Raw genomic sequence first — 72089 nt, forward strand, 5'->3', positions numbered from 1 at the left:
ACAGAATGAACTGTTGATTATAATAGAATCAGGGACATAGAAAGGGAATGGACTGACTATTCTTGGGGGGGAAAGGGGTGTGGGAGATGCGGGAAGAGACTGGACAAAAATCGTGCACCTATGGATGAGGACAGTGGGTGGGGAGTGAGGGTGGAGGGTGGGGCGGGAACTGGGAGGAGGGGAGTTATGGGGGGGAAAAAAGAGGAACAAATGTAATAATCTGAACAATAAAGATTTAATTAAAAAACAAAAACAAAACAAAACAAAAAAACAAACAAAAAAAACAAGTGAATCTAAAAATCAAGTGAATAAAAAATCTGATGAACAGAGTAAACTGGTGAATATAATAGAATCAGGGACATAGAAAGGGAGTGGACTGACAATTCTCGGGGGGGAATGGGGTGTGGGTGGTGTGGGAAGAGACTGGACAAAAATCGTACACCTATGGATGAGGACAGTGGGGTGGGGGGGGCGCGGTAAGGGCAGAGGATGGGGTGGGAACTGGGTGGAGGGGAGCTATGGGGGGAAAAAGAGGAACAACTGTAATAATCTGAACAATAAAGATTTATTTTTAAAAAACGATGATGTAGCATTAGATTTATTAACAGGAAAATTCAAAGTTATATTATTAAGTGAGAAAGCAAATCCCTTGGTCCCTTTATTTTTTGCAATAGATATGTATAACAAAAAGTCAGGAGCTACATTAAAATAAGAACATGTTTATATGTAACAGTTATATTTTGAGTGATTTTTTTCTTTCTCTGTATAGTTTAACTTTTTTTGCTATATATACATATATATATTATGCTTACAATTTTAAACAATCTCCACTTTATCTTATTTACATCCTCTTGCTCAGTTTTAGAAATAGCAAACAACATGACTACAAGTCAATTTACCTAATACTGAAAATCCCAATTACCACTTGACACCTAACTGTTCTCTCCTCTCTATTTGGGAACATCTGATTTTTAAATTTCAATTTCTAACTTTCTCTTGACCTGTGAAACACAAGAAATAAATGGGAGTGATAGAACAGTGACAGGTATTTATGTTTCTTTTCCTTCCCAACACTTCTAGCAAAGTTCTGCTAGAAATACATAGAGTATTTACTCAATAAACACTGCTTCAATTGCCGGGTCACAAGGACTCCTGAAATTTTGCAGAGTTGTATATAATAGTCTGATATCTATTTAAGGGCTAAGTTGAGTTTTCTTTAAAAAAATGAAATAGATGATACTTCTTGGGTTATCTAAAAAAATGAAAAAATTATACTTCTCTGAGGTTTCTTCTAAATCGAATTAAAACTAAACAGAGTTAAACTATAATAGGAAGGAGGGATTTCTCTCATTTGAAAAGACATAATTTATAAAACAGAAAAGTCATCAGAATGATAAAACAGTTATTCTGCATTATTTAACAATAGTGAAGTATGACAATGTGAATTTGGCAGCATTTTATGACTGAGTTCAGAGAAGCCTTAAAGCCTTTTTCTTGTCATTCAGTGAGAAGGTGTCTGGCATTAATCAGTAAGCAGGCAAGGTGGAAGGCAGTATTTTTAGCTTGTTTAGAAGGTGACCAGGGCAGGGGCGTGTTCATCTTGTACACTTGTGCCCTATGACTTTTAATAAATACAGATACAAATATATATATATATATTCCATCACCATCCAAATTTTAAAATATAATTCAGGTCCTTGGATATACTGGATACATTGCCAATTCTATGGCAGTGACTCATCTTTGACTAGAGAACTGACTACATGGCTAAGTTTTGATATTCTTATCTGTAATGTATAATTCTTTTTTTCTAACAAAAAATATTTTAATGTAGGAATCAACGTATGAACATTACATTATTTGGTAAAATTCAGGTTACAGATATAAGATAAATATCAAATAATATTCTTCTGGCTTAGTGGAAACATAACAGTTGTGATAGTCATGCTTAGCGCCTTGGTTAAATAATGAGAGGAATGGACAGGGGTATCAAAGAGGTATGCAGAGATTTAACCTTAGTCCTTAGTCCTGAGTAACTCCACATGGGAAATATGTGACAAATATCCTGTAATATGGTGGCTTCAGTCTATCAGTGTCCATTAAATATATGGAATATATACATTAAGTATATGGAATCTATGGACAGTAAGGATTCTCTGTCCCAACAATTCCTCAAATTCAAAAGACATTTACTTCCTAAGAATATGGCAAACAGTCTTCATTTCAAACCAGTCAGTCCATTTCCATGGCAACACTTAGGGATTCCTTGGCTGCCATAAGTCGCATCAATTGACTGTGGAATTTCTCAATGTCCTTTACATCTTGAGCTTGGTCTGTTCTATACACCAAGCAAATTAAATCACCTGTTACTTTAATACACAAACTCCCATCAGAATGCCTATATTTGAGAACCACATGTGCCTTCATAGGATCGGCAAGGTAGACTGAACTCCTCCCATGTCTGGAACTGCGGCATCGTGGGCCCCTGGCAGAACCCGAGAGGGAGGCAAGGCCAAGACCCAAGCCTGCGACCCGGCCCACCTACCCTCCTACCTCCTGCCGCCACCACCTGACACCCCGGCCCAGCCGACCAAGATGGTCAGTAATGTATAATTCTTAAAGAATTAAAGTTTAGTTTAGACTGCTAGGCTGAACCATAAATTGTATGATGTCATTTAAGTATATGTTGCATTTATTGCTATGTTCTTTAGGTGGTGAAGGAATTCTTCATTTTCACCCCAAAATTTGCTTTTCTAATTTGAACGTAATACATACTAATTGAAGAAAAAAAACTGTGACAATGCATAAAGAAACAAAAATGAAAATAACTCATTTTATACCACTCTCAAGTAACACCATCAATATTTTGGTACAATTTTTATAGCCAAGAAATTAAGAATTAAAGTTGTGGAACCAGGCTTCCTGGGTTCAAATCCCAGATCTACTTCTTACTAGCTGTATGACCTTGAGCAAGTGACTTAGTGTCTCTGTGCTTCAATTTCTCAAAGGAGGGAGTGAGTATAAGAGCAGGTACCTTAAGAGATGATTATGAGAATTAAATAGGCTAATGAGTACAAAGTGATTAGTACAATACCTGGCACATAATCTCAGATTAACAAAATTTAGTTATTATTTCCTTTTTTAAATTTATACATTAAACATGTGGAATCATACTGTTTTGTATTCTGATATTCTTCTGCCTTTTCACTTAACGATGTACCTTGAGCATCTTTTTTTCCCTTTTATTTAACGAATATCTTTCCATGTTAATTAATAGAAAGCTATAAAATCACTCAATCACTGCATAGCATTCAGTTGTATGAATGTACCAAGTTATGTAACTAATCAAAGGAAAGAGTTCTAAAGGATCTATTCTTCCATATTATAACCTCATCATGAAGGTCCAAATGAGGTTATTAAGCCAAAAAAGTGAAAGAGTAGCCTTCTACTAAATCTTTAACGTTTTTTAGTGGCTTCAAAAACTAATGTCAAAAAAGGAAAAGGAGGAAGAGAAGGAAAAAGAGGAGGGCAGGGCACACACTAAACACAAAAATAATTAAAAATAAATTTAAAAACATTAATGTGCTCCTGATTGTTTATCCTCAAGAAATAATCTTTAAGGCTATTCAAATCTTTTAAGTTAGTTTTGGCCAGATACCTTTCTTCAGATTGTTTTAAAGGGTAAACAATCAATTAATTAACGCTATCAGCAATATATAAAAAATAACTAAGAAACTAAATTTTAATAAGACCAAATCAGGACTGACCTACGATATTTGTGGTATAAAATATAGAGACCATTTCAGTACATATTTCTATAGAGACCCTGTTTTGTTATGAGACACTATAAAATTTATGGTCTTACAGAAAATTTTATGGCTGTTTTATAGTATCTAGAATGCTGATGTTGAAGAAAACTTATCTTATCTACCTGGTATTATCACCCAAAGTTTGAGTTCATGGCTATATCAGACTGTAAGGAAATTAACTATAATTTCGTGCTGAAGTTGCTGGAGGGCCAGACCATTATAAATAGGGAAGCAGGTTGTTTACCACAACAGTAGAAGTTATTTTTTTCTGAAGATATGGGTAAACAACATGATTTAACAGCCTTTGAATGTGGGATATATTTGAATGTGAGTGGCCGGATTATTATGACCACCTGACGTTTGTAGGCAAATTAGCCGTACACTGCATCATTTGGGATATGGAAGCCGAAGGCCTGTTCGAACACCTTTGCTGTCTGCAGTTACCAAGATAAAACGTCTCCAATTCGCACAGGAACACAACGATTGGACAGTCGAGCATTGGAAAAAAGTCGTGTGGTCCGATAAATCACGTTTCCAGTTCCATCATGCAGATGGCAGAGTGAGAATTTGGTGGAAACAGCATGAAAGCATGCACCCCACATGCATGAGTACAACGCTTCAAGCTGGTGGGGGCAGTGTTATGATTTGGGGCATGTTTTCCTGGCATGATTTGGGCCCTTTAATTCATGTGGAACAATGTCTGACTAGCACAACATACCTAAGTATCGTTGCTGATCAAGTTCATCCTATCATGTTGATGGCGTATCCCAATGGAGATGGCTTCTTCCAACAAGACAGTGTGCCATGCCATGGTGCTCGTATTGTGCAGGAGTGGTTTCAAGAACATGAGGGAGACTTTACCTTGCTTAGGTGGCCCCCACAATCACCAGATCTCAATCCAATTGAGCATTTGTGGGAGGAAGTTAAGAGAGCCATCAGGCAGCTGGTTCCACAACCATCAAATCTCACAGAACTGGACGGTGCTATTCATCAGGCCTGGTGTCAGATTCCTCGCATCACCTTTCAACATCTCATGGAGTCAATGCCAAGAAGAATCGCTGCAGTATTGAAGGCAAAAGGTGGCCCAACGAAGTACTGATAGGGTGGTCATAATAATCTGGCCACTCATAATAATATATATCCCACGTTCAAAGGCTGTTAAATCACATTGTTTATCCATATCTTCAGAAAAAAATCATTTCTACTGTCGTGGTAAACAACCTGCTTCCCTATTTGTAATGTCTGGCCCTCTAGCAACTTCAGTGCAAAATTATAGCTAGTTTAACTACAAAGGTCAGGTGGTCATAGTAATCTAGCCACTCAATGTATATATAGCCAGCAATATCATTTCAATAATCCTAAATACCAGTCAAAAAATCTCTCAATTCCAAAAATATTTCAAATCTTTTGTTCACTAGTTCTCCCCATGTTTACCAGTTATTTTAAATAGCAATGTCATATTCACACTGAAGAAGAAATAATCAACTTTAAATAAATAAATATATTATACTATTATATTATTATTCCCATTTTCTCTTGGCCCAGTCCAAGAGAAAATGGGAATAATAATGGGTTCTTGAAAATCGTGGATTTGTCCTAAATTTGAAAATTTTCTCTATATGACAAAACTTGACCTACCTACAGGTTCAGTGCTTTGGACTTAAATTCATTCTATTCTAGATGGATTACAATGGAAACATATTTCAAAGCTAGAATTTAGTTTGTGACCATGGAATGAACAACCTTAAGTAAGAGACACTGAATATTCAACTGTGGCCTCATTTTTTTTTTTTCATATATTAACCAGTAGTTCCTAAAGTAGCCATAACTGAGAACCACCTGGGGAATTTTCAATGAAGATTCTCAGTCCCAATCTCAAATCTGCTGAATTAGAAACTTTAGGAACAGAGCCCAGAAATTTATATTTATAGCACCTATCCCAAGAAATAATAATGCAGACCACAGACACCTGAAATTTGGAAACCACCTCTCTAACCACCTGGATTTGACAGTTCATTTATTTAACCAAGTGTTTCTAAAAATTAGTGGATTTTTCTGTGGTACTACAAAAGAAATAGAGAACACAATTCTGTTCTCAAGCTTACTGAGACAGAATTTCCCAAAATGTATTCCATGAGATATTTATAGGTATTACATAAAAAAAGTGATTCATGATCAAATAACTGTGGCAAACTCTAGGTTAAACAAATATAATATTTCTTCACTTCAGAATTTCTCAGGGCCTTTTATAGGTTATGGCTTTCCAAGGGGAAATTCTTTTATCACAGAGCTTGTCCAAGGACTAGTGTTCCAAAGAATACAGTTTTGGAAATGCTAAATTAAATTATCAATTTCTTAAGAACAATAACCATGACTCCACACACTTTTTTAACCCCTTATAGTATCCAATTAGAACAAGGCTTAATAACACATGAAAGGTTAGTTAAATTAATTCTTATAATCTAAAGGGTAGGTTGGTCATCCAAGTGGATAATATTTGCAAGGGCCCACAGTGTACATCTGTCATTGATTCCATTACCTATTTCTCCTTTTGGAGTGTTGGCTCATATTGGTGCCACTAGTAAAGCAATAGTTCCCTTATGGATTGTCAATTCATTTGTCTTCTACCAATACTCAAAATCAGGTTTTATAGATTATCATAGTTTACTAAGAAGGAAGTTGTGGCTGTGGAATGAGGTTGAAACTGTGGCAGTGAAAACACTGTAGGAGCGAGGAACTTAGAATCCCTCAGGAACTGAGGGTGGTACATGCATGCACCATTGCAGGAGTAGAAGGACACCAAGAAGAGGAAGAATTGTCACACAAGAAAACAGCTTATGAATCCTGTGGCTGATTCTAGCATAAGTACTTCTCTGGGCATTACCTGGCAAGCTGTGGTTGAGGAAACCATTAGACAACATGGAAAAATGAACTTGGCAAATGAAGGATAAGAGGAAAATCAAAATAACAGTTTCTGCCATCAATTCACCTTTTCCAGGACTGAAGCAAACTTATTTGATATTTTTAGTTTGCTTGCTTCTAAGTGACATGAAAATGCTTCCCTTTCATGGAGCTGGAGTCAAAAATCAGGTGACTAAGAACTGAGGTTTTACATTTTATCTTTTAATATTGGGAACTGGGGGCAGAGAAAAAGACCATATCTTAGAGTGGTTTGAAACCAAATTGTTTTTCATAGTTTGCATCAGGCTTTGATGAAATGGAGGTGGTTTGCATGATGTCATCCACATGGTTTAAATAAACAGTGTACTAAGGTTAACAAGCTGCAATCGTAACAGAACTAGTGGGGGATTATAGTCGAGCTAATTTGATCAATTACTTTTAGTTCCAGAGGTCTCTAGATGAGACAGAAGCCAGTATACACATGTTGGCAGATGAAAAATCAGTTTGGTCAACACATACCCTGATGGTAATGAACATTCTTTCAGACTTCATTTTTCATCCCCAAGAGAGGAGAATCCCACTAATTCCAGTCACTGCTACTCAAAAGCAGCCAGAAAGATAACTGTAAATATTTTCAGGAGCCAGAAACTTGCATTCCATGGGGTACACTAAGATTAGTCTATTAGCTCTTCCATTGGGCATTTAACTGTTGTATTTTAGGTTTTCCTTGTATTATTTCCTATTAAAAATTAATTAGAACTAGAATTAACTAAAGTTTTTAGTCAGTATATATTAGGACCTCCTTAAAAGTTGATATTTTCTAATTATACCAGTAAATATTACTCAGTTACATGAAGCTAGTAAATAGTTTCATATATGTGAAGTATATACATGAGTTGGGTTTATCAGCTTTAAAACATGGTGACTATAAGGAAGTGGTTTCTTTGGTATATAAATGGAAGAAATGGATGATTTTTTTAAAAAGCTATGTAAATTCCACAGTATTTCACCATATACAAGACACTGGCTTGGTGTATAAAGTGCAGAGTTGTATAAGTCATGGATCCTGACCTCATTGCCTAGTAGAGGTGATGATATGTACACCAAAAACTGTAATCCAAGGTCGATATGCTACAGAAGAGGCATAAAAAGATCTCTAGAGAAGTCACAAGATGGCACGATTTCATCTGGTGGCAGAAATCAAGAAAAAATTCCTGGAGAGCTTTCATTTGAGATGTGTAGGCCAAGATGCAGGCATTTGAGCATAAGGAATAAGTCATAGATAGCATGGAGAGGAGTAATGAGTTATGTCCAGGGAATACTAAGGAATTGCTTTTGGCTTGCTCAGAAAGATTGTGTATATAGAAGGGAAAAAATAAGGACACAAAGGTAAGTTGGGATCATTTTTGAAAGACTTTGAATTGCAGTTAATTTGAGGTTGGGCACATAGTATAGGGAGTTGTTGAAAGTTGTTGTGAAGAATATGTCAGAATCAGAAAAATTAATCTAGAATAGTATCCAGACATGATTGAGGTTGTTGGGTAAAACCAACTCCATCCTATATAATAAAGAGGTAATATGCTAATTGACCATCACTCCAACACACAAGATGGCTGCCCCCATGTGGTCAAAGATGACCTCCACAAGATGGCCAGCAGGGGAGGGCAGTTGGAAGGGACCAGGTCTGCAAGGGAGGACAGTTGGGAGGAGCGATCAGGCCTGCAGGGGAGGACAGTTAGGGTGACTGGGCTGGCAGAGGAGGGCAGTTGGGGGGAACCAGGCCTGCACGGGAGGGCTGTTGGGGAGGGGGAGGGGGGACCAGGCCTGCAGGGGAGGCCAGTTAGGAGAGACCAGGCTGACAGGGGAAGGAAGTTAGGGGTGACCAGGCCAGCAGGGGAGGGCAGGTAGGGGCAATCGGGCTAGCAGGGGACAGTTAGGTGTTGATCAGGCTGGCAAGGGAGTGGTTAGGGGGTGATCAAGCTGGCAGGCAAAAGCGGTTGGGGCAATCAGGCAGGCAGGCAGGCGAGCAGTTGGGAGCCAGCAGTCCTGGATTGTGAGGGGGGTGTACGACTGCCTGTTTAGGCCCAATGCCACTGGGATCAGGCCTAAACGAGCAGTCAGACATCTCTCAAGGGGTCCCAGATTGGAGAGGGTGCAGGCTGGGCTGAGGGACAACCCTGCCTCGTGCACAAATTTTGTGCACCAGGCCTCTAGTAGGTATATAAAAAATGATGGTGCTAACAATAGTGATATGAAAAAAACTGAGGAAGTGGAGTCATTTTGCTGGGTTTAGTTACATTTAGAATTTGGATACTCGAATCCAAAAAGTCTTATAGCTTAGAAAATTGTTGAGGGGAAAGAAAGTGGGCCTTTGGGAATTAGCTGTTGCAGAATGGAGTCCCTCCAGCAAGAATTTTAGGTTCTCGTTTAGCAAATACTTAATACGGTCTTAATATGTGCCGGACACTGTGGTAGGCATGGTTAGAAAAACAACTATATAAAACAGAGACATTAAGGAGTGTAGAATCTCGTAGTTTCTCACTCTGGTTCTATCACTTAATGCTGTGCTACCTAAAGCAATTAACATTTGTTAAAATGCTCCACTTGTTTATATCCTTGGGAATATTGTAATGTGCATGTTAAGTTGTGGTATTAGATTTTTAGGTGTAAAATTGTTTAGGATCATGGGGGAGTTAATGGGAATACTATTATAGTCAGTCATGAGGACTAGTGGAGGCAAGAAATGAGGTGAAAGCCAAAATCCCAGTCAGAGTGGAGAAGCACAGCACATGGGAAATGCTTTAGAGACGTCTCTGAGGTTAGAACCAAAGCCAAGCTTTCCACTAGTACGTCACTTTCCAGTGTGAGAGCCAGTAGCACTCCCACACGGAGTCTAAGCACCAAATCCAGTCGCCAGAGGAATTATATATACACTTCTGAAAAGGGACCCTGTACAGCAGGAGACAATAGAGAAGGATGGTTGTAAGGATCTTCTTACAGTCACTGAGTTGATACTAAGTGCCTTGCTCAGTGCTACTTGCTGAGTGTACAATGGTGAGCAAACCAGACATGATCTCTGACATCATGAAGGTTATAGTCTATGAAGATGGCAGATATTAATTAAATCTTCATGATCGGTGCTTTTAAAAAGAGGTGCACAGCTCAGCAAGATCCTCTGATGGGAGATTTTTTATTTAGATTGGGGATCAAGAGAGCTGCTCCAAGGAAATAACTTTGAACAAAGAATGACGTCAGCCTTCAACAAAGTCCTTTATTGGGGTTGGCGGCAGACTGCTACTCAGTTCTATTCCTATCGGCCACTGGAGCATCCAGTTGTGAAATCCTGAAAGAACAAAATGTCAAAAAATCCAAAAACATCACAGCTGAATCCAGTGACTGCAATACACAGAGAAATAGAAATCATTCAAGGTCTAGCCGTGCTTATCATAGAGGCACTATTGCACAGTGGTAGAAACCAGAGTCTGGCATCCAATCCCATGTGGCTTGAGGGAAATTACTGAGTCTCTGTAACCCTCAGTTTCTTCTTAATGTAAGATGAAAATAGGAAGAATTTACATCCCTATAATTCTCTTGTGAGAATTAAGTAATCCACAAAACTCAAAGCACAGTTTCTAGCACTGTTCCTTCATAAATCTTAGCAATTATCCTCCTGGATATAAATTATTTTTTTGGATAAGGATTTTTAATTGAGCTATAATTCACGTATCATAAAAATTACCCTCAGAAATTGTGTAACTCTGCGGTTTTAGTATATTTACAAGGCTCACTACTATCTGATTTCAGAACATTTTTATCACCCGCAAAGAAATCCCATACCCATTGGCAGTCACTCTCCATTTTACTTTTTTCCAGCCTGTGGCAAGCATTAATCTACTTTCTGCCTCTATTCTGGACATTTCATGTAAAGGAATCAATAATATGTGGCCTTTTGTATCTGGCTTGTTTTGCTTAGTATATTTTCAAGGTTCATTCATGTTATAGCATTTATCAGTACTTCATTCCTTTTTGAGGCTGAATAATGTTCCATTGTATGGATATACCACACAATTTTTTTACCAATTTATTAGTTAATGGACATTTGGGTTATTTATAGTTTTGGCTATTAGATATAATGCTGCTATGAACATTCGTGTACAACTTTTTGTGTGGACAAGTGTTGCCAATTCTCTTGAGGATGTATATTAGGAGTAGACTTGCTAGATTTCATGTGAATTTTATTTATATTTTTACCTTTTGCAGGAACAGCCAAAGTGTTCCTCAAAACTGTTGCACCATCTTACATTCCCGCCAGCAATGCATGAGGATTCCAATTTCTCACATCCCACCAACACTTGTTGTCCATCTCTTTCAGTTTAGCCATCCTTGTGAGTGTGAAGCGCTGTCTAATTGTGCTTTTATTTGCATTTCTCTAATGACTAATGATGTTTCGCATCTTTCACATGCTTGTCCATCTGTGTATCTTCTTTGAAGAAATATCAACTCACATCACTGTCCATTGTTTAATTGGGTTACTTATCCTATTATTGTTGAGTTGGATAAAGATTTGATGAAAAGATTTTATTCACTCCCACTGATTCCGGTGAAACAAAATCAGCTCTCCAAGAAGAAACAGGTCGTTATTACTTATTTTCTGCCTTAGTAAATAGTAGGTGCTCCAGAATTAGCAGGCACGGAGGTTCTTTTGTGGCCAGGCAGAAGAGCAGGGCAGACGTCCTCTTCACGCTTATCTCCCCTTCTGCAAACCCTGGCCCTTCTTCCTTTCCATGTTGAAACTCTACGTTGTCCTCTCTTTCCTATCCTGAGCTCTCCCACTTTAGTCTCACGGAGCCATCTTGAGACATTTCTATATACAGGTAGTGTCCAGAGGGGCAGGAAACTATAAGGTTACTTGTCATGTGCCTCCCTTCTCAGCACAGGGCCTGGAGGGCCATAAGAATAAGAACAAACAACTTACTTCCTCTTGTCTCTTATACTGATTCTGAACCTTGACATTGCTGAGGCTGGCAGAGGCAGTAATTGGTGTGTGTGTGTTGGGGGCGGGGGCGGAAGGGAATCCAAGGACTAACGCAGAAAGTGAGTGCTGACTCCTTAGGAACGCTGTGGCCTGAGGCAACTTACTTACTCTTCCGAGTTTGGTTTTCCTTCCCTGCAAAATAAGATGATCATTTTCAGATAATAAGCTTGGTTTTTCCTCTACCTATCTTGGAATAATTTTGTCAAGATAAAATGGCCTAATGTATGTAAAGGTGCCTTGTAAAACGCTATATAAATGAGAGTTTTATTATCCAAGAGTGAGAATTCAACTTTTATATAGCATCACAGTTGTAGTTGAATAAGCTCCAGAAAAGTGAATCTCTTTATACAATACCTCCTGGTAATTTCTACAATGTGTAGTTTATATATGGAGTATGGTTTTTCACTTGAAGGATTGCATAATTCTTTGTCGTAGTTGTTTGCAAACACTTTATTTGAAAATGAGCTAACAATTACAATCCTCTACATTCAACTCATTCACACATAGATATGTTAAATAAGTTCTTGTTTCTCCACACAGGTATTTTATTCTCAAACTAAAGTAAATATTCAACATTATATGCTTTAAGTAAAAATCTAAACTAGAATTGTGTTCTAATTTATTTTGAGTACTTACAAAATGCCTTACTTCATCTAATCTTCCCAGCATTCAAAGGAGAAAATACCATGATTCTAACCATTTTCCAGATAAGAAAACTGAGACATAACAAAGTCAATGCCACCTATCATAAGAGACTAATCTGGGATTGGGAATTTAGTCTGTTAAATTCAGCTCTCACCCTCTTAACCCCATGTAGTGATATATCAGACAGAAAAAGAATTCTAAGGAAATGGAGGGTATGTGATATACTAAAGAGAAAAAGAAATCTGAAGAATTGGAGGGTGATTCCTCTACATTCACTTGTGTTGTTTATTTTTACATTTCATTAAAGGATTACCTTAGACAGACTCACAAAAGAAAAGAAATCAAAAGAACTAGAAAAGATCATTGAGCTATGGATAAGGGCTTGATTCCCATTTGAGATTTATTTGAGAAGTGAGGAAAACTTCATTGAGAGTCAGAATTGTGAAACAAAGCTATGAATTATTAAAGGGAGTTACAATATTTACTTTTCTGAAGAGCACGAAGCAGGGTAAATCTCATTTTCCATAGCCTCCACTAAATTCAATTAGGAGTCAAAGCAGTGAATAAAACTAGTTGTTACAGCCACCATAAGAATACTATAGCATATGAATGTCTATAAAGAAAAAATTCAAATACTGAAGAGATATGAAAAAACTAAAAATCCCTTAAAAGCCAATAGTACCCAAAAAAACTTTGAAAAATTACTTTAAAAAACTGTTGTTACCCAGGTTTTTTACATCCCTAGATGTAATAGTATAAGTTAAATATAAATAAATGCACTCATATACCCACTTTTATTCAAGTCATGTAAAATATACCATGGATGTTTTGTGTAAAGATGTGCATACAAATTAATCAAATACCCATCTTATGGATAAATATACATAATATATATTTTTATATATTCATATATAATTTTAAATTGTTCTCAGCAGTAAGGGTAGATTTTTTTTTTAGAAATAATAAAGCAGTCCAAATCAAGTTATATAAATGTCCTTGGTGTCACACTCACACCACACTAACTCCTGTCTCTTACATTTTTTATAATCTTGTTTTTGTTCTTTTTACCTTGTCTCATCCTTTTTGCCAATTACAAACTTGCTGTTTTTAAATTATCCACTTGATTCATCCTTTAAAAGAAAGGACATGAACTCTACTGTTACAAAATATAAAATTACAATATTGGTTGTTTGCAAATCACCAGTTTAAAATAAAAGCCAGCAGGAAGGGTCTTTTAATTAAAACTTTTGTTTGGTTTCTCTTACCTTTTTCATGTACAGCGATGGACAGAGCATAGATTCTAACATAAACAATTAGTGCAGACTTGAACCTCTAATGACCTACCTAATTCTTTTTTTCAGTTAGGTTACTATTTTGCCCAGCAAGCTATAAATAGGATTTTTCAGAAATCCTGCCAACTCAATACTTTTTTTTGTATCAAATGTAGCTTCTAATTTCCATTGCAGTTTGAAATACTGTCAGAGTATTCTGCCTCAAAGTGTGACAGGCAACACTGTTTGATGGATGTCAGGAGCCTATTAAACATAATCACACAGTAATGTATTTACTATGGAAGCAGTTAAATCATTTGAGTAGTTCCAACAAACCAAATGCTTCTGTGAATAAGAGCTGAGTTCTATAAGTGCTTCTAAAACAGGCCTAGACCAACTTAGTATGCAAAAATGCATGTCACATGACTATCAGTGGAGGATGGTTCAAGCGGGAGAAGACCGTTTCATAGACGGTTTACACTGTACTAAAACATGCATTTTGGGACATACATACTCATATTCATGCCTTAAGGACCCAAGTCACCGATAAATTCATTCTATTTTCCATTTTAATGATCCTTTCAGATATTTCTCTGTGGAAAGCAAAGTCTAATGCCAAATTTTACATGGATATCTTATTCCCCAAATACATTTTAGTGAAATAAAATTAATGCTAATGAAAGTGTAGATTTAAATCTAGTACTTGGAGATAGTTATAAAATAATAAACCATAAATTTTTTTGGTTTTTTTTGTTTTATTGCTTAAAGTATTACAAAGGGTATTACATATGTCTCCTTTTTTCCCCTGCCCTTGACAATCCCCTGGCCTCCCCTACCCCCCAGTGTCTTATGTCCATTGGTTATGCTTATATAACCATCAATTTTTTAAGAAAGTATTTAAGTTACCTATGTCTTCTCTATAATTTGGTTTACTCCTCATTCAGGTGGGAGCGGTGGAGGGGAGAGTATGCTATATCAAAAGTATTTGTTAAGCCCTAGCCGGTTTTACTCAATGGTTAGAGTGTCGAACTGCAGACTGAAGGGTCATGAGTTCATTTCCTGTCAAGGGCATGTGCCTTGGTTGCAGGCTTGATCCTCAGCTTTGGTCAAGGTGCATGCAGTAGGCAACCAATCAATGTGTTAAGTCTTTAACTTAAAAGACCCTCCAAATCCCTTACCTATCTCTCCAACCTTACTCCTATCACACTCCCTATCACAGTCCACTCTATGGTCTGACTAGCCTCCTTTCATTTAATCGACTTAGATAGACCTATACGTTTGTCCTAAAGAGAGAATTACTAGAAAGAAGACTGATTTCTCCATGTGGACCACAGTAGTAACAGGAGGCCAGTCTCATAGGGAGAAGTTGTAGTTGTTTATTAAGTACAAAAAAGGAGGGAAGAGAAGGAAGACAAGCACCACAGAACTACTCTGCTATCCCACATGAATGCTGCTGAGATATTGCCCAAAGAGAAAAGTTATGTTCATGTCAAGTCTCAAAGTTTAGTTGTCACTGGCTGTGTACTGCTGCAAGATTGCTTTCTCTGGGCCAAGTATAATCAAGGCTTTCAACCTTGGAAAGATTAGGGCATCATTCTTTCATCTTTCCCCTCTCACTCTGAAAACATTTTTGTATCTTATATACCAGAGAGATCACAAGGCATATGAGAAAACACAGATTGTGAAGGAGGGGGAATTGATTAAGTTAGGAAAGGCAAATCATCAAATTTTGCCAATTACTTATTTCTGCAATGTCTCACAGTATGAACCACAATTTATACACTGATACCATTAAAAACTGCCGTACCTGTTTGCCATTATAAATATAATTAAAACTATATGGACTGAAATAGAAACTAGATGTGGGACAGGACCACTGGCCTAAAAAGAAAGATTTATTCTGTCTACAAAACCAATGTCAGAAATCTTCCTAACACTGTCAAGTAATCAGTATGTCATAGCTTTCCCCCATGAGGGGAAACAAAATCTAATGATCATTGACTCTCTCTGAAAACAGGCAAAATCGCATTAACAGATGGGTAACTGTCAATTAGCCATTTGTTAACCAGTGTGCAGGTCTTGGCAGCTCTCACACAACCTTAACAAAATGAAAGAGGGAAGGCATAAACAAGGATGAAGGGCTGAATTCTCCTGAATCCCATTTATAATTTTTCATGACAACTTACATTCTTGATAGAAAAAATAATTTGATGGGAAAATAAGAGGAAAAGAGACACTTGTCCAACATAAATGGGGCCCTTTTTCTAAGATCTCTATGGATTGCTATGTTTCTCAGAAAAGTTATCTTTCTCACTTTAGAACTGCTAATATCAGAAATACCAGAGGAAGAGCTTAATGCCCTAAGTAACCTCTGTAGTGTTCTTTTTTAAATTGATTTCAGACAGGAAGGGAGCGGGAGAGAGAGAGAGATGGAAACATCAATGATGAGAGAGAATCATTCATCAGCTGCCTTCTGCACACCCCCTACTGAGGATTGAGTCCGCAATCCAGTCATGTGCCCTGACCAGGAACTGAACCAGCAACCATTCAGTGCATGGGACGATACCCAACCAACTGAGCTACACTGGCCCGGGCTGTTCTCTATTTTTTGAGACCACCTATTACTGGGATATGTCAGTCTAGGTAGAGTCTAGATCAAGTGTTTCTCAGACTTCAGTGTTTAAAATAATCCCCTGGGGATCTTGTTAAATATGTCAATTCTGACACAGCTCCCAAGTAATGCTGATGCTGCTAGACTGCACACCACATGTTGCGTAGCAAGGTTCTAGACAGGGGTACTCAAACTTCAGCATGCATCAGAATTACCTGCAGGGCTAGTTAAAACACAAATTGCTGTCCCTACCCAAATTTCTGATTTATATGACCACAGAGGCAGAAATTAGACTAATGTGGCTGCAAGAAAAGGAATGCTGGCAGCCACCAGAAGCTCCAAAAGACAAAAAAAAACAACAAAAAAAAAACACACACACAGGATTCTCCCTAGAGCCTCCATTGCCCTACCAACACCCTGAGTCTGGGTTGGTGCCTGAGAATTTGCATTTCTAACAAATTCACAGGTGATAATGGTACTGCTGATTTTAGGACAATTTATAAATTACTGTTGTAGGCCATATTCTTGAAGAGGTATTATCACTGAGAAATAAATATCTGTCAGAATTTAGATTTTTTTTTTCTTTTTCTGAAATCTTTGTAGAGTTCTGGCAAACAGCAAGCTTTGAGAACTTAGATTTCCTCAAATGCATTGGAGAGTTCTGGCAAATAGCAAAAGCATGGCATCTCCACAAATCCTAGAGATCACAATCACTCTCTATTATTGCCCTCCTCTGCTCTTTTTGGAAACAGGACAATGCAGGTCTTCTATTTAAAACAGATGAATAGGACTCATTTTAGACAATGATAAGAAGAGTTTGTATACTTGGAATTTATAGCTTATTTACCTTAGTACAAAGCTTTGAAATAATGTCACTTTCCTCTAAAATGGTAGATAATCACTGCAGATGAAATTCCCTCCAGGGAGGCACTCACAAAATGGGGCATGTGAATTTGGGTTGACAAGCTCTTTCCATCTCCTTCATGATATCCCAATTAGCCCTTTTTGCCAGAAAGTTCTTTCAGTGATGAAGCATGCCAGAATCTGTATGTGGCTTAAGCTAGTCACCACCTGAGCAATACGTGGAGGAGTACCTGAAATGCCCACATTTTTCATTCCTTTGAGTTAAAGAATAAAGGGTCTTGTTGAAATGTCTTTTATCCTGTGAGGCTAACCCATAAACATTCCTAATATTCACCTTGGCTGGAATGCAATCATATTTGTGAGCACTTGTCAGGTGTCAAACACAGCTCCAGGCACTAGAGAGAGTATAGTCAACTAACGTGAAAAGATCTCAGCTTGCTTGAAGCTTATACTGAAGGTGGGAGGGAGCTAGTAAATAAGTAAGAGAACAAGGTCATTTCAGAGTGTAGTTCATGATGTGGAGAAAATGAAACAGTGTGATGTGATAAAGAAAAGGCTGCTTCTCTACACCGGATGGTCAGGGAAAGTTTCTCTGAAAAGGTAATTAGTGAGCTAAGACATTGATAACAAGAAAAAGCCAATTGTGTTGTTCATCAAATTTCCTAGCTACAGCCATTTATTATGTTAGTGTGTGGTTAGGGCATAGGAGGCAATTTTTGATGAGGGAGGAAAAGAAAGAAATCATCAAAATCGAAAGCATTGGTGTTGCTAAGTGTGCCATAAAGACCTGGGGTTGCCAGAAACTACATAAGGGTATGAGTTTTCCTGGACAGTTTATATTCTGAGCCACACTTCTCAACTATCATTAAAATGCATGCATTAAAAATAGTCAGGCTCCAATCTGGTGATGTCCTAACCCCAGCTGAGTCATTGTGGTGGTGAAATACTTAATTATTTTCAGATTTGAGCAGCTGTGAGGCCCAGCCCTACAGGCACACACTTCAAAGAGTTGGCAATTGTTCTCAATCTTTCCATTTTTGAAGCAACAAAGAACAGCCCTGAACTTTTGCCAGTCTAGAAAACATGGTCAATCAAAGTTTACGAAGGACAGCCACTAGACAGATATACATCTAAGGGTCCTAGGTGAATTCAAAGGAACGGTATACAGAATCCCACTGCCCCAGCCCAAACCACACCCAGCATCCCACTCCTTCCCCAGCCCTCCTCAATGCCCCCTCCAATTTCTTCCCATCATTCATTTAAATAGATTCAATTGTAAAGGCAGGTAGAATATCCTAATCATTCAAGAACAATAGTTGATTCACATCTTGCTGATTGGTTCGTCATTCTTAAAGTTTATTTCATTGTCGAAGAGTATGATGCTCAATATTCTGAAGAGCTTCCATTCATAAATGAAGATAACAGGAAGTGCATGGATGGCAATTGTTGGTTCTGGCATTGGCCTTGGTTAAATGTGTGAAGAAGGGACATTTTTGATGTTCTTCTTCCATTTGCTTTCCTCTATTATTCTTCATCCCTCTCTTATAGGCTTCCCAGAACTCCTTACTGGGGAACCTATATTTATGTTTGTCCTACATTGCACCATTCCAAAATTCTGAAACTTTTCTTATTTTCCTTTCTCCATTCCAACCTACTATTCTCTTTTCCATTCCTTCAAATAGCCATTAGGTAACTGGTCAATCTGAAAACTTAATCCTAGAACAGTGCTACTCAAAGTATGATGTCCCTACCAACATCATCAGCAGAACATGGGAACTTATAAAGATGTGTATTTCTGCCCATTCCCAACCTAGTGAATTGTGGAAGAGGAAGTAGTAATTTGTGTCTTTACATGATCTTCACATGATTCTTGAAATTGAGAAATATTATTGTGGAGTAAAAATAAGAGATAATGAATTATTGTCACTTTCAGATATAATGTATCTGCTTTTTAAAGGGGCCTTTGAAGTCTCATTATAAAATCATGGCTATGAAAAAAAAAAAGCATGGCTATGTAAAAATTGGGGAGAAGTCCATTGTGTACCAGAAACCATCCTACTTAGTGGATGCTGGCTTCCACCACCCTGAGAACAGCACTGATGACAGAGAGGCCAGTATCCGACAAGGACCCCTGAATGTGCACTCAAAAACCATCAGAACATCTCTCCTGAAGCTTCTGACAGGTAGATTAGAACACCGTGGCACTCAGCCATAGCCCCAGTGTTCGGAAGAGAGAAAAAGGACTCCCAAAACATCCTCCTTCACAGTGTCAATGGCTTGCATGTAATCACACATCATTTACTGAACGTGAAAGGAGGTCTGATATGGGAAAGGTGTGGTGACCTAGCTATTTATTTTACTTCTTAGTGTCACAGGCATGTTTCTGTGGGCTCAGCAGGGTCAACAAGCTTAAAATGTTATCTAGAATAAGACAGACATGTAATTTTCCTCTTGCTTTATTCTTCTATTTTTTCCTTATTGATTAATTAAGAGACATTCCTCTACTTAAGAAATTTGAGATGAGGCTGTACTAGCCATTATGATCATTCATAAAAGCAATCATGCACAAAATTAACTTTCTTGGGAACCCATAAACCAACATTTCCAGCTAAGGAAGAATTTTTACCAAACCTTATGTGGTCCCCGCCCCCAATCTTTGCAGTAACATCCTCCCAGGCATAAATTTTCCATCAGGACTCAGCCTTTCCTATAAAAGCCTTTTAGAGTTGTGTCTTCTGGCTGGCAGTATTTGAAAGTCAAGCAAACAAGACTTCCAGGCCTCACATTGAGTTAAGAAAACATTTTCTGCTTGACATTTAGGGCCAAATTAGGGACCAAAGTCCTCATTCTTTTACTCAAGACTAGGTTTATGTCTCCACAGGCAATGTGAAATGGAGTGTGGAGAAATGATCTCATGAAATAAATTAATTTAGACAGGATGCCTGGTTTGTTCATACCCCACAGAGAGAGGGGTGGAGGGTCGCCCGTGTGTGTGTGTGCGTGTGTGTGTGCGTGTGTGTGTGTGTGTGTGTGTGTGTGTGTTTAACAGCAGGTTAGGGAAACCGACACTGAAGAGATTGGGAAAGGGGCTCTATCCAGCAGTAAGATTAGGTATTTCCTCCAGACTCCGCCATATCCCAGTCACCAACTGTGTGACCTCGGGCAAGTGTCCCTGAGCCTCTGTTTCCTCAACTGTTCGATGATTTTAAGAGACCCATTTGATTGCTTCCCAAGGCACTGATGAACAGACGGATAATTAAAAAGAGCATTCCATATTGATATATCACAGTTCAATGTTACTGTCATTCAGTGTCCCCTCTAATGTTTGCACCCAGTTCTAAAGAGACATAGGGCCATTTTCTTGGGTACATGCTGACATACCCTGGCCTCAAGCTTTCATCCTCTCCTACCAGGACCTTAGAGCCACACATTTACCAACACCAGATGAATTTGCTATCTCAGTAATGCTGCCTCCAGAACAAGATATCAGAATAGGAAATTGAGTCTGAGCTTCTCACATAGAAGGCCAGGGTATTAATCATGGTGAGCACACTAGGGGTTTTTCATCTGAGTCTGACTGGTTGGGTTCATAAAATCTCTTTCATTTTTCATCAGGAGATTCCAAGTTTTATATATTTATTATCCCTCTCATTATTTCACAGCCAGCAGCATATTTTACTTGTAGCAGTGCCTAACTTGAAATAATTTTGGAAACCACAATGCTTATGAGGCATGGCTTACTGGGGCACCAGCAAGCAAACCTTGCTCTTTATTAACAGACTGGGTTAAATATTGCTTACATTTTCACCCTGGTGTGCCCTGCCATTTCAGCTTTTTTTCCCCTAACAACAACGACAGAACATAGGGATAATTCAACCTCGGCTTACCCATCCCCCTACCTCCAACTTGTCACAGTTTCAAGGAACTTGGTATTGGTATAAACATAATTTATTTAACTCCCCTTATTCATACTAAGAGGCACTGACCATTGAGTGGCAACAGCAATAACTGTTATTTTCATGGCAAATGGGCTTCAGTGAAATATAGTCCAGGGCTACCTCTGTGTCCTTCAAGCCACAGTCTACTCTTTAAAAATTAGTGTCCATGGGTGGTTGTCAATATAGATCAGCCTAAGAGGGAAAATATGTTCACTGAGAAGTTCTTTGGCCTCAGACTATAACACACAAGGAACATGATGATTACTGATGGATTTTTGCCTCTTTATATGTTTCTGTTCTTTTCCTACACTGCCTCCTCTGTGAGTTCATTTGGCTCATATTCAACTTATGGGGGCATAAAAGAGTGAGTTTAGGTCACCCAATTTACTTAAGAAAACACAATTTGAGTCTCTGCCTTCAGAAGAAAGTGTGTGTGTATTTCATTTAGCATTGTTTTTTTATATAAATTTAGTGAGATTATTAACACATTTCTCACTAGTAGGGAAGACTTGGGTCATTCTTCTGAGATCCCAGTTAGATGATAAGATAAAAATATATGAGCAGAGAATGATGGGAGGGGAAGGAAGAGAGAAGTGGTATTAAGAGGAGGAGGAGGAGGAGGAGGAGGAGGAGGAGGAGGAGGAGGAGGAGGAGGAGACGACGACAAGGAGGAAGGTAAAATTCATGCTTATTCATTTTAGAATACAGGAGAGCCTTTCAGCAAGAACTGTCTAGAATTTCATGAACCATATCCCAGCCTGGCTCTTGTGCAGCCAAAGTACCCTGATAAATCAGTCATACTGTTCCCTTTCTTCAGCACACCTTATCATGACAACACTACTGTTTCAAAACTTCAGGAAAAGACTGTCCAAAAACAGAGTTGTTGAACCATTTTATTCCAGTACCTGGAACAATACCCAAAACACTCAAAAAATCCCTTAGAATGATGAATGAGCTTTCCTTGATGTATTCTAACTAGCTAAGGGGCAGTATGGAATAGTGGTTATGAGCTTGGACTCTGAAGCCAGATTTGACTTCAAATCACAGTTCTGCCACTTTTTTGACAATTTTTTTGCACCTCAGTTTCCTTATCTATAAAATGAGGATATTAGGATCTACTTCATAGGATTGTGGTGAAGATTAATTGAGTAGACTATTCTTATAATAGTGCATGACACACAGTAAATTTAACCCAACTACCTGGGCTGTATTTCAACTTTTGTTATACTCTGGCATAGAATTAAAGAACATGGACTTTGGAGCCAAACAGGCCTAGGTTCAAATTCTGACTCTGTCACTTACAAACTATATGGTAGTAGAGTTGTAGTTGGGAAATAGCTGCCCAGCCAGAGACTACATTTCCCAGTCCCTTTCACAGCTAAGTGTGGCCATGTGACTTAGCTCCAGCCAATGGATTATAAGCAAAATGACACTTCCTAGACTATAAACCTTGCACACAGAATCCTCTACACTGAATTTCCAAGTCCTGCTTGCTGGAATAGTATCAGAGGGATCTTAGAAGGCCACACAGACTACTGTGAGCCTGAGTCCCTGAATGACTTAAACAACTAGCCCAGACTCTCACCTAATGGAGTAATAAATTTTGACATTCCTTAAACCACTAATTTATTGTCCAGTCTCTTTATAGTAGCTTAACCAACCTTAACATTGGTCCTGGCACACAGTAAGCCCTCAATAAATTGTAACTACTCTTTAAACAATCAGGAAGAAGTAAATGTCATTGCATACTTTTTCCTTTGCAATGAAATCATGGTATTGACATGAATAAGCTACTAAATCCCTCTGTTTCCTAGGTCTAAAATTAATAAAGTTATTGTTTTAAAATAACTATGGCATGTTTGTTAAATTAGTGTTTTCAAAGAGTGTTGAGAACCTCAGGCTAAAGTCTATCACTTTGGTGAAAAATAATAATATAGTAATGAGTATTACTCTATACCACAAAACACAGTTACCATGTTACTCCTATATAAGAGTTCTTAAGCAAGTACTATTGTTATTGAAAAAATAATAAGGCATGCTAATCTAAAAAATGAAGAAATAAAACCCTGAGGGAATTCTATCCGATAGGTTCAAATAAACCTCTAGTGATTCAATCAGAGCCATATTGCCACTAAATAGTAATTTAAGTAATAACAGTTCCATTTAAGTAAAAATATTCAACATGCTCAAGGGTCAAATATTTTAAATCATAAAAGTAAATTACCCAACTACACAATAATGTGAGAATTTGGGGTTTTATACATATTTTACTTGTTAGTTTCTTAAATTCCTTTCAGTAAAGAATTTATATAAAGTGTACCTCCTTCATTTTGAATTCTCTCACAACAAAGTTGAAAAGTGCTTTATAGAAAATGAGCCATTTACATATGAGTACATATCCCCTTTTTTTCTCATGATTTATAAATCTAAATTTGTGCCCCTGTTCCAGCTCTGGGGAGCATTTTAGAGCAGTTCTCAAAGAACTAATTTATTTGAAACAAGAGTATCATGGATTCTTTTGGTGTGTGGCAATTAGACAGGCATATCTAATTACAAAAAAAAAAGACAGCATGGATACCTATAGAAGAAGATGCCATAATCATAATTAATATATGAGCATCTAAGGGAATCCAGGAAGTACCTAATTAAATAGCTTATTGTCTCAATTCCAATATAAACATACTTTTATTTTTTAAAGGGGGGGATTTAATCACAGATTCCTTACTTTAAAGAAGTATAATAGTTTCCTAATAAATTATCACCAATATATTTTTCCCTTGATACCCAGAGATATCTGTATTTTCTGCCTTTAATATTTAAGATCAATACCTAGATTCATAAATATAAATCCTTTTAGTGTGACAAATTACTTCAAGCTTTAACTTTTTTTCCCCACACTTTTGAGATGAATTTATAAACATATATTTAAAATTTTGCTGCATTTTAATACTCTGAAAATTAGATGAACTGTGATATAATCAAACTCTTCCCTAGCATCTACCAAATGTGCAGCACCGTGAAAAGCACCCACAGCTCCCTCAAAACAAAAAGAAAGTAAAGCAATGGTCAAGACCTTTAAAACCTCCTGCTTGACCACCTCTTTTCTGAGGAGGAAGAAATTTGTCTCATATCTAGGATCACAAACCCAAGTCACAAACGCTAGCTCCTCTTATTCCAATGCTCTTTGTGCTTGAAATATATCATTTATTCATTCAGTGAAAACACACCAGGTATCAACAATCTGCTTTTCCAAGTCCCAAGAACATAACCAAAATAAGTTGGGAAATTTTTTAATTACTTTAGCAGCTGTCCTCAACATGCTTCTCAGAAAGAGAATGGCCTTTGTTCAGGAAAATGCCTTGAGAGAGGCTTGATGGTAAACGGTAATACTTTAGTAGACAGCCTGGGCTCTGCCAAAGTTTCGGAAAAGAAAGCAAAACTGTTTAAGATGCTGTTCAGACCTGGCTGTCGTGAGGACGCATGCAATTCATTGCAGCATTCCTTGTCATTGTAAACAAAATGGGAACAACCTAAATACCTATTGAAATCAGTGTAGAAAATGGATTTTTAATAGCTATTCCTCGAAGTGCTAAGGAGCAGCTTAAAATATTGAAGCTGATGCTATGTACTAACAGGGAAAATTCCTCAAGACATATTACCAAGGGAAGAAGCAAGCTGTGGAATGGCACAGCCATTTCATAGCAGTTACATTAAACATACTTTAACATGCTCTCTATTTTCTGAAGGAAATATATATGCAAACAGCAGTTATCTGGAAGGATATACACTCAGCAGACAGCAGTGCTCATACCACCTGGGAAGGAGACCTAAATTCTAGATGCTAATAAAGGACTTGATCCATATCATTAGAGTTTTAATTTTTACCAAGAGAATGTATCCATTTATTGCTTGTATAATTAAATTTTAAATATTTAAAAAACAATTTTAAAATTAAAAGGACTAAAGGAACATATTTATGATTCTAGATATTCATTCTAAATTTAAATATTCTTTTAATAGATTGAAGTTAACTTTAAATATGTTAACACCTTTAAAGTAAATTATAAAGGACACTGACATGCCAGTTGATTTTTAAATCTATAATGAATAAACAAAAGTATTTAATAAATAAGAATAGCAATGAAAAGGGATGTGTTTAATATTATTAAATTATCTTGAAATACTGTTTCATAAAGTTATTCTCCTAGGTCTCATTTTCATATTTCCTAATATGTCCTAAAAGAATATTTACAACCTAAAAGGTCTTTGATCACAAAGTATCAACTACTGTGGACTAAATTCTTGTTGCAGCATGAAATAAGTTAGACATTGAATATTAGTCCCCTTTTAGCTTTAAGAAAAAGCAATGAACAGAAGAAGATGCCATAATATGCAATTCAGTGCGGGTTAAGAATTGTACTTAGTTTATATAAGGCCTATGGCTTGACAAGACTATATTAAAATACAATTTTAATGGGATTTTTAAAGCTATTTTATTTCCTTCCTCTTGATAATCAAGAATACGACTGCAAATGTCTTCTTCCTAATAAAAATATTTGACTCAAAAATCCTGTGAGAGTTTCTGCTCACTTCAGCACCATTTCTCAAAGTATGAATTTTACCTACAGTCTTATCTGCGTGAGATCATCTTAACTCTAGTCTTAAGAATGTTGCATTTACAATTCTGAGACAGTAATCTCCATAAATTACCTGTCACTGAGGAACCTGGTGATGCCAGACCAGGTCAAGCCTGTTGAGACTCGCACTTGTTTTTCCAGGAAAATCAGATCTGAACTTAACAGTGATCCACATGAGGAAATGGGAGCAGCCAAAAGTCATTTCTATTTTAATGCAGGAGGCATTAGATAATTTCTGAAGTAAGTTTGCCTCCTTAATTATATTTGTTTACACTGACAGCATTCCCAGGCATATGGGTCGATTCTCAGAGAAGGCACTCAGAAGTGAGACAGGAATACACGTGGTTTTAATAACAACTTTGGATACCCTACAAAGTATATAATCCATGTAAGGATAATAAAAGACCTTTTAGTTCACTCAATTATCTAGTTAGATAAATATAAACTCTAGCCCGTTTCCCTTGTCCACTTAGCACACTTCTGGGGGGCCTCTTCCAGGTCAGTGGGTATGGGCTCCAGAAACACATACTCATTGTGATTCTAGGTAAAACATGTTTTGCAACCGGTGAATCGTTAAACCCAGTGAAGGTCACTCATGCTGTTAACATCTTATGGCAGAATGTTCTTACACAAGACGCTGGTAGCTAGGCAGGCAAGAACTTTGTCTATGTGAGTTAAGGAAAATTGCAAATACTCAGAACCAAAGCTTTTCTACCCCCATGCCTTTGCTGAGGTCCCTTCTTCCTTCTTTTATCCAGGCCTCAAGTATTTCCCACAAGGAGCCCTGTCAGATCCCTGCTCTCCTAGCACATGACAGGGTTTCCCAAGGAAAGGCCCTCTGAAGTTCTTTTAAAGTCAAAAAAACGAGAGAGGGGTAGGGAGGGAGAGGGAGAGTGAGAATAAAATCAAAAACATTGAGAGACTACCTTCTCCTTCCCACATTAAATCAAATTCAATTATTCACAGAGACTCAAAGCCAAATAAAGTCACATAGCGCTAGAAGTAGAAGAGAATCAGCAGCCATCCAGTTTAGCACTAATTTATAGATCGCAAGTGGCGTCCCAGAGGGAAGGAGTGATTTGCCTAAATGCACATTATGAGTTGATGGCCAAGTTTAGACTAGAACCCTGGTCATCTGGAGTGGAGGCCTTATGACTTCCATGGAAACCTTGACAAAAAAAATAAAATTAAGAAGTTAAATCTCCTTTAGGAAATATTACATATTTCAATATAAACCCCAAGACATTAGCTTGAGAACTGTGTCTGATTTGGATTTTTCTGTAATGCAACTCTCTTCCATAGTAAAACAAAAAGACAATTTGGGGTCTACAGTATTTCAAATTTTCTTTTCTACTCATGAGTGTCTACTTATTTGGGTGACCTCATTTCTTCTTTTTCCAGTATATTTAAACTGAGTGTGTGAATCTTTGCAGAAGTATTCTTTCTTGAGCTATTTTTCTGGGCCCTGTGAGAGGTCCCACTGTGAGAACTATATGAGCTAGATAGAATATGATAATAAGGAATGGAACTCTCTCCACTGGTAATATGGTTTCCATTATAACACAGTCTATATTTATAGTTGAAAACCTTATTAGTTGAGTAACTATTGTATGATCAAAACTTCTTCACATTTACAAAAATAAAAACATCGCATAAGGTCAGTTTGACAAAAGTGTGATATTTGCAGGGAGAGCCAAGGATTATCCATTCAAAAGGCCAAGTTAAATAAGACACAATTAGATCTCATTTGGCCTCCCACCTCTCAGGATTTATAAACTCACTTTTTCAGCGATCTTGGAGGAATGAATTTCGCCTTAATTGTATCTTGTTTCCCTTGGCCCATCTACATCACCCAGACTCTTCTGACAGGCGCTTTCAGCAAATATCACACATCCTTGTGTCTTGCTGACCTTTTTTTCAAACTGGCTTTTCCTTCTCCTTATTCAGTGCTTTTGAACAGATATCATATTTTATTTTGTTTAGAAATATAAAGGCTGAGAATTTATTCATCTGCATGGCTATGCAAAGAAAATCGATACCAACCACAGAATTTTTAGAAAAACATACTCTCAACCAATTCTGAAGAGGCAGACTTTTCTACCAAGATGTACCAAACCCATGGCCTCCCACTACACAATGTGATCTCAGAGAAAGAAGAAAAAATTCAGAGGAAGATATCTAAAGAGCCACAACACTCCCTGAACAATGTAAAAATTTAGACCTAAGGTGTACATTTTAAAGGCACTAAGTGTAAACTGACTGAAGTGGCATAGGACATTTCTACACTTCAAGAGGACTCCAAGCTGCCAGGACGCTCCTCAGCATTTCTCACCCACCTAGTCCTTACCTCACATCAGTCCCCAACTCTGGGGGCCTCTCATCACCCATTTTTCCTACTCGCAAGTTGCTAAGACTCATGTAGGAAAGGCAGAAAGGGTGCCAATGGGGCTTACTACAGGCTCATTCTACTCTACCGTTGAGTAGTAGAAACTTATGGGCTTTGGTGAGAGACAGTCTCTCATCTCCACCCTCTCCACAGTCTCCCCATTCTCACAGCCTCAAATATCATCTCTTGATGCCCTTGTCACAGCTACCTGTGCTGGGCTGGAAAGTCCTCCAAAGTTTGTAACACCCAAATTTGAGTGTAAGTTCCACCACTTACTGGCTGAGTAACTCTGAGCAAAATACGGACATTCTCTGCTTCTCATGTTCCTACTCAGTTAAATCAAGGTAATAATCTTTACCATGCAAGGCTACTGTGAAGACAGGTATATAATGTGCATAGTATACTGTCTGGGATAGAACTGGGCCAATAATTGGGCCATAATAATAATATTTTAATGTGACCCGGCAATATTTTCCTTTCTTTCGGTTTGACTCCTTGTTGCATTCCTCACAGATGCTCCTCCAGACAGCTTCCACAGCTCTAAGAACCCTGTCTCCCTTCTCACTCAGCTGTATGATCTCTGAGCAACAAGAAATCAAAGTCATTCTGCCAGTGGTTCCCAGCCTCACGATTATGAATGGTTCAGTGTCTCAGAATTTCCCAGAGCTTCACTCAGACCTTTCCCTCCCTCACCGAGGCTGACATCCTTCCTGGGGTCTTGTCTCCTGCCTGCTTTTTCTATCACCTCCTGTTCCCCTTCTCGCGTGCACTAGTGATTGAGTAAATGTTTATTAAAGATTGGTTTTCTTCTCGTTCCACCAGTTCCTTCTCTTCCTTTACAGTTGTTCAGATATCCTTAATCTGAAATGAAATCCCTGGTCCTACTCTCCTCTGATCTTTCACCAGGTCCTCACCCACCACAGCAGCACGCGGGGTTTTAGGAGCCACGCTGCCTCTTGCACTTACTAGCTGTTTGTTGTGCTTGGACAAATAACTTAACCAGTCTGAACTTCACTTTTTGATTCTGCAAGTGGGGGGGGGGGATAAATGGAGTCATTTTGAGGATTAAATGAGTCAATTCATCTAAAGCACTTACAACAGTACTTGGTACATAGTAAGTATTCAATAAATGTGAGGTGCTAAACTTCCTCACCCACCATGCACACCCCTTGCCCTCTTCTTCCATCCCCAGACTACCGAATGCTTGAAATGTATTTCTTAAAGATCATAATGGCCTCCTAATTTCCAAATGAAAGCCTGTTTCTCATTTTTCCCTTCATTCTTCTTAAACTTTGTGCTGCTTTATAAGGCTAACACCCACCTATTGGGATATCCCTTGTCTTGGGACAAAGGAGGAATTAACTATTTTTTCTGTGACTCTCTCCTACCCAGGCCATAAGACTTGACACTGCTCCAAAGGGACAGGATGAAGTCTCTGTAAGAAACTAGGGATAGCCACTTTAGTTTTGGGTCTTCAGTCAAAAGTCTTGGCAGAGAGGCATGTGATTCCCCACCCCTTGCCTGGATTAAGTTCTCAGAGTTGGGGAGAGGGGGAGATCTAGAGGGATGATTGGGTGCAGCAGCCCTCTGAGAGGAGATGTGGATCACATGCCCCTCCTATAGCCATCAAAGCTGAATCTACAGCCAGCAGCGAGATGGAAATGAACCATGGGAGACTGACACAGGCCCCTGGCAAAGTATCCTTTGAGCCCCACAGTGGCACAATAAAGCAACAGGAAGTTTCCCATGCTCACTACTCGCTTGCCCCCAGAGAGATGAGGAAGTACTGAGAGAAGACCCTAAGATTCAAAGGGGTTTCATGGCTGTGTTGAAAGGACTCAACTGTGGAGGGCAGCAAGGACCATGCAACTGGAAACCCAGTGGGATCACAAACATCTCTGAGGATGCGAGTGAGGATGGGAGCCAGCACCTAAAACCATGATGAGGATAACACAGCCCCCACAGACTGTCAGCTCCGTGGGGACAGGTTGTCCTGTAGTTCTTTAAGTTAATTATGTACACACCCTGATTAACAAATTTCTGTTGAATTGAGTTGATGGGTTACCTTATTTTCTTTTGTGCTAAATTGAAATGGCACAAAAAATAACCCTCCATCTCTTTTGTCACCCTCTTAAATGATGTATTAGAAAGCAATAATGCTTCTGGATAGACAAAGAAAGGCTGTGGTACAAAAAATTTAAGCATTGGTTCCGTACAGCTAGAAACTAAGTTGGTCTGGAATGTTCAACAAATACTTTACATAGCTTAAACCACTAGAGGGAGTGTGTCCAGGTAGTATTGAAATAGGATAAAAATTACATTATGATGTTTTAATTGGCAACCGTGAATCTTATGAGCAAGCATAAGCCTCTCTCTATTAAAAAAAAAGTAAATATTTTTAAAAGATAAAGGCTATATAGAATATTTTCGTATTTGCTACTTATCACAAAAAAGTAAAGTTTAAATGCTAATTTATACAGACACTGTGAATTTTTAAAAAAAGAAATGTAGGAATTTGCAGCAATTCTGTGCTATTCAGTCTTAAATAGCAATTTAATGAGTTAACTCAACAGTCCAATCCTGTATATGTTAGAATTATCCAATCAAAAAGTATATATTAAATATATCTTATTTCTCATTTTAAAATTACAGTGATCTTCGTTTCACAGTTGAAGAAAAACAGTACAGAGTAATTCATCAATTATCCAAGGTCACATATCAAGCCAACAGATAAACCCCAGCGACAAACTTTGTTTCTAAGTGAATAGGAAAACCTTTTAACAATCTGAAAGGAGAGCTACTCAGCAGATTTCCTATGAAGGATTCCAACTAACAAGATTTTTTTAAAATTCAGTGCATCCAAAGAAAGGGAAAATAAAATAATAATTCCATTCCTTGCCACTCAAGCTAAAAAAAGATTTGGAATTTTGTAAATGCTAATATCTAGTATTGGCAAAGATACAGGGAAATGGTCTTTCTTATTTATTTTGGTAGAAGTATACACTGGCATAATATTTTTGGAATACAATTTAACCAATAGAATTTTTAAATTTTAAATATGCAGATTCACATAAAGATTTATGTTCAATCGTCTTCACTGCTATCTTATATATAATAATGAAGTAATAGAAATAAGTCTGAACATCCAACAGTCAGGGAATATTTAAAATATAGTGTCTGTCCAAATGATGTCATGAAAAGTAATCATTCTGAAACTATTTAATAACATAATGATATACCTTCAGTAAAAAATATATTACTTATATAGAAATACAAAAGAGAGAGAAAGAGAGAGAGAGAGAGTGTGTGTGTGTGTGTGTGTGTGTGTAAAATGTGTGTGTGTGTAAAATGAGAGTTATTTTTAGCAATGGATCTTTGAGTAATTTTCTCTTTGTAATTCTTAGTGTTCTGGGGACTGAGCAAACTACTTAAAAATCTTTGATTCTTAGTTACCAAAGGTGACGGGAGTGACTGCCACCTGACTACTTCCTACTAATCTCACTGAAACCTTTAACAACCTCCCTTAAGCTTTATTACCATTTTCTTCCTTTTTAAAAGTTTTTATCTATAATAATAAAAGCATAATATGCTAATTAGACCGGACAGCTGAACAACCTTCCGGATGACCTTCCGGACAAAGCTGGGGCTGTGAGGGCCGAGGCAAGCTGCCACGACTGCAAAGGCCAAGCCCCTTGCATGAATTTCATGCATTGGGCCTCTAGTTTTGAAATAATTTCAGACTTCGAAAAAAGTTTTAAAAGAGTACAAAGACTTCATGTATACTCTCGCCCAACTGTTGATATACTACATAATCATAGTATAATTATCAAAATATGGAAATTAATACTGGTTTTATGCTATTAACTAATCTATAGTATTTATTCAAATTTCACCAATTCTCCCACTAATATTTTTTCTGGATCCAAGCCAATATCTCACATTGCATTAGTTGCCATATTTCCTTTATCTCCTCTAATCTGGACAATTCCATACCTTATCTTTTTTGAGCTTGACATTTTTTGAACTGTATTGGCTAGTTATATGTACAATGTCTCTTAATTTTGGTTTGCCTGATGTTTTCTCATGATGAAATTCAGTTTATGAAGTTTTGGCAAGAATACTACAGAAGTTATGTTGTGACCTTCCAATGCAGCTTATCTGGAGAAACATGATGTAATATGGCTCATTACTGATGAGTTTCACTTTGATCTCTTTGTTGAGGTCAGGTCTACCAAGTTCTGCCAATGTATTAATTCCTCACTATAATTAATAAGTATTCCATGGAGAGATACTTTGAGCCTCTATAAATATCCTGTTTCTCATCAACATTTTACCCACTAATTTTAGCATCCATTAATGACTCTTGCCCATAATAGCTATTACTGAGGCGTTTGTCAAATGGTGATTCCCCATTTACCCCATTGCTTCTACACTTATTAATTACAATTGTACTATAAGGAAGAATTGCCCACTCTCTCCAATTTATTTATTTTATTATTTATGCTATATGGACTAATGAATATTCATTTTATCTTATGGGTTATAATTAATTATGTTATAATATTTGGTTCAGTTGTACCAGATTTGGCCATTAGGTACTCCTTCCAGTTGGTCCCTATGCCCTTTGACATGGCTGCACACCACCTTTTGACCACTTTTACTTTCTGTCACCACAAGGTGCTTCAAGTTGATCTTGTACATCCCTTGCCCCAGGCCTGGAAGCAGTCACTTCTCTAAATAACCATCCTCTGTGCAGAAAGGGAAAGAGTTAAACAAAATATTTCTAACTCGTGTGAGTCCTGGGCTTTTTCTTATATTTAAGTCTTTCTGAATATAATACTTAGAGATTGTAATGATTAATTTTATGTGTCAACTTGACAGAGCTAAGGGATGACCAGATGGCTGAAAAATATATTCTTTTTGGGTGTGTCTTTGAGGGCCAGACTAAAGAAGATCATACACACCATTGTGAGTAGGCATCATGCAATCTGTTGAGAGCCCGAATAAAACCAAAAGGCAGAGGAAGGGTGAATTTGCTCTCTCTCCTTGAACTGAGACGTCCCTCTTTTCCTGCCCTTGGATATCAGCACTGCTAGTTTTCAGGCCTCTGGACTTGGGCCGAATTATACCATTGGCCTTCCTGGTTCTCCAACTCGCAGATGGCAGTGTGCAGGACTTCTCCTTCTCCATAATTATGTGAGCCAATTCCTTATTTTATATTTTATGCATATGGTTGGTTCTGTTTCTCTGGAGAACTCTGACTAATACAGAAATACTTGCCAGAGAGTAAATTATTTGGGGGAAAATTTTAAGTCTTGCAAGACCATTTTAAAATTTGGCTGAGGCAAACTTGGTTGTAATTTCCCCAGCTCACTTCTGGACTCCTTGTTATTATGGTTCCTCATACATCAAGAAATAAAATTCCCTTGGATGTTGGAGGATTCCATCTACCATGTCAACAAAATATTGAGTTATGTGATTCTTGGTAGAGAGTAACAAAAGCCCTCTATTTAAGGAATTATTTTCAACATTCAGAGAGTTCTACAGGGCTATTAGATCTCTCGTCTGAGTATTTTTGGAGATAAAATATTTGAGGCCCACTGAAGAAAACTGAGGAACCAACATAACTCGTTATTATAGGGTTTCAGACATCATATTTTTAAAAGGAACATGATTTAGATTTAAGTAATGTGGGGAAAATTTCTAGCTCTTTCCAACATTTTTTCTCCTTTCTTAATTGGTGGGGCCTCACAAGTTTAGGCAGGCACATAGCCACCCAAGGTAAAGCTATACTTTCCAAGCTCCTTTAAAGCTCTGTGATACAGTGATCAAGTTCTGGCCAATGGGTTCTGAGTAAAAGTAACATTTACAACTCCCTGGCAATATTAAAAAAAGAAATGGGGCCCTGTCCAGGTAGCTCAGGTGGTAGAAAGCATCATTCCAATATGCCAAGGTTGTGGGCTTGATCTCTGGTCAGGGCAGATATAAGAATCAACCAATGAATGCATAAATAAGTGAAACCAACAAATCTCTCTCCACTCCCTCCATCCCCTTTCCTTTCTCTTTCTAAAATCAAATTTTAAAAATTGGTCATGCTCTTCACTTCCCTTTTTTCTTCTTAATGTCTTGATGGCTGGGGCATGGATATTCAAGTTAGAGCTGGAGAAGCCGTCTTGGGCAAAAACATGGAAGCCACATGTTAAAGAAGTCACATCTTAAAGGCAACAAGATAGAAGTCACCTAGGCCTTTTTTTTCTTTAGATTGTCAATATTTTGCATTATAATAATTAATGTTTAAATGTTGACTTGCCTTGCATTCTTGAGATAAATCCCTGTTGCTTCTGGGGTTTTTATATATTGCTAAGTTCAATTTATATTATTTGGTTGAAGATTTTGTATGTTGTTGAGGACTTTTGTATCTGTGTTCATGAGGTATATTGTTTGTTTTTGTACTGTCTTTGTCTAGTTTTGGTATCAGGAGCTTAATGGCCTTGTAAAATGAGTTGAAAGGTATTCTTTTGTATTTTCTGGTACAGATTTGTGGAATTATGTTATTCTAACATCTTTTCTACCTAACATCTTTTCTATTGCTGTTCCTTCATGTGTAATGTTTCAGGTTTCCCACTGGAATCATTTCCCTTTTTTTGAATAACTTTCTTTAGCAATTTTTTTTAAAACATGTATGCTAGCTATAGATTTCTCTTAGCTTTCTTTGATTTCTGAAAAATATATATTTTCAATATAGAATTCTGGGCTTACAGTTTCTTCTTTCTTCAGATAAGACTTTAAAAATGTTATTCCACTGTTTTCTTGCCTTTATAGTTTCTGATGAGAAATCCATAGTAACTCCATAGTAAATCCATGTCATTGTTCCCTCTAGCAGGAGCTGGCAAACTATGGCATGTGGGCTGACTGTGTGTTTCTTTTTTAAAAGAAATTTTACCAACGCCACACCTATTTGTCTACATATTGTCTACATGCTCTTTTATGCTACAATGGCAATGTTGAGTAGTTGTTTCAGATATCATATGGCTTGCAAACTGAAAATCTTTACTATTTATGCCTTTAAGAGAAAATCTGCTGATCCCTGGCCTGTGGCTTCCTTTAAGATGAATGGATATTATATACAATGTAATGTTACTCAGCTCTTCTTTCTCTTTGAGCCAGAACTAGAGGGCTCTGAGGTATTCTCTGTGTGTATACCTCAGTGCTAGGTTTGGGGGTTCACACTCAGTGCAGGTTGGATTCCCAGTCAGGGCACAAGGGCACATACAAGAATCAGCCAATGGATGCATAAATGGATGAAACAGCAAATCTATGTTTCTCTCTTTCTTTCCTTCTTTCTCTCTTCTTCTCTCTTCTCTCTTCTCTTTCTTTCTTTCTCTCTCTCTCTCTCTCTCTCTCTCTCTCTCTCTCTCTCTCTCTCTCTTTCTCATCAGTTAACAAATACTTAAACAAGAACATAACCAGAGAGAAGAACAGGAAATGCAGTCACGCTAGAGAGAGCCAAGAAAAAAGAATCTACTCATAAGTTTAGAGACCACTATGCTGTCTCTCATACCCACACCCAGAATAATCTCTGAGTTCATACCCCTTTGAAGGAAAATTGAAAATATATATGGATAGCAGAATCCTAGGCATTTCCTCATTGTGACTGTACATGGAAAGTACCCATCTGATACTAAGTCCAGATACTTAGCATTCTTTCATGTGCCTCCAAGCTGAGGTGGCTCTGTGTACAAAAAGGACCCAACACGGCCCTAAAATCAAGAATTATGGAGTTGGGGAGAACCAAGATGGCGGCATAGGTTAACGTCAGAGATTGCTGCCTTGAACAACCAAATCAAAACACACCTAAAAGATGGAACGGACATCATCCAGAACCACAGGAAGGCTGGCTGAGTGGAAATTCTACAACTAGGAGGAAAGAGAATATCATACCCAGACTCAGAGGAGGCGCAGTGCTGAAGTGAAATACTCAGGTGCGGAGCGCACGTGCGGAGCGGGCTGGCGGCGGAGGGTGCGGTTGGTGCTTTAAATCGGGAGGGAGTCTCAGATTCTGAGCTCCAGATCCGGGCAAGTCTCTAGGACCCAGACTGAAACGGAAGAAGTGGGACTGTCTGGCTTCAGTCGGAACTCGAAGGCAGCTTTCTCTCCGAGGTTTGCAGCGGTTGCTGGGACTCTGTGAGGCAGAGCCCCTAGGGACCGAACTGAGAGGCGCCATAACTGCTCTCTCCGGCCCACCCTGTTGATCCTGAGCCTGAGTGACCCACCCGCCCCACCCAAGCCCTGCGCAGAGCCATTTGCCAGATAGCCTTAGGCAAAGGCTAGATTAGCACCTCCCTAGAGGACAGAAGTTTTCCCACTGCAGACACAGCTGATTCTCACAGCCAGCTGGCCTGGAGGTCAAATCCCCCTACTATTAACTACAACAATCAAGGCTTAACTACAGGAGGACTGCACACAAAGACCACTAGGGGGTGCACCAAGAAAGCATAAAAAATGCAGAGACAAAGAAACAGGACAAAACTGTCAATGGAGGATATTCAGTTCAGAACCACACTTTTAAGGTCTCTCAAGAACTGTCTAGAAGCCGCTGATAAACTTAATGAGATCCTCAACAAATCTAATGAGACCCTCGATGTTATGATAAAGAACCAACGAGAAATTAAACATACACGGACTGAAACAACGTATATTATACAGACTCCCAACAGCAGACCAGAGGACCGCAAGAATCAAGGCAAAGATTTGAAATGCAAAGAAGCAAAAAACACCCAACCAGAAAAGCAAAATGAAAAAAGAATCCGAAAATACGAAGATAGTGTAAGGAGCCTCTGGGACAGCTTCAAGCGTACAAACATCAGAATTATAGGGGTGCCAGAAGATGAGAGAGAGCAAGATATTGAAAACCTATTTGAAGAAATAATGACAGAAAACTTCCCCTACCTGGTGAAAGAAATAGACTCTCAAGTCCAGGAAGCACGGAGAACCCCAAACAAAAGGAATCCAAAGAGGACCACACCAAGACACATCATAATTAAAATGCCAAGAGCAAAAGACAAAGAGAGACTCTTAAGAGCAGCAAGAGAAAGAAACTCAGTTACCTACAAGGGAATACCCATACGACTGTCAGCTGATTTCTCAACAGAAACTTTGCAGGCCAGAAGGGAATGGCAAGAAATATTCAAAGTGATGAATACCAAGAACCTACAACCAAGATTACTTTATCCAGCAAAGCTATCATTCAGAACTGAAGGTCAGATAAAGAGCTTCACAGATAAGGAAAAGCTAAAGGAGTTCATCACCACCAAACCAGGATTATATGAAATGCTGAAAGGTATCCTTTAAGAAGAGGAAGAAGAAGAAAAAGGTAAAGATACAAATTATGAACAACAAACATGCATCTATCAACAAGTGAATCTAAGAATCAAGTGAATAAATAATCTGGTGATCATAATAGAATCAGGGACATAGAAAGGGAATGGACTGACTATTCTTGGGGGGGAAAGGGGTGTGGGAGATGCGGGAAGAGACTGGACAAAAATCGTGCACCTATGGATGAGGACAGTGGGTGGGGAGTGAGGGCAGAGGGTGGGGCGGGAACTGGGAGGAGGGGAGTTATGGGGAGGAAAAAGAGGAACAAATGTAATAATCTGAACAATAAAGATTTAATTAAGAATCTTAAAAAAAATAAAAAAATAAATAAAGAATAAAAAATAAAAATAAAAAAAAGAATTATGTGGGCCAAGGTTGCAGGTTCGATCTCCAGTCTGGGCACAAGGGCACATACAAGAATCAACCAGTGAATGCATAAATGGGTGAAACAGTAAATCTATGTTTCTCTCTTTTTCTTTTTCTCTTTTTCTCTCCTTCCCTCCCTCTCCTCTCCTCTCTCTCTCTCTCTCTCTCTCTCTCTCTCTCTCTCTCTCTCTCATCAATCAACAAATAAATTTTAAAAAGAATTACTTAGGCCAGGGGTCCTCAAACTTTTTAAACAGGTGGCCAGTTCACTGTCCCTCAGACCGCTGGAGGGCCAGACTATAGTTTAAAAAAAAACTATGAACAAATTCCTATGCACACTACACATATCTTATTTTGAAGTAAAAAAACAAAAGAGGAACAAATACAATATTTGTATTTGTATGTGGCCCGCGGGCCGTAGTTTGAGGACCCCTGGCTTAGGCAATGGGGTGATACCAACAAGATGACAAAGTAGGAGACTACAGGCTCCATCTCTGCACAAAGAGCAACAGTGTGACAGCTATCCACCAACAGAAACTACTTTGAGAGAGTTCAGGAGTCCACTTTAGAATTCCAGCAACACAGTGTGTGTGTGTGTGTGTTGGGGGGGAGGGGGGGGGCGGGGCGGTAATATAAGTATAATCTCTCAGAAAGGGAAGGAAGAACAGCTTCATTTTACCTGCATCACCCCATGCCCCAGGCCAGCACTTCTCTGTGCCAGGAGGGAACTCAACTAGAAAGAGTTCCCCTCACCAGAAAAGGAATGAGCTACCAGCTTTCTCTGCCTTTCGAAACACTGCACAAAGTACCCTGACTCAGCTTCGCCTCACCCAGAGACCTACAAAGCTTGGAACAGGAAGAAGAGCCGGAGATAACAAAATCAGCCATGCAGTGGAAGCCACCACAGTCCCAGTGAAATACTCTATAGACAAACCCAGCACCTTTCACCACTGAAGAAACCAACAACCTGCACAACCACCTCGGACCCCTGCAGATTGCACTGCTTTTCAAACTATAGGAATTCATGTTTACTTTATGAGGCCAGCATTATCCTGATACCAAAGCCAGATAAGTATACTACAGGGAAAGAAAACTGTAGTTTTCAGGCCAATCACCCTAATGAATGTAAATGCAAAAATTCTCAGCAAAATACTAGCAAAATGAATTTAACAGCATATTAAAAAGATTATACACCATGGTCAAGTAGGATTTATTCCTGGGATACAAGGAATATGCAAATCGGTCAATGTGATACACCACATTAATAGAATGAAAGACAAAAATCATATGTACCATCTCAATAGATGCAATAAAAGCATTTGACAAAATTCAACATCTTTTTATGATAAAAATCTGTCAACAAATTGGTTACAGAAGGAATATACCTTACCATAGCTTACATCATACTCAATGACAAAAGCTTTTCCTCTAAAATCAGGAATAAGACATGGGTGCCCACTTTCACCACTTCTGTTCAATGCAGTGTTAGATGTCCTAGCCAACGCAATTATGCAAAAATGAATAAATAGCAACCAAATCTGAAAAAAAGTAAAATTGTCTTTGTTTGCTGATGACATGATCTTTTAGAGTCATGCACCACTTAAGATGGGGTACTTTCTGAGAAATGCATCTTTAGACAATCTATTCATTGTGTGAACATGATAGTGTGTACTTACCCAAACCAAAATGCTATAGGCCACTACTGTAACTATATATGCCATACTTTATATGACTGGCATGTATTTGTTTACACCAGCATCACCACAAACTCATGAGAAATATGTTGTGCTTTGACATTATAATGGATATGATGTAACTTGGTAATAGGAATTTTTCAGCTCCATTATAATCTTACTAGAGGCCAAATGCACAAAATTTGTGCAAGAGTAGGCCTTCGCAGCCGCGGCGGCGGCCTGGATCCCTCCCTCGCAGCCGAAGGCGGCAGCCTGGATCCCTCCCTTGCGGCCGTGGTGGCTTCCTCAATACCACAGCTCCAGCCCCAGCTTCATCCAGAATGACATCCAATCTAATTAGCATATTATGCTTTTATTATTATAGATGTGGCCAGCATAGTCTATGCAGTCTGTCATTATGCAGCACATGACTGTATATGTAAAATCCTAAAGACTCAGCCATGAGAAAAGATGAAATAATGCCATTTGCAATAACTTGGATAGACCTTGAGAATATCATGCTAAGTGAAATAAGTCAGACAGAAAAAATTAAGGACCACAGACAAAAACTCAGACATAGACAATAGTATGGTGATTATCAGAGGGAAGGGAGGGTGGGTGGTAGTAAAGGGTAAAGGGGGCCAAATATATGGTGATGGAAGATGATTTGACTTTGGATGGTCAGCACACAATGCAATATACACTAGATCAGCCGTGGGCAAACTACGGCCCGTGGGCCGGATCCGGCCCGTTTGAAATGAATAAAACTATTGAAAAAAAAAGACCGTACCCTTTTATGTAATGATATTTACTTTAAATTTATATTAGTTCACACAAACACTCCACATATGCTTTTGTTCCGGCCCTCCGGTCCAGTTTAAGAACCCATTGTGGCCCTCGAGTCAAAAAGTTTGCCCACTCCTGCACTAGATCATGTACCATAGAAATTATACTTGATACCTATATAATCTTATAAACCAATGTCTCCCCAATAAATTTAACTTTAAAAGTTAAAAAAAATACTTCACCCAAAACGGTTGAACTAATAACTGAATTCAGTAAAGTTCTAGTATACAACATCAACATACAAAAATCAGTTGTTTCTAAACACTAACAATGAACTATCTGAAAAAAGTTTTTGTAATATAATTTACAATAGCATCACAACAATAAAACACTTAGGAATAAATTTAACAGAGGAGGTTAAAAATCTGTACACTAAAAATTGTAAGACTTTGATGAAAGAAATGAAAAATAAATGGAGAGATATTCCATGTTCATGGGTTGGAATAATTAATATTGTTAAAAGGCCCGAAGTACCCAAAGCCATCTATAGATTCAATGCAAATCCCTGTCAAAATCCCAATGGCATTTTTCACAGAAATAGAAAAAGCAATATAAAAATAATAGAAATAGAATAATAAATAAATGAAACAATAAATAATAAATAAAATGATAACATAGATAGAATAATAATAGAAAAATTTGTATGAAACCACAAAAGACTAGTCAAAATAGTCTTAAGGCCAAACAAACCTAGAAGCCTCACACTTCTTGATTTTAAACTGTATCACAAAATTATAATAAAACAATGTGGTACTGGCATAAAAACAGACACATAGATGAATACAACAGAATCAAGAGCCCAGAAATAAATCCACAAATATGTTCAATTAATATTTCACAAGGGAGCTGACAATAGTCAATGGGGAAAGGACATGGTGTTAGGAAATCTGGATATGCACATACAAAAGAATTAAATTAGACCCCAAACCTACATGACTCACAAAATTAACTCTAAATGGATTAAGTACTTAAACATAAGACCTGAAATCGTTAACTCCTAGAAGAACAATAGGAGAGAAGCCTTGACATCAGTCTTAGCAATTATATTTTGAACATGACATCAAAAGCACAATCAACAAAAGCAAACATCAACAAGTGAGACTACATCAAGTTAAAAAGCTTCTGCACAGCCAAAGAAACAATCAACAGAATGAAGGGAAACCTATGGAGTGGGAGGAAATAGTTATGTAATAAGTAGTTAATATTAAATATATATGAGGAACCCATACAACTCAATAGCAAAAAAAAAATCCAATTAAAAAAAATGGGCAGATGACTTGAACAGACATTTTTGCAAATGGCCAACAAGTAAAGGTGCTCAGCATCACCACTCATCAGGGTGATGAGGTTGAGCAAATTCAAACCACAAGAAAATGTTTCCTCACACCTGTTAGCATGATTATTATCAAAAAGATAGGAGATGACAAATGTTGGGGAGGATATGAAGAAAAGGGAATGCTGGTACACTATTGGTGGGAATGTAAATTGAGGCAACAACAATGGAAAACTGTATGGAATTTCCTCAAAAAATAGAACTACCATATGATCTAGCATCCCACTTCTGGGTATATATCCAAAGGAAAGGAAATCACTACCCTGAAGAGATATCTGCACTCACATGTTTATCGCACTATATTCCACAAGAGCCAAGACAGAAACAACCTGAGTATCCCTCAATGAATGAATGGGTATTATATACAATGTAATGTTACTCAGCCATAAACAAAGGACATCCTGCATTGGCAACAACGTGGATGGACCTCGGCATCGTTCTAAGTCAGATAAAGGAAGACAAATAGTATTGCATTGAACTCACTTATGTGTGAAATCTCAAATCATTACACTCATAGAAACATAGAATAGAAGGTGGTTGCCAGGGGTTAGGGGGTGGGAAAAATAGGTAGACATTTATCCAAAAGCACATTTCATTCATTCATTCAGAGAATCTGATGTACAGCATGGTGACTATAGTTAATAGTACTGTGTTCTATACTTTAAAGTTGCTAGGAGACTAGTGCTTTCATGTTCTCACCATAACAACAACTAAGTGGTAACTAGGTAAGGTGAAGGGTGTGTTAACTAATCTTATTGTGGTAAACATTTTGCAATACATGCCAGCATCAAATCATTACACTGTATACCTTAAACATATATGTGTCATATGTCAGTAAAGCTGGAGTAAAAAAAAATGATTTCATTACACTGTATACCTTAAACATGTATGTGTCATATGTCAGTAAAGCTGGAGTAAAAAAAAAAAAAAAGATTAGTTGAAACAAAAGGTACAAACCAAAACTTCTTTATGGTATAAGAAGAGCACAGAGGTAGGAAAACATTTACATGGAAATAAGAAAGAATACTTGATAAGATTAGAGAAAATATTGTACAACCTGGTTCAAGGAAAGAATCTGTGAAATGACTGCTGCTGAGGGGAAGGGGGAATGGAGGAAAAGAGTGAGGCCGTTATTGAGAGAGAATCGTGGTGAGATCTGATTGAGAGAGCTGAGCCAAATACATAATTGAAAGCAGAACTGGTTGGGACAAAAGTAGAAGTTTAAAAAGTGAGATCATAAAGCCAATTCTGAATAGGCACAGTATTTATACATAGAGATGGAATAGGTCCTGAGAGACTTCGAGATCTATCTCTTGCCTGTTTTCTAAGCAAGCCTCAGTTGTAATACCCAGAAGGGTGTGGACCCTGAGAAAGAACATACCTACTAAGAAGGGTTTCCGGTGGCTAACTGGGCTCAAATTCTTAAAAAAAAAAAAAAAAAAAAAAAAAAAGCACAGCCTAATAGCCATTTTGACGCAGGCCTCTCACGCAAACTGCACTTCAGGGAGAAGTCTGCACTGAGCTGCCTCCCTGCCTTATGTTTCCGCCATCTGAGTCAGGCCTTGTAAAGGAGTTCTTGAATCCCATTTCAAACAGTATGACTGAGGCTATCCATCAACATCATTTCTGACCAATCAGGACAGTGCCTTTTGGACCAATCAAAATGTGAGGAGTTGGAGTTCTCATTTGCATAAAGATAGACCAATCAGGAAGGGACAGGGACTTCTGTCTATACAAGCCAGTTCCCCTCGGACTCAGAGAGCACACTTTCCCTTTCCAAGGAAGGCTCTGTGTCCTTGGCTAAGCTGAAACACAGGTCTCACCAGAGCAGTGTGAGCAGGCCAGCTTGGAGCAGAGCTGAGCTGTGCAGCTGGAGAGGAACCTGCCTCATAGCTGTGCTGTATCACATTTGAGCTGCTTTGCACTGAATAATGCTTCCTTTTTACACTGCACCCCAAATTGGGGATTCCTGTTGGTGTTGAAGTGGCACCAAGGACCATGTGTTGACAAGGGACACATGCCCGTTTAATAGTCCTATTAGATGGGAAATTCCTGTGGCTTTATACATGTTGAAGCTTTCTTTTGAACTGCAACAATGGACATGAAATTAAGGTGAGAGACAACTATTAAAAGTCTTGCAATAGAAACATTAAGTTCTACTTGACTAGGGACTTTGTTTAGATAATGTGATTTGTATTTAACTTAAATACTCATAAAGGTGGTCTCCTCATGGATTAAAGGCCTATCAACTCTTCACAAACTGAACTAAAACTAAATATTCATTGTATTGGCAAATATTCCTTTCCTCTTGTTCCTTTGACAACGCTTTGCCTGCTTAACTGAGTCCATTACTCATTTTAAAGGATACTTTTATTGTTGGTCTCCTTAATATAATATTATTTAAAAATGAAGAATCCTATGTAATAAACCCTAATATGTAAATCAACCGAGTGGCAGAACAACACACACTGATCACCAGGGGGCAGACACTCAATGCAGGAGCTGCCCCCGGTGGTCAGGGCCCTCCCACAGGGGGAGCACTGCTCAGCCAGAAGCCAGGCTCACAGCCAGGAGCACAGTGGCAGTGGCAGGAGCCTCTCCCATCTCCGCAGCAGTGCTAAGGACCCCTGGGGGCTGTCTGACTGCCGCAGGGAGTGGGCCTAAGCCAGCAGACGGACATCCCCCAAGAGGTCCCTGACTGTGAGAGGGCACAGACTGAGCTGAGGGACCCCACCCCCACCCTAGTGAACGAATGTTGTGCACTGGGCCTCTAGTCAATAAATCAAAAGAATGGTTAGAAAATAACATTTTAATTGAATTTTAAGAATGTAACATGGAATAGTCTATGCAAATATTGTATATTGATTTCTAAAAAATATCTTCCAAATTTGTGCTTCTCAATTAAGAGTTTCAGGGTCCTTTTCTCTATTTATAGTAACTGGAAAATTAATACAGTGGATTTAAGTAATCCAATATGAATTATGAAATGACCACCATAATTAGGTCAGAAGGCCTGGTTTTGCTAATTGCTAACCAAGAAATTAATTCTCTTTAACACTCTTCCTATCTGTATGACCTCTACAAGTCACTCAACCTCTTTCTTTTATCACCTTTAAAATGAAAATAAAAATATGTTTTTTATTTACACAAGGAATTGGGGAAGCACAAGTGAAAGAGCATTTGTGAACTGTACCATAAACTATCAAGTGTGGCTGGACTCCAGGCTTTCAGGTCAGGCACAGCTGCTTCCAGAGCTCAGCTCTCTAACTCTTCTTCTTGCTCAGTCCAGTCCGAATAATGCCAGGCTCCCTTCTTGCCTTTTGTTAAAGAACAAAATTCAGGTGTTAAATTTGAAGATCTCATTGGCTTTATTAAGCAAATCATGAATCGAGCTGTATCCCATCGAGCAACTAGAAGGGTGCACTGAGGGGTTTACAAAATGGAAGGTTTTTATAGGAAGAAGGATGGGGCAAGGGAACTATTAACAAAAGAAACAAAAGGATTATTTTTAGACCAGGACATTATCTTTTTTTAATTTTATGTTTCAATTACAGTTTACACTAAATATTATTTGTTTTAGTTTCCAATGTATAGCATAGTGGTTAGATAAGCACATACTTTACAAAGTGGTCCCCTGATATTTCCAGTACCCACCTGGCACCATACATAGTTATTACAATACTAGTGCCCCAGTGCACAGATTCATGCACGTTGAAAGGAAATTAATTACAAGGTGGCCAGAGGGGCAGGACTTGGCAAGAAGGGCCGGATATGCCCTGGAGCCAACCTACTATGGTCCCTCCCCCGGCCGGCTGCACCTGAGGAAGCACTGCTGCTCAAAGGGTGTCTGCAGAGTGAGCGGGGTCCCTCTGACAGGTGAGGTCCCTCGGCCTGGCCTGTGGGGATCAGGCCAAAATCGGCTCTCTGACATCCCCCAAGGGGTCCTGGATTGCAAGAGGGTGGTTCTCAGGTGATACACCCTGGAATCGGGCTTCTTCCTTTCTGGTTTCGGGGTGTGTCACCCAAGAACTGCTGCTGCCAAGTCACCTCAGCTCAGTAGCTCCTGCGTTGAGCATCTGACCCTTGATGGTCAGTGCGTGTCATGGCTACAGGTTGGTTTGAATATTAGCCCTTTATTATATAGATAGATTATTGACTATATTCCCTATGCTGTACTTTACATCCCCGTGTCTATTTTGTAACTACCAATTGTTACTTCTTATTTCCTTTACCTTCACCCAGACCGCCCACCCCCCCCCCACACACACACACACACACACTACCCCCTGGCAATCATCAGTCTGTTCTCTACATCTATGAGTCTATTCCTGTTATGTTTGTTCATTTATATTGTTCTTTAGACTCCACATACCCTCTCCAATCTGGGACCCCTTGAGGGATGTCTGACTGCCCATTTAGGCCCGATCCCACCAGGACTGCTGGCTCCCAACAATCCAGGACTGCTGGCTCCCAACTGCTCACCTGCCTGCCAGCCTGACCACCCCTAACCACTCCCCTGCCAGCCTGATCAATTCCTAACTGCTCCCCTGCTGGCCCAATTGCCCCTAACTGCCCTTCCCTGCTGGCCTGATCGCTCACAACTGCCCTCCCCTGCCGGCCATCTTGTGGCGGCCTTCTTGTGTCCACTTTGGGGTGGCCATCTTATGTGTTGGAGTGATGGTCAATTTGCATATTACCTCTTTATTATATAGTATTGCCTCCTTTTTCTATGGAGGGATGGAGAGGGCCCATGTAACAGGTTACCTCTGTTAATTGGTGTTGACCAGAAAATTCCAGCCCAGTTACTTAAGATTATATTTCTGGGAAAGGTTGAAACAGTAATTAGGTCAGGTATTAAATATAGGTTTGGTATCCTGGGCTTTAGTACAAGTGACACCATTTGGGGGCCTGTGGTTTTCTTTTTAACACTTCTGAGTTATTACATTCTCCCACTCCCATTCTCTCTGTGTGAAAAAATGGGGATTATATTATCTACCTTTTAGAATTGGTATAAAGCAGCAGTTCTCAACCTGTGGGTCGCCAACCTGTGGGTCGCGACCCCTTTGGGAGTCGAACGACCCTTTCACAGGGGTCTCCTAAGACCATCGGAAAACACATATATAATTACATATTGTTTTTGTGATCACTATGCTTTAATTATGTTCAATTTGTAACAATGAAAATACATCCTGCATATCAGGTATTTACATTACGATTCATAACAGTAGCAAAATGACAGTTATGAAGTAGCAACGAAAATAATTTTATGGTTGGGGGTCACCACAACATGAGGAACTGTATTAAAGCGGCATTAGGAAAGTTGAGAACCACTGGTATAAAGACAACCTGGAAAGCCCCTGGTGTGATGCTTAGCTCATTATAGATTCAGGAAACCCGAGTAGAGATGGCCAAGAGCCTCAGATGCTATCTAATTCACTTATCTCTTTTGCACATAAGGAAACTGGAGTCCAGAGAAGTAAGGAAATTTCCCAGAATTACTGTTAATCACTGCCCCCTCCCCCCCTCCCCCCCCCCCCCCCCCCCCCGCTGCCCCGCAAAGTTTAGGCTGTAATAAAGAAAAAAGAGAGCCCTAGCCGGTGTGGCTCGGTGGATAGAGTGGCATCCTGTGGACCAAAGGGTTCCAGGTTTGATTCCAGTCAAGGGCATGTACCTTGGTTGCAGGCTCCTCCCCGGCCCAGGGCCTGGTTCAGGGCTCGTGTAGGAGTCAATCAATTGATGTGTTTCTCTCACATCGATGTTTCTCTCTGTCTTCCCTCTCTTTTCCACTCCCTAAAAATCAATGGAAAATGCCCTTGGAAAATCCTTTAGTTAAGGATTAACAAAAAAGAATTTATGTGAGCAAAGGAGGGAATGCAATCCAGGGAACATTCAGGTAGCAACCTAAATTGTGTTCCAAAGGGACCCAAAACAGCAGGGTTTATAAAAGGCAAACCCATAGGAGTTGTCCCCTGTAGGTTCTCCATGTACATGAAGGATGTTGGCTTGATCAGTTAGAATTTGGTTCGGTCTATTATGTAAATAGAGGATTCTGGTATTCAAGATGAAGAATGCAGATAATCTGGTCACTACAATGAGGAGGAAGTAAAGTCCACGTATATCCATGTAGCAATCATGCATCCAGAATGTTTGTTCTTTGGCCTTGAGCTGCATTTAGCAACAGGTCAGCAACTTAACAGTTCCAAGAAGTGGGATAGGAGATATGCATTGTCCTCACTTCTGGTTTGTTTTAAGTGACTCTCTTAGCCATGCTTTTTCCAATTTATCTTATTACCATCACACTGAGCATGGGATTTAGATTTAATCCCAGGTCTCTAGACTCTCAGAGCTCCTTCTATAGCAGCAAGCCCCTGTGGGCTGTGGCAGAAGGAAAACATAAAAAAAAAAAATGACAAGGGAGCAATACTCAAGACAGATTTCTTAGGATGTTCCAGAAGACCAAAGAAGTACCAAGCACGCTTCCTAGAGAAAGGGGTCCCGTTTATTAACACTAGCGGACTCCGGGAATCATTTCCAAATCAGAGTGAGTAACACACAGAGGCTTTGCCTTTTATAACCTTCTGGGGTCTTTGTCTTGCAGATATGGTCCCGCCCCCTTTCTGGGCTCACAGGAACGCCCCCAGGCATTGATGATCTGTCCTGGGGCCAGCGATAATGACCCCCCACCCCCCAACCCCCCTCACTCCAGGGCAGTGCATTGTTCACTGTTTTTATGGCCTGACACGCCTTGCAAGACCAGTTTCCTCCTCAAGGAGAGTCTTCTTGTAAAACTAGTATGAGGATAAATTGGGGGGCTGGGGGGGGGGGGGGACAGGGGGGAAGGACATAATATAATCTCCTTTTCCAGTGTGTTCAGTGAATTATTAAAAATCTTCTAATTAAGGTGTGTTGTGTTTTTTGGGGTTTTTTGGTAACATATATTCTAATACATCCACACAATGGAATATTATCCAGCCATTAAAAAGAGTGATGTCTGTATTGTTTAAATTCTCATGATCTATCTATGACTTTAATGATCTATCTATGACTTTATCAGGAAAAATAAACCTATTTTAAATTTTAAAAAAAAAATACTATTGAAGCAATTAATGATTAAGTAGCATAAAAGTGCAATTATCCATGTATACAGGAAGCCAGAGTAGAAATATATTAGTAAAAAAGATAAGTGCAAAAAAAACCGTGAAAGATTAAGAGCTCTGACAAGAATAATGGAAATATTCAGCCCCTTTCTTTCTTAAAGATGATTACTATCTAGTAGCATTTCCTTTATATGAGCAAGAAAAAAATAACATTTTTGTCGGAACATCTTTTCCTTACATCTCTTATTTAACAAGAAGAAAGCAAAGCAGACATCTTGGAAACTCTCCCTGGCCCCAGTCTAAAAAGGAAATAAATCCAAATCATGCCCCACAGCACATGCACAAACTCCCTGCAGTGTTTTCATTTACTGTCACTCTATGTCTTAGTGCTAAGAATGCACAGGGGTTCAGAACAGGCTCCCCATTTGGGCCTGTGAATTGTTTTGAAGTGAAAGCAATGAAAACCCTGCAGGCTCATGAGGAACTTTTACCTCTCCTTTAAAGAATTTAAATGAGGGGCTTTGCCCATAATGGTAGTTATCACCAGAAACAACTTTTTTGATTTTTTTTTTAAATATTTTTTATTGATTTTTTACAGAGAGGAAGGTAGAGGGATAGAGAGTTAGAAACATCGATGAGAGAAACATCAACCAGCTGCCTCCTGCACACCCCCCACTGGGGATGTGCCCGCAACCAAGGTACATGCCCCCGACCGGAATCAAACCTGGGACCCTTCAGTCCGCAGGCCGACGCTCTATCCACTGAGCCAAACCGGTTTGGCCAGAAACAACTTTTGAAATCTATTTGTAGTCAAGGAAAACTACTAATTAATAAATATCTTCTCTTCTTAGTGTCCTGCAAATGACCTTCCTACCTTCTGAAGCCCCCAGACACTTTACCTTATCTATAGCTCAGAGTGTCATATATCCCTCATCTTACCTTTCTGTATTTGAACCTCTCATCTATGTGGGGTCTCTGACTCTCTCACATATGTGGGGTTCTCATTCATATATTTATAATTAAATTTGGTTATTTTCTCTTATTAATCTGTTTCATGTCAACTTAATTATTAGACCAGCCAAAAGAAAACCTAGGAGGATAGCAGACAGTTTCTTCTTCCCACACAGATCTTTAGGTACAGCAGCTAGTATTACCTAGAGCTGTGGTTGGCAAACAGCGGCTCGCGAGCCACATGCGGCTCTTTGGCCCCTTGAGTGTGGCTCTTCCACAAAATACCACGTGCGGGCGCGCGCGTATAGTGCAATTGAAACTTCGTGGCCCATGCGCATAAGTTGGTATTTTGTGGAAGAGCCACACTCAAGGGGCCAAAGAGCCGCATGTGGCTCGCGAGCCCCGGTTTGCCGAGCCACACTTTGCCGACCACTGAAGTGGTACCCAAAGAGAGACTGCAGGATTTTTATCTGAGTGGGATGATGAGGGTGGCTCTGTAGTTACAGTCCTACACTTCTGTGACCTGTGGTCTGTGGCAGGAGGGGAGATGGACTGGGATGCACGGGAAAGTTAGGGGAGGCAAGGAAGTCAATTTGGAGTCAATGTGAAAGCCTGCACTTACTGGTGCTAATGGTTTCTTCTAGGAAAGTGACAGTAAGACCGGAAAGAAAGGAAAAATCTTGCACTGGTGGGTGGCCACATCCTCTGATAATCTGCAGCTGCTTCCTGTCCAATAGCCACTATTTCCTGTGTAACTTCTCTCCCTGGGGAAACCCTTTATTTTTGCCTAAAGTAAATCTCTTATCACTTAAACTCAAATTTCCCTAACCTTTGTGAAAGTTTTTGTTTTGTTTGCAGTTTAAGACTTGTTTTCAAGTTGAGAAGATAATATTTGCTTTTACTCTTCTTTCAACTGATATCTCTCATAGGAATAGTGTGACAATATTTTGTAAGTGTGTGATCCATATAGAGAAACTTGGAAAAAAACACTATGTAAATATCAAGTGCTAATTATCATGAGGATAAATTGGGTGTCACAAAAGAAGACTATGGAAGACTTTAATTTCTTAAAAGTATTTTTAATCCTCACATTTAAAAAAAAATTGTATTTGACTTGAATGAAAGGTCTCAGTTAGGGCCAGTTTTAGAAAATTGTTTATATCTTTTGCAGTCTTCCATGGATGAAAACATAAGCAGTTAGAAAATTTCTAATTCATGAGAAAGAAAAAAGCCTGGTCCAAGGGAGTGGAAAGCCTTAGACTCAAATCATCAGAAATGGTTTTATCAAAACCTTGCTACTGAAAGATTGTATTTTATTCCAAAGCTAGAGGCCCAGTGCACGAATTCATGCACGGGTGGGGTCCCTTGGCCTGGCCGGCAATTGGGGCCAATCAGGGCTGTCTTGCCTAGTCCTGATCAGGGGCGATCAGGGCCAGCTGGCCAGGGAGAGGGACCAGCCGGGGGAGGGACCGTGGGAGGTTGGCCAGCTGTGGAAGGTTGGCTGTGGGTGCCCACGGACCACCAGGGGGAAGCTCCTGCGTTGAGTGTCTGCCCCCTGGTGTTTAGTGCATTGTCATAGCTACCAGTTGACTGGTCGTAATGGTCACTTAGGCTTTTATATATATAAATAGAATCGAGTTCCCTAGCTATTTGTGGCTCAGAAAGAAAAAAAAAAATCTTGTTGGTCAGCCTCAGATATGATTTGTCATTGAAAGTGGTGATTAATAAAGAGGAAGGGTAGTCAATTATATCTCAATAAATCTGGGGTGAAGGAGGCAGGGAGAGGAAAGGTAGCAAGGTTCAGTTTTCAAAACTGAAATAAAATTAATTACATGACCGACTCTTCAGAACTTCTAAAAACACTTCATTGTATATAGAATGCTTTTGTTTAGGGAATTTGTTTAATTACTTTCTATACCCTCTACATAGGACTGTCACAGTGATTTCAAATAAAGGAGTCAAAACCTGAACCTCTAATGAAAAACAAACACATTAGTTGTGAAATTTAAAATTCTGTCACACTGATCACTTGGGGTTATATAGAGTCATAAAACCCGATTTAATTAAAATATGGTGTTCAATAAAAAATAACTCAGTGAAGGAACACATTTCCTTACCAAAGGGGCCCTGTTTCCTAAGCCATTAGTGAGCTTGAAAGTGTGTTCATATAAGACCACTGTCTTTATCTGAGTTTTCTCTGGCCTGGAGGGTGGAGCTACCACATGAAAGAAATATTGCATCTGCTCTTCAGCCTTTTGCTATTTCCAGTGTGGTCCCTGGACCAGCACCAACTGAGCAGCTTGTTAGACATGCAGACTTTTAGGCCCCATTCCATATCTACTGAATCAGAAACTATTTTAACAGGATCCCCAGGTGATATATATGCATAGTATGAATTTTTTTAATCTTTATTGTTGAAAGTATTACATGTGTCCCTCTTTTCCTCCCATTGACCTCCTCTAGCCCTCCCCCTCCCCGCCCCCAGGCCTTCACCACCCTATTGTCTGTGTCCATGGGTTTTGCATATATGCATACAAATTCTTTGGTTGATTTCTTCCCACCCACCCACCTGCCCCCACCTTCCCTTTGAAGTTCAACAGTCTGTTCCATGATTTTGTATCTCTGGATCTATTTTGTTCATCAGTTTATTTTGTTCATTAGAAGACTAAGAGACTTATGAAAAAATGCTCAAAGTCACTAATCATCCAAGAGATGCAAATCAAAACAACAATGAGGTATCACCTCACACCTGTCAGAATGGCTATCATCAACAGATCAACAAAATACAAATGTTGGTGAGGATGTGGAGAAAAGGGAACCCTCGTTCACTGCTGGTAGGAATGCACACTGGTGCACAGTATATTTTGAGAAGCACTGCTCTAGAGCACATAAGAATGTTTCAGATTTTTATTTTTACCTTTCACTCCAAATCTTACCATTGTGTTTCCATCTCAGTCTCTGAGATGTTTCCTTCCCATATCTGGTCCAGACTCTAGCACCTCAAGATGTAAGCCCCTGGGAGGCAGGGGGCAAGTAAAAACATATGTCTATATCCATTTCATTTCCTGCCTTTTTGTAGAAACTCAAGTACCATTAGAAGAATGAATAAAATGGATAGCTGACATGGCTTTTGGTATCAGACAGAAATAAGTATAAAGCCTGACTCCTCCACTTACTAGCTGTGTAATCTTTAATAGGTTACTTAATTTCTCCAAGCCTCACTAAAACAAGAAGTAAGTTCCTGACTCAGAGAATTCTTCTGATGAGTAAATGAAACAAAATGTATCCGGCATAGTGTACACATTCCAATCTAATGGTTCTGGGTTGTTGTTGTTTTTCATGTATTATTAAAATTTTACTATGTTTTTTAAAACTTTTAACTGTTTTGCCCTTAGTCAGCTCAGGCTACCATAACAAAATACCTTAGACTGGATGGCTTAAACAACAGACATTTATTTTCTCAGAGTTCCGGAGTCTGAAAAGTTCAAGATCAAGGTTCCAGCAGGGTTTGGTTTCTAATAAGGATGCTCTTCCTGGCTTGCAGACAACTGCCTTCTCACTGTGTCCTCACAAGGTGCAGAGAGAGAGTGCTCGGGTGTCTTTTCCTCCTTTTATAAGAATACCAATTGCCGGGAGCCGTTCCATGCTTGCTGTTTCAAGGGACCTGGCATATATGGCATACTGTTCTTAATATGTTTGCTCACCTTCTTGGCACTATGTGTTTTAACCAAGGTCTCTGAGAAAGGTGGTTTCCCCAGGTAGGGATTTTCCCCTGAAGTTAGGGAGGGAATAAAACCTCTTAACTAAGTGCCAGGCGGGTAATTAATCACTTTAACTACAAACAATCATGCTTAAGCTACATAATCTTTACTCCCTGGAATGGAGATAAGAAACGCCCTAACCTTTGGAATAGAGATTGATAGGATTGGAATCAACTGGTATAAATACAGGTGTAAGAAGACAGAACGAAGAGAGACAGAACTAAGAAGACAGAACCTACACAGAACCTAGAGACAGAAGAACTTCGCTGGAGAGAACATGGCAAAAGATCCTGGACAGAAACTGGCAACAGAACCTAGAGACAGAAGAACTTCGCTGGAGAGAACATGGCAAAAGATCCTGGACTGAAACTGACTACAGAAATTGGCAAGAGAACCTGACTAGAACCTGGTGACTGAACCTGGCTGGAGAACCTGGACAGAACCTGGCTGGAGAACCTGGAGAACCTAGCAAGAGAACATGGACACAGAACCTGGCTGGAGATCCTAACCAGAACCTCTCTGGAGATCCTGGACAGAATTTGGCTGGAGATCCTGGATAGAACCTGGCAGGAGAACCTCTCTATGCTGATCAACAGAACGTGGCTGGAGAACCCAACTATGCTGATCAACTGAACACTGCCTCCATGTCATTCCTTCTTCGCCGACTCCGTCCACACCTTTGGGGACCCCTGGACCTGCTGGGGCTGGACCCTGGCATCTGGTGCCCGAACAGGGACCCCTAGGTAAGCCCCACTCTCGGGATGGATAGGACTCCACCGTAGGAAGAGGGTGGATAGCCTTCGCCGACTCTGTCCACACCTTTGGGAACCCCTGGAACAGGATTCCCCTAGGTAAGCCCCCCCCCCCCATTGAGAACCCCACACTCGGGACGGATAGGACTCCACCAGGGTACTGCAGACCCCCCTATAGAGGATAAGTAGGGTAAGAAGGTGGATAGTACAGAACTTCTATTGAGAAGATGTGCCATACTGAGTCCGAAGAAAGAAGACTCTGTATTGATTCTTAGATTGAGAAGATGTGCCATCAGATAAGGCACCCACCCATAGGACCTCATTTAACCTTAATTATCTCTTAAAGGCCCCTATCTCCAAATGTAGTCACTTTAGGGTGTGGGGATTCAACATATGAATTTGAGGAAGGGGACAGAGTTCAGTCCATGGCATCCCCAATACATGGTACGCAGTTCACACAGTTATAACAAATATTTTCTGCTAAACACATCTACATTGATTATAGCAAAACTATTTCTATTTGTTTGGCCCTGTGATGTCTTAATGTTCCCTCATTCTAATTTCTGTGTTTCCTTGGTGTTCTCTATCTACTTTATGTATAGAGTCTCATTTGGATCACATGTCTAATAATTACAATTTTTCTAGATTTCTCAGACTTCTAATACCATAGTTCAGCTATTTTATGCTTTTTAAATTTTGAAAACTTGGCTAAATAAATAACCTACCATAAATGCAAGTAATGTTTGTAAGTATTTGCCTAAACTACATTAAGATAAAAATAAGTTTAAATATATAATTTTAAAAATCTAAAAGTTTACTTTCAAAAAATTATACAAACTGACAACCCTCCTTACTTTCTGAATCCAACTCTGAATATTCTTCTGCTCCTTTATTTCAATCTCTAAAAAGCATATAATTCTTTTTAAAAGAGTCATTGCCTACTTTCCACATGTGACCTATAACATTTATATTTAAAATGGACAGGATTTCCATCTAATCCCTAGATGCTGATGTGTTCTTTGGCTGCTGTGATGATAAGAAAACCATGCCAGCTGAACTCTTCAATATCCCCAAGAACTGCATAGAAATAGACAAAGCATTTAACTCAGAGAAACACTTCATAAAAGATGTTCAGAAAGATGAGAAAAACAAATTCTTTACTCTGGGAGCTGGTTGGCTAACTGGAAAGACACACTGATGGACAAAATTTAAATAAAATTCATCATTGATTCTCTAATGGGGGTGTCTATAAGATACAAATGATTGGTGGTGTTTTAAGTATACTTTGACTATGGTTGCAAATCAGTGTTGATGACAGAAAAACTCCTCCAGAGCATTGCCTAGATTTGCTGTCTTCAATTCCTCTTCTCCCAATATTTCTTGAATATGTACCAGCTAGGCTTAGATCCCATGACTCCACTGAAACAGCCCTTGTACGGTCACCAGCTCCCTAAGTAATCTCAGTCTCGTCCATGGTTTAACTCCATTGTACATCTCACAGATTTATTTCTCCAGTCTGGATCTTTCTTCATCTAAACTCTGAACCATCCACTTGAATGCAAAATAGGTGTTTCAACATGATCATATCTATAGCTGAATCCTCAATTTTCTTGCACACACTCTCCTCCATGACCATTCCCTCATCTTACTGTTCACGTAGTTCTGAGGCCCAAAACACTAAATTATCCTTAATTCTTCTCTTTACCTTACATTCTTCATAAAACTAACCTGCAAATCCTGCTGACTGTACCTTAAAATACTATCCAAGCTCCAACACTTCTAGCACTGCCAATGTTTGCCCTGCTACAAACCATCAGTGTTGTGTGCCTGAGTCATTGAAGGGCCTCTTAACTGGTCTCCCAGCTTCCATCCTTCCTCCCTTACAGCTGATGTTCTGCACAGCAGCCAGAGGCGTCCTGCTAAAATTCAGCCAAATCATGTCATTCCTCTGCTCCAAAACCCTCCAATAGTTCTCTATCTCACTCAATGCACTCAATGGCCTACAAGACCCTACAGTCTAGCATTGCATCCCACTTTCACCTTAACCTCTGAGCTCCTTTCCAACTCCTCTCCCCAACCCTTACTGTGCTCCCACTCACTGGCTTCCTTGCTGTTCCTCAATCACACCAGGCATGCTCCTGCTTCAGGGCCTTTGCCGTTGCTGTTCTCTCTGCCTGAAGTACTCTTGCTCCAGATGTCTGTCTGCATAGCTTGCTTTCTCACCTCCTGTAGGTCTTTGCTCAGATATCACCTTTTCAGTTAGACCTTCTGTTTTGGACAGGGTTCAATCAAAGGGGCAAAAACACTTGGATAGATGATAGATGACACACTATTGCACCAAGTCAAATCCTGTAAGAAATAAATTTATATAGAGATATATCTATCTACCTATAGATAGATATAATTGATCTATATATAATATATAATTTATATATAAATTTATTCTTTCTCAGTATCTCTGATTTCTTACAGAGCTTTGACTCCATATAATTGTGGGAGCTTGGTAAGCAGTCTCTATGAGGCTGTTTTCTTTACATCTGAAGCTGGAGTTTGAAGTCCACAGATCAGAAGGTGGGAAGGAAAGATGGATATAAAATTGGGGAGGACATGCTGGACTCCAGCAGGACACATTAAAACCCACATCAGTTCTCACTGCCCCCACCCTGTCGATGTGGGTGTCCTACAGGAGAAGCTGGCCTCCTCTGTCACAGAGCTGAGCACACACCTGGCCCAGGCGTCAGAGAAGCTGAAGCAGAACGCAGGGGAAGGGAAAGTGGCTGCAGGCCTGGCCTCTGCCCCGCATGAATGAACTGAGCCAGCAGGCAAGCTACCATGTACATGAGTTACAGTAACACCTGTCTTGATCTCTTAAGCACAGAAAAACAAAATGATGGCTGCTTTACTTCTTCCCTCCAAACACTACACAAGAAACATACTGGGAAGGTAAACATAATTTAGCCTCATCAAGTTATACTTGACAAAGCCACCCCCCTTCCATGATCACTCACTCCGAAATCATGATCCTGCCTCCAAAAAAAAAAAAAAAATCACTCTCCTTCTCCCCTGAATTATTTCCCTCTATGACACTAACATTCTATGTATTTTATGTATTTGCTTATTTACTGTCAGTCTTGCCCCACTTAAATATGAGATTCACGGACCGAATGGTTTTTTATTATTCGCTGTTCCATGTCTAGGGACCCAGAGCAGTGCTTGGTGCATAGTAGGTCCTATGTAAATTTTCATTGAACAAATGAATTATGTAAGCATTCTGATAAACATTTTAATAGATGTGTACTTGTTTGTTTCTACGACAATCACAGATTTTCTAACTGAAGCAAAAAGAATTAGAGGTACAGGTGATGAATTCACAACCTGCAAAATAGAGACCTAAAGAACTAATGAGTTATAACTTATTCACATTCCTCATCCCTTAGGACCAGGGGAAAATTTTAGAGGAAATAGTTAAGAAGCAAGAAGATGGTTTATAGCATCTTTTATGTAACATATGGAAAAGGGAAGATAAGAGTTTGTTAATGTAAAGAGGAGTGCTTATCATCAGATTTTGTACTTGATATATAAACTTGGCTGCTACTGATGACTATCTTTAAACTTTTGTCTTATCCTGTACTCTTTTTTCAAAATGTGCTCAGTGGACAGAAACCTGTGCCCAAACCTGGTATGAGAACTTGAGATCAGTACTTCATTTTCCCTGCACCTTGTTCAAACCCTCCTCCTCAAAGAAAGCTCTTCCATCACCCAAGGATAGCATGAACTGCTCCGTTTCGTGGAATCCTTTCATACTGGTTTATCTGTGATATAATTTATCTCTTTGTGAGTACCTGTATGCATTTCTTACATGCCCAATATAACAGTCAGAGTCCCAACACTAAACAGATGGCACACACACATTGGAAAAATTCACAGTGAACTTGTTACATGGGTCAAGATGTACAGAAACCACAAGAGAGAGTCTAGCAATCCAGGCCATGTAAGGGATGCCATCACCACCTTAGGCACAAAAGGAGGAAGGTTCCAGAAGGAGAGAAAGTTGTGGACAGTGGGCCTCCCTGAGAGGAGCTGAGACTTTCTATAATAGCCAACTGAGAGTGACTTCACTGGGGGTAATCCAACCATAAAACCCTGACCTCATTCTCCTCCTTTCCTCTAACTTCTTATCAAGACAAGCCAGTGGCTGACCCCAACCAGAAGCCAGGAACCACAGGAACTCACTGATGACTACCAGTCAACTTCCTGGGGCAGACAGCGGGTTGGGAGGAAATGTGGAAGCTACCCAGCTTCCCAGTGAAAGCAGGGACTGGGTCCCTCCTTTTGTTTTTATTCCCCAGAGCACCTTTCACAAATTACTTGGTGTGTGCATTCTATGCTCGTCCTGTGCCTGTGAATACCTGTGGGGATTACTAACCTATCTCAAAACAGCGGAGCAGGGCATACGGTAGATCTCAGTCACATCTATAGAAGAAATCATAGTTTTATAGTCATGCACCATTTAATGGCGGGGGTTTGTTCTGAGAAATTCGTTGCTAGGTGATTCTGTCATCATGTGAACATCATAGAGTGCACTTACCTGGGTAGGATGGCCTACTGCACACCTAGTCCATATGGTAGAGACTGTTGCTCCTAGACTACAAGCCTATATACACCATGTTACTGTACTGAACACTGTAAGCAATTGTAACACCACGGTAAATATTTGTGTACATAAACACATCTAAACATAGAAAAGGCACAGTAAAAATAGGGTCTAAAATATAAAAAATGCTACACCATGAATGGAGCTTGCAGGACTAGGAGTGGCTGTGGGTGAGTCGGGAAGTGAGTGGTGAGTGACTGGGAAGACCCAGGACATTTCTGTGCACTACTGTAGACTTTATAGACACTGTACACTTGGGCTACTAAAATTATAAAACATCATGAGATCAGATCAAGTGCAAAAGAAAATGATGCAATCAAGAGATGCAGCGAACAAGAGATACATGAGGCGGCTGCTGCTGGTAAAACGCAGCATCCTGCTTTACAGCAAACATTTTTATAAGTAGAAAGAGTACACTCTAAAATAATGATAAACGTTATCCTATATAATAAAAAGGTAATATGCAAATATACTGAATGGCAGAACAACCGAACAACCAAAGAGTAATATGCTAATGATATGCTAAGGCTGCTCAACCGCTTGCTATGACGTGCACTGACCACCAGGGGGCAGATGCTCCTACCGGTGGGTTAGCTTGCTGCTGGCGTCCGGCAGGTTGGGATTGAGCGAGATGGGCCAGACACACCCTGGAGCCCTCCTGCGGTCCCTCCCTGGCCCAATCGTGCACCGGTGGGGTCTCTCAGCCTGGCCTGTGCCCTCTTGCAATCAAGGACCCCTCAGCGGATGTTGGAGAGCTGATTTCAGCCCGCTCCCACAAGCCACTCCCCTTGGGAGTCACCAGACGCAGGGCTCATGGCAGGCAAGCACTTCCATGGCAGCATGAGCCTCTCCTGATTGGGACTTATTGGGCATGAGCCCGCGGCAGGCACAGTGGGGCCAGAATGAGTGGAACAGCAGGTAGGAGCTGCAGGCGGTGTTGGACTGTGGGTTTCGGTCCGATCCCTGCAAGCCACCCAGAGGGACCCCACCCATGCATGAATTCATGCACCAGGCCTCTAATAGTATAATAAGTCCATAAACCGGTAACATAGTCATTTATTATTATTATCAAGTGCGATGTGCTATACTTTAATATGACTAACAGCACAGTAGGTCTGTTTACACCAGCATCACCACAAACATGTGAGTGATGCATTGCAGTAAGATGTTACAATGGCTGCAGTGTTACTAGGTGATAGGAATTTTTCAGCTCCTTTATAATCTCATGGGACAACTGTCATACTTGTGGTCCATTGTTGACTGCAGCATCATTACGTGGCACATGACTACTATAATGACTGCAGTGAATCCTGAGGGTATCTCTGAAGGAGCAGGAATCAGCTTAAAAGGCAAGAATATTCCATTGAGAGTTACTTGTGACATCATCAGAGGCAAGACTGAAGCCTAGGGCCCTGAAAGACCTTCTAAAATATTTTTGGTCAGTTGGTAAGGTGCCCTGAAGGTACCAACAGGGTCCCCTGAGCGAGAGATACAGGAATTGCACAATGAACTCTAAGAGAAATAAGCCACACAGTTGCTACAATAGCATGCACTGTGGAACAATGCTAGAGGGCATGAATTCCAGGACTGGGCCTCACAGCATGGCACTGGTCATTGGAAAACAACTCCCTCCTATAAAAAAGGGTTTTAACTGGGTCTCACAGGTTTATCTTATTACTTGATATATTACTCTTTTAGCCTTATAACTTTATATGCCTGATTTATGGGTTGTGTTTAAGTGTCGGTCAATGACAGATATAAAGAAAGATCAATAAAGGAAAGAGAAAGGTGCCTGAGAACTTTGGGACTTAATTTTTTAGATGTCAAGTTAAGGAACTCAGAGAGGGCAAGTAGGAACATGGCATATATCTTAAAAACCAATTAGCATTCTACATGCGTTTTATTAAATAGATAGGTTCTTTAACTAGCTATATTGCTTTCACTCAACATCCTAATAACCTAGAAAGTAGTAAAACTAAATGAATACCTTATTGATTAGCTATCAAAAATATTATAATATTTCATCATTCTCATAAAATATGTGCTAAAAATTTATTAGGACATTAATTTACAAATTCACCTTTCTAGTGGGATGAGCTATAAATCCAAAATAACATGCTTTCTTTGGTCTTTTCAAAGGTAGCATTCTTGTACAGAACTACACATTATATATAGCAATTTTCATAAATAAGGGTTTGTCCTTGAGCCTTTCACTTATGTTCTTAGTTCTCTTTCCAGTGTTTTAAAATAGCATAATTTCATACAAGACCAGAAAAAATATATATATAGCATAATTTCTTTAGGCCCACTTATAAAATCTTAAAGAAAAAATAAACTGCATAAACAAATATTGTTTAAAAAGCTCATTTTTTTCATTCCTGGAAACATGATAAAAATTATTGGGGAACATCATGTTTTTCTACCAAACAGAAAGGACCCTGTTTTATGTTCCTTTGGGTCCCCATTTATAAAACTCTTATAACTTAAAATTCAAAGTTATAAGAGTTTTATAAATGTTGTAACCAACTACATAGCATATATACTAAATATATAGGTGTGTACATGTATTGTCATTAAAACCCATGCTCTAAGAATTATCAAATGAATGTAAGTGTACGACACACATGGCTTACTCCAAAGTATTTGGAATGATGCCTGCAGTAAACTTTTTTTTATTAGAACGCTTTCAGCTCCTGGGAATAGAAACAATAGGAAAACTGATCCTCATGGGATAAGAAGTCATGAGGTAGTGTGGGTTCCTGCGTGGTCAAGTTGGCAGCTCGGTGACATTTCCAAGGACCCTGATTCTTTCCATCTTTCTCTTTTGCCTCTTCAGTGCATCAGCCTCATCCTCAGACTAATTTCCCCCATGGATAATTCCAGAAATGAATACAATGTTCAGAGAGACAGGAGGGAAAAAGACCTTTTTCTTCCCTGAGTCTCTTCTTAAAATCAAGGAAAAGATTCCCAGAATCCACTCCTTTCACATATAGCAGGCTTCCCCTGTAGTCTCATGGGCCAGGATTGTGTGTGTGTGTGTGTGTGTGTGTGTGTGTGTGTGTGTGTGTGTTTTAAGGAGACTAAATTTTAATTATTTCACAAATACTTGCCCTCCTACATTCTAATAACTGCCATTTGACCCAGAGGTCCCATGTCTAGGAATATATCCTAAGAAGCCTGAAACACCAACCAGAAAGAATATATGTACCTCTATGTTCATAGCAGCATTATTTACAATAGCTTAGATCTGGAAACAGCCCAAATGCCCATCAGTAGATGAGTGGATAAAAATGGATACATTTACACAATGGAATACTATGCAACTGTAAAAAAAAAAAAAAGAATCTATTACCCTTTTTGAGACAGCATGGTGGGACCTGGATATTATTATGCTGAGTGAAATAAGCCAATTAGAGAAAGACAAATATCACATGATCTCACTTATATTTGGAATCTAATGAACAAAATAAACTAACAAAATAGATCCAGAGACATAGAAGCATGCAACAGACTGAAGAATCTCAAAGGGAAGGGGAGGAGAAGGCAAAATGAGATTAACCAAAGAATTTATATGCATATATGCATAACCCATGGACACAGACAATAGTGCAGTAAAGGCCTGGGGAGGGGGTGGAAGCCAGAAGGATGGGATCAGTGGGGGTGGGGGAAAGGGACATCTGTAATACTTTCAACACTAAAGTTAATTTAAAAAAAAATTTTTTTAAGAATATTGCTACGAATTCCTGTAAGTAACCTGTTGATTATAATTCAAAATTTAGGAAAGCTGTGTTTTTACTTGTGTAGCAGACAGCATTTACTACTTACCCAAGAGCAAGAAACTATCTCCTTCTCTAAAAGAATACCCTGAAAAAGGACAAAATTATGTACACAGGAAATAATATATCTTTAAGAAAACTGGAAGACAAGATTAATTGCTAGCAGTAAAATATTTAGAATTCTTCGTAAGAAAGAGAGCAGACAGTGTAAAATTCAACGTATGTCCCTCCAGAAATACATGCCGAAGTGGACTACTCAGAAAAATGGGTTTGGCCAACGGCGGCATTGGCAGGAGATCAGTGGGAAGGAGCAAAAGAAAAGTGGGCAGTTCTTCCTTAACTCCTGCCTGGCTTCAGTGGAAGGTCCTGGGGAAGGCTCTGTCCCTGTACAGCTACAGCTCCTATGCGGCAACCCTTCTTGCTTGACTCCAAAACCTACCAGGCCATTTCCTCCTCTGGCCAGAATACCAAGTGCTCAAGTGTAGGGCCCTGGACACCGACGGAAAGTAATAGTTTTCAACTGTGGCTGGTCCCTGGTGCCTCCACGTTCTTTGTTGGTTCCCTTAGCCCTGCCTACACCTCTGTGTATTTCCCTTCCTTTCAATTCTCTTCAAACTCCTAGCTGAGCTTGCCTTCTGTTTTCTGCCAGAACCCTTCTGACATAATTACATTTACTGAGATTCTCATCTAAGAGCTAAGAAGCTGCCTCTTGTGTAAGAACAGTAGAGGCAAAAAGAACACAGGTAGTAAAATGGCATAGTTCAATGAATAATGAGGTCTATGACAGAAATGTGAAAAAAATATAAATTAGGTTGAAGAAAACATCTCAAGAAAAAGGTCTTGAGCTAACAAATACAAATCAAAAGTTTGACAGGAAAATGAGAAAAAGATAATATTCTACTTACTTTTCAAACTCAAGATTCAATTACAAGACTGGTGACAATACATCTAAGGCATACCCAGCTTTATTTGTTGCTTTTTATATTTAACAATTAACAGGTACTTTATCCATTTAAACAGTTTCCAAATATAGTCATAGAAAGAGATACAGTGGGCCAGCCATGTTATTTACTTTAACAAAATGTGTGTCAGCAATTTGCATGTTTAATAAAATGGTCGTGAACAATGACTTCAAGTCTGAATGCTGTTAGCTCAGGGCACTTGATTTAGGAGAGCCATGTTAGATAAATGAGCTTCTAGGAAACACTAACTACGGGCCAGGCCCAGTGCTGGCGTGTTCATGGATGTCATCTCCACTTATGTTCTTAAAAACTGTGCTGGAGCCAAAATCGGTTTGGCTCAGTGGATAGAGTGTCGGCCTGCGGACTGAAAGTTCCCAGGTTTGATTCCAGTCAAGGGCATGTACCTGGGTTGCAGGCACATCCCCAGTGGGATGTGTGTAGGAGGCAGCTGATTGATGTTTCTCTCTCATAGATGTTTCTAACTATCTCTCTCCCTTCCTCTCTGTAAAAAATTAATAAAAATATATTTTAAAAAAACTGTGCTGAAATGTGTGATTGTCAACTTGACTTATTTGATTGAGAGTTCCCTTCCTCAGAATCGCCTTCTCGCTATTGTTCCAACTTAGAGTTGAGCAAAGAAGAACCTCTTGGTGTTGTGGACCAATGCTCGCGAGAGTAAGACCACCGACTCCAATTAGGTCTAAAACAGCAAGCGAGGATTTATTGAAACTGGCCAGTGACTGCCTCGGACTTCTCCACGCAGGGAGCAAGCCCAAACAGCAGCAGCAGCCTTGGGGTCAAGCAAGCTTTTATTTGCACAAACCACAAATATCCATCATAACTGTTACAATGCTCTACAAGCCACAAACATCCTTTTACAATATTCTATTCAGGGTTCTCAGGCACAGGTGTGCTGACCAGGAACTTCCAGGGCCATGCATGGCCACCCATCCTTTGCCATATCCTGGGTCTTGTCAATTCTCAGAACTCGGAACAGGTCACCCCAACCTCTGCTAAGTCTAAAATTTTCCCACTGCTACTTTAAGTTTGCTTGAAGCCTAGTGCACTACATTGGGAGCTGGCCAGATACAGAAAGAGACGGAGGCAGAGGAGCTGGGCCAGTCTCAGCTCGTCCTCACTGTTCTCCCTGCTGAGTCCAATGATCATTCTGACTGTTGACCAGCTGTGGTGCCGGGATCACCGCATGATGCTTGGCTATGGACTGACACTACCCATATTTTGAATGAGAAAACATTTTTCCTTCTTGCATCTGCTCACTCAAGAATCACATTCCCCAGAGGTAGAGGTCGGGGATCCTGTCAGTTTGGCTTGGACCTAGATAGTTCCACCAGCGCTACCACTGCACATTGGAAAGTAGGTAGCTTCTTGAGAAGGACATCAATGATTGGGAAGGGAGCATGGACATTAAGTGGCCAAAAATACCAACAAGGACATCAGATGTCCACTCCATGCATTTACCCAAGATGTTCTATCATTGACCAGCCAGTAAGAATAGATAACATTTATTCAGCACTTTCTCTGTGCCAATAACTCAGCCATTTACATATACTATCTTTTTTAAACCTCACTGCAATCCTAGGAGGAAGACGCTTTTCTTTATTTTACATGGAAGAAAACAGATAAAGTTGACATTTTGCCATCTTTCATCCTGTAAAATGTAACTGGCCCGAGCTGGAGTTGATTAAAGATGTCAACTCTAGCTTCAGAACTACTAGATTTTCAACACCAATATTGCTGGACCTTTTGTTGATCCATTGTACAGTGATCTCAGTGCTGCTAATTTATATTTTAATGGCTATGTCATATAAATCTCACCCTCTTCATTCTACACATGCACGAGGTCTATTTTTTTATTATTCAGTTTATTAAGATTAAGTTTTAAAAACCTACTTTTGCCTTAAGCTTCAACTATAATTTACAAATGCTATTATTCTACTTAGCAAATTTTAATAATCACTTTTAAGGAAGCTTTTATAATTCAATTACTCTAATGCCTTTAAATATTCTTACACTGGACTTATGTGTACTATATTTAATTTTTTAATATTACAGTGGACTCACAAACAAACCTTCTCAAGAACTCGAATGACATTTTAGCAGTTTTACTGAAATATGATTCATATGCCATTAACTCACCCATTTAAAGCAAACAATTTAAAGTGTGTACAGATGATTCCTGACTTAGGATTTTTTATTTTTATTTTATGATGGTGCAAAAGCAATATGCATTCAGTAGAAACTGTACATCAAATTTTGAATGTTGATCTTTTCCAGGGCTAGCGAGAGAAATGTGGTACAGTACTCTCTTGTGGTGCTGGGCAGTGGCATCGAGATCATTTTGCCCAACTGAAGGCTCATGTAAGTGTTCTGAGCACACGTAAGGTAGGCTAGGCTATGCTATGATGTCTGGTAAGTCATGCGTATTAGATGTCTTTTTGACTTACGATAATTTTCAACTTATAAAGGGTTTGTGGGGATGTAATCCCACTGTAAGTTGAGAAACATCTGTAATTCAGTGGCTTTAGTATATCACAGAGCTGTGCAGCTGTCATCACAATCATTTTAGAACAGTTGTGTCACCCTTAAAAATTCTTATAAATCAAGTAAGTTAAATTGTATAGATAAGATCAATTTTGTTTTTTAATTGTTCTAACTATACTGTTTTTGTTTGTTTTTATCTTTTTTTCTAATTGTACTCTTTATTAACTTAGCAAGATTTTAACTAAAATCACAAATATAAGACAGTTATCCAATTACTCACTTTAAATTGGAATCAGGAGGTCCTTCTAACAGGTCAAATTATCTAAACAAACTGGCCGATGTGGCTCAATGGTTGAGCATCAACCTATAAACCAGGAGATCATAGTTTGATTCCCAGTCAGGGCACATGCCTGGGTTGGGGGCTCGATCCCAATTGGGGGCTTGCAAGAGGCAAATGATCAATGATTCTCATCATTGATGTTTCTATCTCTCTCTCCTTCTCCCTTCCCCTCTAAAATCAATAAAAATATATTTTAAAAAGAAAAGAAAAAAATATCTAAACATTACATATCTAAATCTAGATTGTTCATTAATAAAGGTGTATTAGTAACATCTACTGTTTACTTCATTATTTCTATATTTAATTGCAAATCTTCCCAGAGCTAAAGAAAAATTGTCATACAAACATAATTTGGTGTTTGCTTTCTAGAACAAGCTTGGGAAAATACTTTTTCAGCTAGATGAAGTTGTATATCAAGAGATTAGAGTGAGGGTTTGAGATCTAGAATCAGAGACTCCCAAACCACTTTTCCCATAACTATGAGTGACAAGCTAAGCCTACTTTTATAGACACTACTAGAGGCCTGGCGCACAAAATTCATGCATGGGCACCATCCCTAGGCCTGGCCTGCGATCAGGACCATCTTCCCCGGCTGCCCACAGCCAGCCCTGCCCCCCACCGCCATACACCTCTGGTTCCCTGTTCACCATCGAGCGGTTGAAGCCTGCTGGCTGGGAAAAGGGACCGAGAGGTGGTCAGTGTGCCTCATAGTAACTGGTTGAGTGGTTGTTCTGGTCATTCCACCGTTAAGGTTAATTTTCATATTACCCTTTTATTATATAGGATATCAAAAGGATTGACTGTTGGCACCTTAGTGGCAGCTGAAGGAGGGGAGTGCAGGGTAGTCTAGGAGAGAGAAGGGCCAGAGATAAACTGGTATGAGAAGAGAGTTTAGTCCTGACTGGTGTGGTTCAGTTGGTTGAGCAGTTCAATTCCCAGTCAGGGTACAATGGTTCTTTCTCATCAATGCTTCTCTTTCTGTCCCCCTCCCTTTTTCTTTCTCTAAAAATCTCTAGAAAGGTTTTGTTTTGTCTTTAAAGAAGAGATTTTATGCAGTGAAGGTAGCTGGGGAATTTTAGGAGAGGAATGTTTACTATCCTGAGCTGTAATTACCCTCTGCTTCTCCCAGCCTTCAGCAGAAGTCTGATAGTCTTTTTTTTTTTAAATAATTTTTATTTCTTGAAGTATTACAAAGAGTATTACATATGTCTCCTTTTTCCCCACCCTTGATATTCCCCCGGCCTCCCCTACCCCCTAGTGCAGGGGTGGGCAAACTTTTTGACTAGAGGGCCACAATGGGTTCTTAAACTGGACCGGAGGGCCGGAACAAAAGCATGGATGGAGTGTTTGTGTGAACTAATATAAATTCAAAGTAAACATCATTACATAAAAGGGTAAGGTCTTTTTTTTCAATAGTTTTATTCATTTCAAACGGGCCGGATCCGGCCCGTGGGTGGTAGTTTGCCCACGGCTGCCCTAGTGTCTTGTGTCCATTGGTTATTCTTATATGCATGCATATTGTTATGCCCAGATTTCAAAATCCCCCAAGACAGACCACTAGGAAGCCAAGTCCAATGCAAAAGCATAGAGTCTTTTATTCAAGCCCAGGACTTGGTCCCTCTGCCTCCCCTACCGATGCAGCGATAGGGTGCGAGAGGGCCCCGAGTTCCAAGAGAACAAAGAATTTATAGGGCTTGGGGTCAGGGGGTGGGGGCACACTCTGACCACTGATTTGGCCGATTCCGGTTGGTTGAGTGAGGGCTGGGGGCTAGTGACACAAGGGCAGGGTGCAGCTAGGGTCTGGTTACACAAAGACAGGGGGGTGGCTAGCATACTCTTGGCCTTAGGCTAGTTTCCCCCACTTTCCCATTGGCCGAGATAAGGGCAGGCTGAGTAACTGATACATTCTGCGGTTTTTTTCTTGGAAGAGGGGTTAAGGACACAGCTATCAGTCCTGTTCTGTCCTTTCACATATAAGTCCTTCGGTTGGTCTATTAAACCTCCCCCCAAACCCTCCCCAGGCTTCCCACTGTAGTTTGACAGTCTGTTCAATGCTGCTCTGCCTCTGTATCTACCCCTGTTCATCAGTCTATACTGGTCCCCATTATCTCTCCCAACCTCACTGGAGCCGTCCCAACCTCACCGGGGCCGTTTCATCCTCGCCAGGGCCATCTTGACCTCACCAGGGCTGTCCCGACCTCACCGGGGCTGTCCCGACCTCACCGGGGCTGTCTAGACCTCACTGGGGTCATCCCTACCTCACCGGGGCTATCCCTACCTCACCAGGGCCGTTTCAACCTCACCGGGGCCGTCTCAACCTCACTGGGGCCGTCTCGACCTCACCGGGGCCTCTGATAGTCTTATATTTGAAATATTGAAGTAGGGCAACTTGGAATACCAAGAGTGATGTAGGGGACAGACAACCAGGAGGCACTATAGAAGCAGAGAATAGTGGGGGTAGAAGCAGAAGAAGCCAGGAGGGTTTACTAGGGGGGCTCTGGACTGCGCCAAGTGTGATGGGCTTGGGCCACGGTGCTTGGATCTTAAAGGAAAAGGTGATCCCAGAAGGACAGAAAGACTGGGAAGCCCCAGGCAGCCAGGGCTTCGTTAAAGGAGGATGTAGCCACATGCTTTTCAAGGAAAACTCCACTCAGGAAAAGAGATGATGGATTATTTCCTGTCCTTGTTCCTAAGAAGACAAAGTCATGAAGTATCTCATCTGTGCTGATTTGCAGAATTCTACAGTTATATTCAGCTGCTCAGCACCTCAGCAGCCAGCGAAGGCGTCCAGACTCTTTCTCAACCAATGCTCACGAAAGAAGGTGTCAGCTCCTTGCGCCATCAGGGAGGAAATGAGTCATTTCCCTGCCCTGGCAGCAAGTGCTGTTGAATTGTCTCAGTAACTCCAAACATTTTCAATTTTGGTCTTTCTAAGCAAGCAGAAAGTTTTGCCAACTTTTTCCTCAGGGTTGTTTATCTTCATAACCCTCTGATTTGACTTTATGTAAAATTTAAAAATAGTGTTTTATGTGGGTCTGTGTTTATGTGTCTCTAAACAACTGATCGGGTTGGTGAAGTTAGTCAAATCACCAGCATATAGAAAAAAAGGAAGTAAACTGGCTACTGCCATCATGGAGGCTCAAAAACAGGGCCTTATTTCCCATTTTTAATAGCAAGTCGTTAGCCCTTTGTATCTAAATCAGGCCATCTGGTTTTGGTGCTTTGGACCCCCAAGTGTACATACACAGAGTCTTGAAAATTGGTGTTTCTGACTGCCTTTTCCCCTTGCCCAGGAATATAATTAGTAAAGGAGTGCGAGAGAGAAAGGGTGTGTCTTGCTTCATGCCCTTGTGCCCTGGCTGCTGGGAGCTCTTTCATTCAAAACACCAGGGCCTGTCCTGGCTGTCCTTGGCAAGTGTCCCCACCAGAAAGGTCCCCACGACCCCTCAGAGATGTCAGCAAAGTCTTTGGTGAGAGAAGTTGAAAAGAAAAATGTGAATGACAGCTAGAACGCTTCCATTTAAACCTCAGTAAAGAGTTAAATTTAGCACAACGTGAACTTAGACGTTTTCTAGCTTGCTCTGGGGCGATACCCATTTCTGGCAGACTGGGTGGCTCCATTGTTGTAATGTACCCCGCGAATTACAAAAGGATGCCTCAAGAAGTCGAATTAAAGAGTCACATTTATTGCAATCTGGGACTACGGGGGGGCCATTTTGCTTTCCCAAATCTCATAGTGATAAGATGGTGGCAAAACCAGACTTATATAGGCAAAGATCACAAAGGTATTGATTACATCTCAAGGTTTCGAATGAGGAACCTGGTTTGCAAAAAAGCAGTTTACAGAAGCAGAAGCAGCATGTTAATTATTTTTTTGGGTCTCTGGCTCACAGAGTTGCCAGAAACACGTTATCTAGAGCCCTCGGGTCTGGACTGAGGAACCTGGTCGGACTTAAACATGTTATCTCAATTACAGTTTTGTTTTGGGTCCCGGGAGCACTGAGTCAACAGGGACACGTTACCTGGAGCCCTCTGACCTTGGGACAATTGTGCTGTCCTTCCCAGGTAAGGGAAAACGTGCTTTCTAAGACCAGTGTGACCACAACCCATGCGATATTCACATAATCAATAGGGTATTTAATCGAATGGGATGATTTACATAATTCAGAAAATCAAAATAACCTGTCTATTGTTAAACAAAGCAAATAGGTATAGAAGCCAAACAGCAGGGTTAAAGGTAAACTATAGTTGCTACCTGAGATGATTGCTACTACACTTCACCATGAATATGTGCGTAGCTTCACAACTGCTTTGGGGACAGAGAATGTGGGCGGACGAGTCCATGAAAGGAAGCTTATTGTTCTGCCTGCGAGAGAAGAAAAGTTCATGCAAGATTGAGCAGAACTCTAGGGCTAAGTGCTCCTTTCGTTTGTCAAGGAACCCACCATCCTCTGCATTGCCCCTTCTCATATGAAAAAGCCATTCCCCACAGGATGGAGAACTCCCTCTGGGCCTCAGTACAGACCATGCCAACTGCACAGTGAAAACCAAGAACATGTTAATCTTTGCAAAGAAAGCAAATTCATTTGAATATTGCGTCTCAACTCTCCTGTAAGCTATGCCCAGGTTTTTTTCCAAAACAATATCAAGTTTTCTACTTGAACAACATTTGATTATTTTCCTATCTTTATTTAATTGTGAAATGCATGTGAAACCAAGTAAATATGGGTTAAATCTTGTGTGCCCTCAAAATTCATATGTTGAAATCCAATTTCTCTGAATCTGATTTTATTTGGACATCAGGTCTTTACAGAGGTAATCAATTTAAAGTCAGCTTATCAAGAGAGGCCCTAACTCAATGACTGATGTCCTTATAAAAGGGGACAGTTTGGGCACAGAGACACACACACAGAGAATGCCATGGGACATGAAGATGGCCATCTACCCTCAGGAGAGACCAGCCCTGCCAATACCCGAATTTGAGACTTCTAGCTCTTCTAACTTACCTAGTTTGTGGTACTTTGTTACAGAGCAACAATACGTGTGGCAAAACAATAAGCTTTCCTTCACCCCAGCCAAGACAGGCCATAATTTGGGTTTCTGCTCCAGAGTCACAAACTCAAATGCCCACGGAGCCCACGCAGGTATTCCAAAGCAGTGAGCCTGGCTGAGGGACTAATTGGAATTGTTAAAGGGGGGCGAGGTGAACTGGAAAGCAGGCAGAATCCAGCTCCTGCCAGCTATTACCATCAGATATATAGGCCTAGCATTGACAGACAATCTGACTTTTTAAAGGTAAAAATCTCCCAACTTTTAAATATTGATAACTGAGAAAGATTTAAGTGTTGTCCTGGCCAGTACTACATGAAATCTGTGTGAGGACAAATTCAGCCCCCAATCTACCGGCGTTTTGAGAGATTACACAGGACAATCACAAAACATGAGAGAAAGAAGCCGGGCACTTCACTTTAGCCAAGGACTTCATTCCCAAGCCTCCTTGCACATAGGTGGGGTTGCATAGCCAGTTCTGACCAATAGAATGTGATCAGTGGAGTTGAGGAATGCCATTGCTATGCTGAGATTAGCAACTATCTAAATTTC

The sequence above is a fragment of the Myotis nattereri genome, assembly GCF_964212035.1.
Source record: "Myotis nattereri genome assembly, chromosome: 4".
In the NCBI taxonomy this organism is placed as follows: domain Eukaryota; kingdom Metazoa; phylum Chordata; class Mammalia; order Chiroptera; family Vespertilionidae; genus Myotis; species Myotis nattereri.